We start from the raw sequence: 72,089 nt of genomic DNA, 5'->3' as shown, positions 1-72,089 counted from the left end.
CTAGGCGATTTTCGAGTAGCTTGAAACTTGCGCTTTATTAGACCAAAATTAAATTAGCCTTAAAATTGTATACCCGAAATTTAAAAAAAATTCTGATTGGAAAGTGCGAAATTTTGAGAAAAATTTAAAGAGTTTGTTTTTTAATTTGCACAAAGTTCCATGATTCAAGGATATGTAATTTTCTTATATTAAAAAAGTGTTAAAATTAAATAAGAAACAAATAAATTGTGACAATGAGTCAATAAGTTCTAGTGCTATAATTATTTAACGCAGTGTATAAGACAACCCTTTCAGAATTTTTGTTGTGTCTCTGTGCGTCTACATTCAAGTATGTACGTAGATGTAAGTGTGTATATTAATTTTCCAAGTGACTTAATCACAAAGAATTTAAAAAGATACGACAGTGCCTTTGTAAGGGTAAATGAGTATCGTAGCATTACGATAATTTAAGCAATAAATGTTGTCTCACGCAAAACGCTTTACGACGTATGACCTTCGCTTATCCTAACCAGAAAAACGGCTACAAATTATTTGGCATGGCAATGAAGACTTGAAGAAAGAATGTGGCAAGACAGCACGCCTGGTGGATGGCATAATAACGACACAAATAGCGATGAGCGTCTGAAAACCCAAGTTGTTTTTGAATTCTTTACGTTTTTCATATTTAATTTTATTTCGTTTGATTCTTTTTTTGCATTTATTTTATTTTTTTCATTTTTGTTGCTCAAATGTCATTGTGCTGATGTGACTTTTTCACTTCCGTTGCGCGCTGTGATATGTTTCCGCTTCCTTTGTAAGTTTGCCGTATACGCAACTAGCAACACCAACAGCAGCAACAATAAAGACAGCAAAGAATGCTGAACGGTTGTGAAAAACATTCATCCTTTCAGCCATTCTTTCATTTGTCGTTCATTCAGTCATTCAAAATTGCGATCCTTGTGTACGCGGTTATAGTTCTTTTCACTTGAAACATTCACCGCCTCAAGCCACTTGCCAAACACAGGCACAAAGTCATAGCAGTTGTACACATACGATACTACTCGTACTTACTTTTTATGAGCATCGGCATGTGAGCTGAGTGGCATGTGAGGGCGCAGTAGTGTGTGAATATGCGATTGTATCTGTTCCAGTTGATGACGCAAAGTGAGTGACGAAATGTAACAAGGATAATAACAATAGTGCAAGAGATTTTCCGCTATGTTGATTTGCTGTCATCCTTCCTTCACGCACACATGAGCAAATAGCTGCGTTTCCGTTTTTTATTTGTAAGTTGCGGAATTTTTAACTTTTCTCTTTAAGCAGTAAGCATTGTCTCATCGCTCTCTCTCGTTTATTGTTATTTTTATTATTTCCAGCTTTGTTATTTGGTTTTTGATCCTTTTGCTTTTTTTGTTTGCCATGCAATTTTCCCTTTGTCATTTTTTCGCAAACAATTTCCTTTTTATGTTATTTTAATTTTATGTTATTGTTATGATACAATGAAATAAAATTAAATTGACACCGACGCCAGGCGTGCACACAGCTCATGCTCTTCAGCACACACCAGCACTCATATTCCTTCCTACACCTTCTCATAGGCAATTACAAACATTCATATAAACACTCTTGTGGTGATAGAGATATTTTGTAACAGTCTGACTGAGATACATAAAAATGATACGCACAGATAGATAAAGTAAATGGCAGTTGTTTTTGACATTTTTACTGTCGGTGTGGTAGTTGATGTTTGACGGTGGATAATGTGATTATTTGTAGAAAGGCTGAATGGTGTAGGGTAGAAGCTGTTCGAGTGGGTGAAATGATGCTTGGCGTCATTTTGGTTTACTACTTACGCTAAGCTGTAATGCTAATGAAATCTTTAGTAAAATTTGGCAAGTACTCGTTTTTATGTAAATAAAAATAAAAGGCTTTTCCTGAACTTGCTACACTGAGAATCGTATTCTCAGAGCACACTGTGCACTGCGTCGGCACATTATCTTTACCCACTTCATTCTAAATCTCTAGCACCAATTTTGTGACCGATGCTCTTGGATTTTCGTACATTTTCCGAACTATTTCTTGTGTGTCAATATCGATTTTGAGCATGAATTTGATGCATTTCTTTTCCGCGCACAAGTCGCTGTACGATGTACGAGGGTTGACTACAATATGTTATGTTTTATTATTATATATGTATATATTATATGTTAATATATTAGATACACGTATATTAGACGACTGAATTTCTTTCCCATTTGTTAACACTAATCGACACGAGCCCGTTTTTGGACAATTGTCAAATTATGCGGTATCCAACGTGGACAAATCTTTTTGACAACCAAATATTTATGAAATATTGAAGGATTTCTATCCCGCGGTAGGTCACACGAGGATCTTGCGTTATCAATTGATGCACAGAATCGATTGTTTCAGGCACGACAACCGTTTTTGGACGGCCTTCATGAAAATCATCCTGCAAGTATATACGGAAACGTTGGAACTAGTAGTACCGGGGTCTCACAGCGGCGAAGTGTAATGCTTTCATGCCAAACTACGAGATGCACTCTTATACCGATAATTCACGTCGAAAATTGTAATAAATCATCCCAACAAAAGTTTCTCGAGTTAATTCCTCGTTTTGGACGAGATGAACTATTCAACTCACTGAAAAACGAACAAATAAAATTCGTAAGGGAAAATGTTATATGTAAGTTTATACTAAAAGTACCCAAACGCTTTAAAGCCAATTGCCATTTATCTAAACTAGTGTCTAGACCCGTTTAGGAAGACACGTTTCTCTCTTTTTTGTGTACAATTAAAGTAAAACTAAATTCAAGTAAGAAAAACAAAAGAAACTACCAAGTAAAAAGTAACGGTAATCTATGATACGTGGAACCTTACAGAAATAGAAACTGCACGAAACAAGCTTGTTTTCTTAGGAATATTTGTTGGGCGTATGTATTTATAAAAGGATGCTACATTTTTCACGTTTTATTTATTGCGAAATCTTTCATAGAACTACGTACCTTAAATTGTAAGTGCATTTAAATTTTTTTGATGCCATCGTAAACTTTCTTTCTATATGGTTCAAAAGTTGTGTTTGACAACTGCACGAAATAAGCTGTGAGCCACATGTGTGAGCGCACTCAACCCACTTTTATCAATTGCGAAAATTAAAAAAAAAAACAAGTGATGTAAGTCTTAAAAGCCGATGGAAAAACTCTCTTGCCATTAAGTACTAGATACTTTAGATTAAGAAAATTCCTATCTCGACGAAGCTCTTGAAAATCTAAATTTTTTTCTAAAAATTGTTTGTATTGGCGATGTTGAAAGGCCATTAAGTTGCTATGTATTATAGAACTGCCGTTAAACAACTCACTGGGTATCTAATTGGTCGATTGCATCGATCGGTGTTTCTACCGAACCAATACGATGTATGTGCCTCGAGAATGATGAGGCATCAAGCATAGTGACGGTGATTAATACACTCGAATTGTTAAAAATTCATCTAGCGAGGACATTTCAGCTAGTATTTATATGGGGCAACCATGGTGTAAAATGTATAAAAGGACTTTTTGAATATTAGTGTACACATTCACGCATTAGGATATACATACTAGGTTGCTCAATAATTTTTACGGTTCGATAAGAAAACCACAATTTTATGGTTTAAAATACACTTAATTATCCAGTTAATGAATTCCACCCCTGAAGTGAGAATCTGAAAGGGCTGAAATGGTTATACAGCTGTTATGGCCTCATCATTTGATGAAAAACGCTTTTAACGCATAGCTTTTTTAGGTCTGGAAAGAGATGGAAGTCGCTAGTGGTCAAATCTGGTGAATACGGTGGAAGCTCTAACAATTCGAACTTTAATTCATGAATTTTAGTCATTGTCAAAATGTTCTTGTGACACAGTGCATCGTCTTGATGAAAAATATTTTTTCTTTTGTAAACTGGGCATTTTTTCACGGATTTAAAAACTTGACAAAAGTATTTACTGGCAAGGGTATTGATCGCATGGTACTGGCTTGTTTTCGCTTTCGCCTTGTGAGGGGTTGCTGCTACAGATTTTGATTATATATACCTTCTTAGTAGCAGCAACGTAAAATACCACAGAGATAGACCGTAATAGTATAGCAAATCAATAATTTAAAAGCTTTTCTGCAATAGCCATTAGACTAAAAGGTAGACATACAAGTTCTTAGTGCAAGAATGATCGAGCACGCATTTTTTTAACAAACAATGGCTGTTGAATTCCATGGAAAATCTGTCCATATGCTGATCACATTCCTGTGGAATGGCACAATAATAGCTGCGTCTAAAATTGGAGCCAAACAACCCTACTTTTGTTATTCTGCGAGTTCTTTCAGTTATCAGTAAAGGATCTTCTAATGATCAAGACAGCTAAAATGTTTAATTGCTACGTTTCATATTGATACGTTTCATATTGTTCATGACATTTTCAGCCTGTGCAGTTCATCATTCTATATTCTACAGTACCCAAGCATTGACTCGGAGAGAGTTGCAGATTCTGCGTGGAATCATTTTCTTTGATGCCTATCTGCTATTTCATTCGTCAAAGACGACACGAAATTTATGCTGACCAGGCACAGCCAAGAATTCCTGAAGATGACTTATAATTAAGGTCAAAATATTGACAAAAAGAAGACAAATTAATCAAAGCAATAATTCAATTTATTGTTCTATCATTAAACTTATGGATCAGAAAATTACATGTGTCATACACGCGTATGACATAGCACTTGCCAGCAAAAACATCCAAATCCTATCCGAAACCTTCGCTGATGTTAAAATTGCAGTTGGTTGAATTGGTCTCACAATCAACGAAGATAAGACAAAATATATGGTGATGTCCACCCAAAATAAGCCAACATCAGAAAATCTGAAAACTAACCCATATCCTTTTGAAAAAGTGGAATCTTTTACCCGCTTAGGCTTCAAACTAAGAAGCGACAACTCAACAAGCCTGACCATCGATTAGAGAATTCAAGCAGCTAACAGATCTTATACGTCATTAACGAAACCTTTGAAATTGAAGCTACTAAACAGCTACCTCTCATTAGACCAATCTTATGCTACGGAGTTGAATCCTGGACGCTATTTGAAACAGATAAAGTAAAACTACAAACCATTGAATGTGAAATACTCAGAAAAATGTTTGGAGCAAGATCACGGTGGTTGGCTTATAAGGTGGAACGACGAGCTAGACCAGCTTATAAATGGCAAAAATGTTATACGTTTAATCAAAACGCGGCGGTTAGCATGGTTGGGTCAAATAACAATGCATGGTATTTATGTATAAGGGCGCAGAAGAAATTTATAATATATATATAAAGGATGATCGATTTTTCTCATCACAGCAATTTTACACTTAAATATATGTAGATGATTTAAGAACTTGGATGTAAAAACCTGGCCTAGGAATGGTTCTAAATTCACTTGTAGCTCACTAGTTTGGTACTACTGCATTACCCTGCAGAGCTCTGCGAGATGATGGATTACTCATATTACTGTTTCTTCTTCTTTATTTGCAAATTCTTAATACAAAATGTAAGCGATCATTGTAATAAAATGTGCACTAAATTGAATGCAAATTTGATAAATAATTCTTTCTTCTCTTTTACATTTAGCAAAACTATATAATATTAGATATAATGCTATGGTAATTGTCTTTGTTTTGTGCCTCTTCAACCAACTGCCCAATAGTTCTTAATCCTGTTATGTAGCCAAGACATTTGGTTCCTTCCAATTCTTCGTTTGCCTTCGATTTTATCTTGCACAATAAGTTGCAATAACTCATATTTAGGACTCCTTTCTAAGTGTCGTTAAGATTATTGTTTCATTAATACTCAAACAAATAGTTTTTTCTCTTTTTCTTTTCCAAATAAAACTTCTATAAACTGAAATACCGAATTCTTCAGATAAAAAAAAATGTATATTAAAATTAAATTATAAAATTAGAAAAGTGAGTTTGATTACACTGATCGATATGATTTTTACCATATAGCTTTTGTATGCTAATTATTAATTAACTACATCCTCTAATTAGGAAAGAGATACATATAATTTGTTTCTGTCACCCACGGATTTGTCTCATTTTATGTCACGTACGTTTACCACGTTCAAAAGTCGGTGACGAAGTTTTAATGAAGAGGTGAAGCGTCGTGATTACGTTATTTTGGTTTCTGTGTGACTCATCAAGATAAAGATGTATGGCATGTGTAAAGATACTTACAGGAACGCTATGCCATATATGGCTCTCAGAAAACCCATGATTTGGACAGAGCCTATAGACGTCCATATATCTAGTTATTACCTTTGCTTGACAAATAAAACACTTTAACCATTTAGGTGTTTATGTCGAGTATACTCGCCATCGAATGATGGAATTTTTTTGTTTAATGTCAAGTATACTCCAAATTCGTTTTCTTACATATTTTATTATTTAAATAAATAAAACTATATACTCGTATTTATAATTTTCGCACACTTAGAAATACCCTATGATCATAAAGTACCGGGAATGTTTAAATAAAACAAAACATAGTTAAATTTCAGGCCAACGTTTAACCCAGTCCTCTATTCACCCCTGGTAGGCCGACGAAGCGATGGTCTTCAGCTTCGTCGTCGCATTCTTTTTGATCTCCTATATCGACTGAAATCTCCTTTCACGAAGTGGTAACTTCAACTTGGGAAATAAGAAGAAGTCGCACGGGGCCATACCAGGTGAATACGGTGCTCGCACGATGGTAGTTACTTGGTGTTTGGTCAAATAATCCAGCACAATTTATGCAAATTGTTTGCCCACATTTCTGGCTGTTTGCGACGTACAGCATCTTTCAAACGCTTCAAAATGGATAAATAGTGACAAATGTGTGTCTTACAGTCCTGCCAACATAAGAAAAAAATATGGGCTGGTTCCCACGTGCCCGATTCGTTTAAATTAAACACTCCTGGTACTTTTTGATTATAGGGTACATTGCATACGTAATTCAATAAACTCAATTAAGTCATTCAATTAAAATCCTTATAACACTTTGATGACGTTTTCGGCATCACTTAAAAATACTTAAAAAGGGTGGACGAAGATTTTTCGATGCTTTTTTTTTTATTGCACCAAAATTTTAACAGGGATTTATATGATTTTTGGAGGAAAATGTACCATATTTTCATACAAAAATTATTAAAATTTAAAAAGGAAGAAATAAATTGCCAGAATTTGCCAATAAGTCTCCGTGCCATAGTCTTTTAACGCAGTGCATATGTAAACTCAAGAACTGAGTGCTTTAAACGTATCGCACATTGAGTTGTAGATTATCACTCAAACCTTATATTTTCCGGGAACCTAGTAGACGTTAACGATGAATTTGAAGAAAGTATCAATTTATTTCCCGCATGAAAAAGCGATATCAGAGCAAATAGAGCCCTCGTATGTTGAGAAGTTTTTGTTGGGCGCTTGCAAGAGAAGTACTCTAGAAAATTATAATTTTTATAAAAGAACGAAAATTTGCAAGCTGTAAAGTCAAATAAAGTCTCAGTTTATTGTATAAAATATAATATAAAGTTCCTGACATAAAAAAAATGGTTGCCAGTGCCACTGTACAGTGAGTGATTGAAATTATTATTTTGGACCCTTGGCCCTTTTAGAGTGCCGTTAGTTATCTGTTTGCAAACTGCAAAACTGATTAACCTACGATGCTATTTGCAAAAATTATAAATCTTCCGATAGGGTGATTAATTTTGCGGCACGTTGTATATGTGTCCGGTTCAGTGTATCAAATAATGTTTCGTATGGCAAGCAAGTTGAGGCAAGCAAATTCAGAAAAGGTGGTCGCAGTAGTTCAAAAACAAAACTTGCATGCATTTTGTGATTGAAATTTGGTAGTTTGAATTCGAAGATCAGGTGATTACTTCAAACTTTCTCTTCGATTTTCAATCAGAATATAAACAAAACAAATCAGCTGTTTCAGTAAGAGGACCTTGCATGAGCTCGCTTTGACAAGAGCTCTGAAACATTGATGGATTCTAATTAATGGAAAAATTTTATAGTAGAGGGTTGCGAATATTCGACGGACTCATCTGGCAACCCTGTATCTTTTGACAAATACTTCAGATCGCTTAATGACACACCGCGTTGGTAGCGTCAATCCAAGCAGATTTTTACCATGGAACAGTACACACCACGCGAGCGCTCCCAAATTGTTGAAATTTACATTCAACAAAATAAGTCAATTATGAAAACTCAACGTCCGTATAAAAAATTAAATAATGTGAAAAGTGCGCCTTCTAAGAACACCATTAAACGTTTGTACGAAAGGTTTTCGACTGGTGATCTTTCTAATCCAAAGAGGCCAAATCAAAACCGACCAAGGCGTCGCCAAGGACATCCCAAAATTGCCGTTCTCAGCAATTGGGCATTGCTCGGACCACTTTACAACGAATTATCCGCATTTATTTGCATTTATTCCCGTATAAGATTCAATTGACGCAAAGATTGTTGCCTGCAGACAAGCCTCGTCGATTAGAATGTGCCCAAAGAGTCATCGAAATCCGTCGGGTCCGTCGAATATGGCCAACCCTGTGCAAGTACACCATTTTCTGCCTAGGCTAATGAAATTCTCTCAAAAAGTTTCTAAAACTGTGACCTTAAATATTAAAGAGTCCAGTAAGTTGATGAAAGATATATAGAATGATATTTGAATGTTTGTATTAACGTGCATACATATAAAAAGAACTGATATAATACTAGCTATGTATGTAGGCATGCACGATTTTCATTTTCATTTTATCATAATAAACCCGCTTATTTTAGAGTGGACAGTTTTATCCTATTAAATCCTCTAATGAGAAGGGTTGAAATTACTTTCACGCAAATGTACGCACCACTGACTGAGCAAATGGTAAAATCGTAATGTATGAGTGGGGAAGACCGAGTTCGCCACACTGGACGACCTGAAATGAAGGCTGGAAAAACTACCGAGCTGGACTGTACGTTGTGGATCATGCGATAAAAAAGGGCACATTTACTCACATACACACTCTTTAGACACGCACACTAAAAAGTGCTGAGTATATGTGTAAAGATATTTATATACATATGCACATATGTATAACTACATTCAGAAGCGACTCTTACAATTAAAGTAGTACGGGCATAGGTGTCAATTCTTAGGCAAGCGAGGACGAGGCCTTCCGAAAGGAGGTGAGAGGTTTTCTGTGGTAGATTTCGTGAGGAACGAGCTTGGTTGTAGAAATTAGTGCTAATAATTTTTTCTTCTTTTTTTTGCAGCGTACTCTTTGTAATCTTTTTTTGTTATTTTCTGTGAAGGATTAAAAAAGTGTACATTCGCCAGAAGTGATGGGATAAAAGGATAATACGGGTACGCTTCCAAAAAAATTATAAAAAAATACAATACTTACACGGGTTAACGGAAAAATGACAATCAATTGAATTGTTGCACACAAAAATTCTGAATTCCTCTTACTTTTAAAGCCAAAAACCAAAAAAATTAAATTTCGAGAAGCATAGTTTTGTAGCTTAAATAAACACATAAGAATTAAATGAAATATGTACAAACATATATATATTATAAAGGGTGGTTAAGTTTCAAGGGGCGGTGTTGATTTTGAATAAAATACAATTTTTTTACTATATTATTGTCATTTTTCTTTATTATACTAATATAGCTCAATTACATATGGAACAAAATATCGGCCAAATGGCCGCCAAGGCCTTGGCGACACACCTCCATCCGATGGTCCAAATTTTCGATGACGCTGAGGCATAATTGAGGTTCTATTCCAATAATGTGCAGAATTATCTCATCCTTTAGCTCTTGAATTGTTGCTGGCTTATCGGTGTACACCATTTCTTTCAAATAACCCCAAAGAAAGAAGTCCAACGGTGTCAGATCACATGATCTTGGCAGCCCATTCACATCGCCGCGTCGGGAGATTATTCGGCCATCAAAGAGCCATTGTTTCGTGTGACAAGTGGCACCGTCCTGTTGAAACCACATATCGTCCACATCCATATCTTCCAATTCGGGCCATAAAAAGTTCGTTATCATCTCACAATAGCGAACACTATTCACAGTAACTGCCTGACCGGCCTCATTTTGGAAAAAATACTCTCTCACTCTTGGATTATCATTCGCCCAAATGCGGCAATTCTGATTATTGACGAATCCACTGAGGTGAAAATGTGCCTCATCACTGAAGATGATTTTCTTTGAAAATTGGTCATTCACTGTTGCCATTTCCTGCCACCATTCTGACCATTGACGACGCTTAAAATGGTCAAGAGTTCAAATTGAGTTAATCTGAATTTGACAGAAAAAAGGACAGCATTGAAAATAAGTTTTGCGGTTCGATAAAAGACCAATTTTTTTGTTATGTTCGTACATTATTTATTTGAATGTATGTGATGTTTCATTTCATTTAGTATCGACGTGTCACAGTATTTTCTACCGTGCAGTGATTGAAGTTTTATTTTAAGGATGTTTAAAAGCAAAGGAAATTTATCAACGAATCTCGCCTTCAATTAGTAGAGTAGAAAGATGGGTTGCTGAATTTAAACGTGGTCGCACAGACCTTGAAGGTAATCCACAGCAAGAAGACCAAAAATTGCAGAAAAAATACAGAATATCGTATTGGAAAATCGTCGAGTGGCTAAAGAGATTTATTAGAAGTCCTAGGCATCTCATTGGGCAATGAAAGCATATATTTTGATTGAAGTATTGGGTTTCAGAAAGCTGTGTGCACAATGGGTGCCGCATTTGCTAACAATGGAGCAAAAACACTTTCGAATGCGAGTTTCTCAGCGACATTTAAAACGTTTCTGAAAGAATAAAGTGGACTTTGTGTGTTGATTCATCACTATGGATGAGACTTGGGTCCATTACAATGATCCTAAATCAAAACAAGAAGCTAAAGAGTGGTGTGAAAATGGTTATTCGACTCCGAAACGAATTCGTGTCCAGAAATCGGTCAAAAAGCTGTTAGCATCAGTTGGATTGAAGCACCTAGTAAACGGAGAAAAATATGACCACACTTTGCATTGCCATCAACTGGAAAGAGAATGAAAAAACTGATGCTAATTAAAAAAAAGCGTCCTATGTGGAAGACTTAAGCCGTTTGCCAACACACTGATCGGGCCTTATCAGTGCGGCTTCAGAAGTGGTAAGTCCACCATCGACCAGATTTTCACATTACGCCAAATCCTGGAAAAGACCCATGAAAAGCAAGTCCACACCCATCATCTCTTTGTCATCTCTTTGTCGACTATAAATCTCCGATAGCCCGATAAGGGATTGCCTGTACGCCACCATGTTTGAGTTCGGTATACCAGCGAAGCTCATACGGCTTTGCAGAATGACGTTGAGCAACACAACCAGCTCCGTCAAGGTAGGAAATAACCTCTCCGAGCCATTCAGTACCGTTCGAGGTTTCAGACAAGGCGATCCACTGTCATGCAACCTCTTCAACTTCGTGATGGAAGGGGTGCTCCGAAAAGCAGGTGTGCATCGTAATGGCACTATTTTCTACAAATGTGTCCAGCTCCTTGCGTACGCCGATGACATTGACATTGGCGGCCGCATTGTCGGCGAGATGTCACGGTTGCATTTTCTGCTATCGAGAAGCAATCATCACGAGTCGGTCTGGCGGTGAACGAGGGTAAAACGAAGCATATGCTGTCTACAACGCGGAACACACGGCGTGTAGGAACGCACGTCATTGCGGACAACTATACTTTCGAAGTTGTGCCAGAATTTATTTATCTTGGCACCGCCGTTAACAGCAACAACGATATCAGCCTGGAGATCAAACGGAGAATCACTCTTGCTAATAGGTGTTACTATGGGCTAAGTAAGCAATTAAATAGTCGAGCCCTCTCTCGCATGGCCAAACTGACACTTTACAAGACGCTCATCATACCCGTGTTGCTTTATGGCGCAGAGGCATGGGTAGTGTCACAAAGCGATGCAGCCGCTCTTGGGGTGTTCGAGAGAAAAGTTCTTCGTAAGATCTTCAGTCCTGTGCGCGTTGGCGAAGACTACCGCTCAAGAATGAACCACGAGCTGTATGAGCTCTACGCCGACATTGACGTAGTTCAACGCATCGCCATCCAACGCCAGCGTTGGCTAGGGCATATCGTGCGTATGGATGGAGAAGCTCCAGCAAAGAAGGTGTTCGAGGGCGAAGTCCAAGGGAGCCGACGCAGAGGAAGACCATTGCTCCGGTGGAAAGACCAGGTGGAGGAAACCCTATGCTCGCTTGGTGTACAGAATTGGAGAAGGCGCACGCGGAGCAGAGGCGCCTGGAGAGAGCTAGTGAGGTCGGCCGTAACTCGGTAACGGGGTGTTATGGCCACATAAGTAAGTAAGTAAATAATTTAAAAAAAACTGCCTCAATCGCATAATCTGTTATAGTGAAAAGCAGAAAAAAGAATACCAAAACTGTATGTAGGAAGATTTTTGTCAAAACTTGTTTTTTTCTGAGAGCGAATCTGAGTATATACCCAATACTTCCATAGATAGGCTGAGTATTCCGTATTTTTTCATATAGATATAATTCATATTGGCAGTGCATGCCCTTTCTATGGTTGCTACATAATTCAGGAATTCTCCAACAACAGCACATAAGCTCAGCATGCATGTACATAAATATACGCACATGAAAGTGGAACCAAAGAAATGAATGAACATTCACACGCGTGCAAGTGTATGCAATACTTTTGTGTTAGTAGACAAATCGTTGAGAAAAATACGCAATTTAAATGCATAACACACATAGGACATGCCTAATGCCAATAATAGAAAAGGAAAATCCTATCACAAATCCTGTCACCCATGTTGGGGTAAAATCATAGAGGGGAACGGAATATGTACATGCATACACATGTGTATATGTAGAAAGGTAAAGCGAAGGTAAGACATGTGTACAAGCAAGCGGAGGCAAGCACAAAAGTGGAAAAGCCCTGGTAAATGTAGCACGGGCTTCTGGCATACAGTAAAAGGATATGAAAAATAATATACAAACACATAAGTAAGAGGTTTCAGTTATTTTCAAATTCCCTTTTTATTTTCTTTACTTCCTTTTCCCTTTTTTTTGCTTTTTTGTGAATGCTGCAATACACCTTTCCACCTTTCTACTATGTCAGTCGCGCAAATCCATGACTCTGGCTGTTGCGACAACAGTATTGGCAAGCTGGAGACATTTTGTAGCAGATTAAGTTCCATTCGCACATGGATGCAGTGCTGAAATATGAGATATGGAAAGCACGCACACTCACACGCCCTTGTACAGATTGGCATATTCACATACACGCAGGCATATCAGCATTTACGCACACATGTTCGCATAATTGGAACATCCTGTGCGTGAACTTAACGTACGAAACGGATATGAGTTAGCGCTGTAGTGAAATAAATATAGAGAAATACCCTGCGAGACAAATAACACCTAGTTTGGGGAGACCTAGAAAGTCATATGTCTGTTGAAGTAGTCTCTTGCATTCACGGGGAGAAGGCCACATGAATCTTCTCAAAACCACCTCCTTGCACTTTTCCTATCTCGCTAGAAAGGATTTCAATATAAAGAATGCTATACTCCATTACGATACTTCCGGAATACATTTTTTGGCTTTGCTTTTGAAAGTTGTAGCACCATTTCTGTGCTCAAACTCTTCTCTAAATCCCCTTACATACGTGAATGAGCAATTGTATGACTAAAAACAAAACAAAATTGTTACTATGTACCTAATTCTAGAGATAAGATATGAGACATCTATTTCATAATTCTTTTTAATTTAATATTTATCCGTGCCTTCAACGCTTTGAAAATACCTATTGAATTTCTATGAGCAAAATGCACTTTGAACTGATTTGGTATACAATTTCCACAGAACGATACTATTTCATATCCTCTATTACCTTATAATTTTCTTTCACAAATGCCCGACAAATGATACCCTAAGCTTTACTTAAAAATAAGTCTAGACTAATTTGTATAGGGATCCCTAAACTATAATAGAATAATTTGTGGTACAAATGGAAGGGCCTACAGTTTTAGGTTCACTCCCAATGGCAGATACTTTTTTATGAAGAGCTTTTTCATAGCAGATCATTCCGTTACGGCGGCCGAAGACTATTTTTTATAGAGACCTTTAAAGTACATAAGAATAATGGGAGGTTTGCACTTCAAGAACTTGTTTACCCCATAGGGAATCTTAAAATACCTAAAATTGATAAATATAAAAATTGATAAAATGTTCTTACCCGAGTTGCAGTCAATGGAGACGCCATATAACGCGCACTCTCTTCAAACGAGGTCAAACTCAAAGTTTTGTAATTTTCTTAAGTTAAGTTAAAGCTAAGTTAAAATGTAGGACTTGGTCATTGTTAATCTGTCTGTCAAGAAGCAAAATTCGTCTTCATACTTGGTATTATAAATTGCAGAAAAACAGTTAGAGCACTTTCGTTGTTACGAATGCAATTGGAAAACGTTCCAAAATCTCGGGTTGAATCATCACATCAGCGAACGTATCACTCGTCATTGAAAAAATCATATTTCGTACTATGACACCAGTGAACGAACGATGCATTCAATAACTAAATAACTAAACATTTGCATATTTACGTTGTGTTTGGGAGTGCCAAAACATTATTCTGTAGTCTTTGCAGCCTCCGCACAATTTTCTCTTATCCTTCGCTTTCACTAGAACTGATATCTATACTAATATTATAAAGAGGAAAACTTTGTTTGATTGTTTGTTTGTTTGTTTGTTTGTTTGTTTGTAACGAATAGGCTCAAAAACTACTGGACCGATTTTACAAATTCTTTCACCATTCGAAAACTACATTATCCAAGAGTAACATGGATTACATTTTATTTTGGAAAAAAATAGGGTTCCGTAAGATATTTGGATTTTTCGGACACAAAGTGAAAAAAAATCTTATATATAAAATAAAGTCAACTTTTTGTGTGTGTTCGCTAACCGGCCGTGTCTACACCGAATTAAACCAAACTTTCACACATTGCTAAGAAGGTATTGAAGATGGTTTCCGTATAGTTTGGATACCTATTGGTGGATAGGGCTCCAGATATGGGTCAAAACGTGGACCCGGGTAACCTTTGGTTGTGTATGTACAATATGGGTATCAAATGAAAGCTGTTGATAAGTGCTTTAATACGGGGTAATTTTCATACCTATTGATGACTAGGGTCTCGAAATATATGCCAAAACGTGGACCCGCCGTGTCTTTGCACCGAATTAAAGCAAACTTATGCACATTGTTAAGTAAGTATTGAAAATGGGTTTCGTAAAGTTTGGTTGTAATTCGGAGCAGTGGCAACGGGTACAGCGTTCTTTTGAACCAGCCATAATGTCGCTTACTTTTTTAACGCTTGAGGTGGAACTGAACTGTCAAATTGACAGTGTGAGTTACAATGTGTCAATATTTCTTTCTGATTTGGATGCCATAAGGAAAAAACGTAAGTGCAACATGTAAAAATTGTTTGTGAATTTTTTTGGAGTGGATTTTGGAACAGTGAATAATTTCTCACGAAATTTGAGAATTTAATGTGAAATCCGAATGAAATTATGTGTTCGTGGAAAAAACAATTTTTTCGTTTTTTTTTTTTTTGAAAAATATAAATGGATAATGGTTAAAAAAGCTCCAATGCTTAATAAAACATATAAATTGAAACGAAAAATTCATGGATGATCAGGAAAAAAGACGATTGTTTATTCATATGCGTTGATTTGAAATTTAAAAACAATCTTCTTTTTTCCTGATTTTCAATTTATATTTTATATTTACTCAAAAACAAAAAGAAAAACAAAAAGTATTGTTTATGCCAAAGCGCTTGAATAAAGAATAAAGAAATAAATAATATGAAAACCATATATTTTCTGTTCTAAACCATATGTATTCTATTTTAGTGTGCCCAGCAAAGGGGGCCGGGTTTGCTAGTATAATAATAAAGTCGGATCTATGGTTATATTTTAGTTGTACAGTAGGTTCTGTTTTTATGCGGTAGATACGTTCCGCAAGAAACAGCATAAAAAAAACAGCATAAAAAAAGCTACTAGTTCTATAGTAAAACTATAGATACGTTTCAAAAGTGCTAAAACCGCATAAATCTGAAATAATGTAATAAAATCGCATAAAAAAGGGTACTAGTCCCATATTATAACTATAGATATGTTCCATAGACCGCATGAATCTGAAATAATTAAATAAAATCGCATAAACAAAATATTGTATTTTTGAAAATTATATCTTTATTTAAGAAACGTCAGAATCGAAAAATAAATTTAAGTCAGAAATAAAATCAGACAATACCCACATGTTGCGCGTTCGTTTAGGATTTGGCGTAAAATCACTTTCGTCACTTGAGGAAATGTACACGTCTGATCTAGATAGTTATGCAGGCGGTTCCATACTTGTAGGGTTAGCATTTCTGATGTAATCTGTGATGAGTTTTTGCTTAGCTGGCTTAGAATCTTGTTTATATGTACAATTCCCGATAGGTCGACATGCATTTTGTAATTTAAAAAAAAAACCGCACTATTTCAAAACCGCATAAAAAAAAGCCGCATAAAAACAGAACCTACTGTATTTACAAAATTTTACAATAGTTTTAACAGTTCCAAGTTATTGTGACCTAAAAATACGATCCAAAGCATTGTAGAACTAGAAAACTCTTGTGAATTGCAAATAAGTTACGACCCGCTTGCGTTCGTTGGTTTGATGGCGACTCAGCGTGTTTTGTGTTCCAGTGGTTCTGGGCTGTCTCCATGACTTACCATTTCCTCGGAACTTGCCCGATAGTTAAAAAAAGGAGATCTATTTGTGTTTTGTGACTCAAAAGACATGGCACACAACCGATTATTGAAAAGAGGCCTTCTACAAGTTGTGACTCTGCGGCAACAATTTCAAAATTTCACCTAATTTGTTTTTTTTTTTTGTTTTATTGAATTTACAATGTTGAATCAGCAAAGGGGCAACTAGCCCCTGAAAAATGATTTTTTGTAATATAATATATTTTAAAAACAATTTTCATAATCTCTTTCATACGCTTTCATAAAAACCTTTTCTTCCCAATAAACAACGTTTTATTTTTGGAACATATTTTAAGATCTCAAACACAATTTTCACCGATTTCTGAAAATATACAAATTTTTAATTAAATACAAATTTTAAGTTATGCATCCCTTCGATATATAAATGCGCTCGACAAAATCTAGATGAAAAAATATTCCTCTTCTTACGATATTATTTGGAAATTGTAGTATAATCCATAGGTACAATTCCTTGAATATAAGACCTACATACGAGTTCTAACGCATTTAAGAAGTTCGGTCAGCTAAGGTTGTATGCAGAATTACACTCCTATGGACTGTTTTTATGTCTTGACTATCTGCTTGAACGATTTCAAGTATATATAAACAAAAGAAAACACGGATAGGGGCAAACATATTCGAACAATGACTATTAGGATTTGTGGAAAATATGAGGATGAATTTATGTGCGTATGTGTAAAAATAGCAGAAGGCATGGAAATGAAAGAAATGAACGCAAGCACGCAAAATGAGGTAGACCTTTAGGCGCAAGCAGCCTCTAACACACATCCGCACCCACACTTTTATGCGGAGCCTGCTTGTGTGCGCAGGGCAAATATGTGTGTGCGTGCTCATGAGTAGATTGCTCCACGGCAGGAATTATTATATTTCCATACTTCTTTTTTATTTGCTGTCGCACATAGCTTATGATTTCTGAAATATAGCATTAAGGGCAGCAACAAAGATGGCCAGTCGGAGAGTCGTGCGGGCGCACAAGAACGCTGGTAGTTTGCAGAGGCAACGCATGGTTCCAAGTCACTTTGTGTTGTTATTAAAAAAATGTAATATGCTACTTTTTATTGCGTGTCTATTCGCTGGGTGTGTGTGGGTATTAATAAATTCCTATAAATGTGACACACTCGGATTTCTTTGGGCGCTTATGTCAATTTAATATGAGTGCTGGGCGCTTTTTTGTGCTTTTTTTTGCCATCTTAAATTGTAGTTTTTTTTTCTTTGTTAATATTTTGCCTAGTTTACGTGCTTTGCGCTTTTTTTTGTTGTGCTAAGTGTTCAGTTTGGCCATTACTCCAAAGTAAACTAATTTTGCAAGCGAGTCGATTTTTTTAATTAATTTATACTCATTATTTTGGAGCTTGCTATTGCGAACTAGCTATTGTAGATCACTACATATAAATTAAGGGAAAACATGGACTTAGCAGACATAGGAAGCCGAACTTGACGTCAGTTCGCATTTGCAGATATGTGGCTTCGCAAAAAGTATCGGATTCTGGATGTAGGTTAATTTGTTTACCGTAAAGGCATTTCATGTGTTCTTTTTTCATTATGACTTTTTGTTTTGTAAGAAATAATTCTGGGTTTGCTGTGAGAGTTAACCCTTTATCTACTGCAACAACGCTAGCATTACTTGAACCAAAAGCGTTTTTGCTGTGCAACGAGAACTTAGGCAACTACACAAGGAACATTTTTATAAAATTCTGCAAGCTAAGCTCTTTCTCTTTTAGGACTGCATCCTGTTTTATAACTACATTGAATTAAGAATAACAATTACAAAATGTTTAGATATGTACGAGGTGTGTTCAAAACATAAGGTGAATTTTCAAATTTCGCGTGCTACGTACATTCGACTTTCGATTATTATTTATTTTGTTTTTATATTGGTACACTCGTCTCGAAGATATGTTCATGGTTTTAGCAATATAGCTTGTTTAGTTTGTTTGTGAGTGGCATAGATAAGACTAGTGTTTTGCGTGTTCAGCGATTTTCTGCTATTCACACCTGGCTTTTCTCGACTCTTCTATTGGATCAAATGGGCTTTGGTTTCGATGTCATAACCATTCTCCCATGTACCCATAACTCGTCTCCAGTTATGATCCTTTTAAGCAAATATGGATCATCGTTAACTTCATTCAACAATTCCTGGGCGATGCTCATGCGACGTTGTTTTTGGAAAAAAGTCAGCAATTTTGGATCGAACTTCATGCTTCAAAATTCGAATGTACGTAAACGGGGAAATTTTAAAATTTGCCTTATTTTTTGAATACCCTATATTTTTTCTATTCGGATCGTGAGCCACAAATCCACCGCTCATGGCATGTTTTTGGGGGTCTACCAGGCGGTCTCGGCATATTCGGTCTCTCTAATATTGCTGCTTTCGCAAGTCACCTGTCAGTTATTCTTTTAATATGTCAGTTCCACTCCTTTTGTTATTATCGACTCCACTTAGCTACATCTCCAATTTTGCAAATGTATCTCCGCTCTTCGTTCCGCTGGTGATCGGGTCTGAGCTACCCAGATGCAGCACGTACGGTTTTTATGGAAATGATATATGTAATAGTGTAACCCCAATGAACTAATTTGCTTAAAGTACGCCCCATTCACCAGTAATGACGTAAAAAGAACGTACAAAACCTTTTTGAACCCAAAAAGAGAAGGCCATAACTTTGCAAAATTTTAAAGAGCAATTTATCTTGTTCGGCAATCTTGCCATAAGTCTCGGCGCCTTTATATATGCATATGTATATAATTGGCGCGTACACCCTTTTTGGGTGTTTGGCCGAGCTCCTCCTCCTATTTGTGGTGTGCGTCTTGATGTTGTTCCACAAATGGAGGGACCTACAGTTTCAAGCCGACTCCGAACGGCAGATATTTTTATAAGGAGCTTTTTCATGGCAGAAATACACTCGGAGGTTTGCCATTGCCTGCTGAGGGGCGACCACTATCAGAAAAATGTTTTTCTTAATTTTGGTGTTTCACCGAGATTCGAACTAACGTTCTCTGTGTGAATTCCGAATGGTAATCACGCACCAACCCATTCGGCTACGGCGGCACCTTTGTGGATAGTTAAAACAGTAACACTTGAAAAAGTGTTTAGGATTTTGAAATTATAATTTTTTTTATTTTTAACTATTTACTAATTTTGTGATTATAGCATTATAATATAAACATGGTGGTGCAAAATTAATCACCCTGTCGAAAGATTTATAATTTTGGAAATGGCGTTTTACGTAAATCATATTTAACACCTGTAAACTAGACACCTCCAGTATACATTCAAACAAGCAATGATGTGCGTAGAGGTTCAAACTAAAGATATCCATTCCTCTAAATAAATTGTTGTTTTTTTAGTAAAAAAGTAAATCAAAAACTAAGTTGAATGATTCATTTTGTGCCGATGATAAACTCATATAAAAAATTCAAATTAAATATAACTAATTTAACGAAAAGTTTGGATATTTGATTTATTTTTGGTGCATATTTTTTAATTTTTAGGGCATATTAAATGTGCATAAAAATCCTGGCCCTAATAATTATCAACATCCTTCGTTCCGCAGTGCCGTGACAAACAAGTACATTTCTTTCGAACGATTTTATTTACATATGTTTTGAGTTTGAACCAAATTGAAATAGGTGCCGATTTGTATAGTACAGAAATTCAGGTAAAAACACCGTTATTCTTCCTATTTTTTTGAAGGACAGCCTAGATGTGAGTCTGAAAGGCACACCTAGGTGTGTAATGGTATTTTTGCTTGAGTGTATTGGGGGGTTGCTATACCAAATTAAAATTATTGTGACATTAAAAATAATAGAATATCGACAAAAAATTAAAAAAAATAATATCTATGACTTGGCAAATTTACAGTAAAATTGTACGGCATTTCTCATACTTTTGGTACTCTTTTCTATGAAATTTAATCATTTTTTATGCAACCATGTAACATTAAAGAGCGTTTTGGAATCAGATGATCTCACCTGCGCGCATTTTTTGACGACCAGCTAAGGTTTTCGTCCTTTTAAATATAAATTAAATCGGAACATTGATGGCTTTTTCCCAAGCGGTATTTTTTTTTTTTTTTTAATTTATTCCTTGTTATAGAATGTATATTTCATATATGAACCAAATCAGACCACACAAACGTGGCTTTTCAAATATCTCGACACCTGCGCCATCTAAGGGACTAATCCTTCTTTCAAGGGACTAATCCATCGCTTTCTGAACTAAATTTGAGATTTTAGTCATCACGAAGTTGATTAAAAATTGATTTAAATTAAATAAAAGCTAGGAAAATCTGCGATAAATAAGAATTAATTCCTAAACCAATTACATTGTGCTACAAAAAAAAAAACGAAATAAACCTGACAAATTACACACTGTAGGTTGTTTATATGGCCGAATAATACATAAAAATATTTTTGTTATATTTTTTGTACCCTCCAATTTTTATTTATTTATAAAGAACCGTTTTTTCAGACTTTGCGCCGTAATCTACAGATATCTCAGTCATTTTTTCACCGATTTTCAATATTTTATATGTTTTGAAAATGATATTGTCAGACCTTTCAAATGATGTACAACAAGTAATTATTCAAACTAGTTAGTTGTGATTTTTATTTGATTAAACCTGGAGAAAGTGCTTTTTTTATCATTTTTTTAATTTTAACAATTTTTTATTGCATAATTTTACAACAAAGTTAAAGATGTTTGTTAATATTCTTTGAGTGCATTTATTAACGAAGAAATTAATGTATTACTTTCAATAATCGGATAAAAATTGCGTAAACTATGCTAGTTTTCCGTAAATAGAAAAAAATGCCTTGAATATCTATCCATTTGTGGAACCATAGTTTTTGTCTTTAATGATTATTTATATTACTTGGAAAAATCACTGCATCCTTTATGTATTGACAATAAATGTTTAACAATGACAATTTATCATAAATTACAAATGAAAGGTTTACGTGTTTCTACATAATTTTCGCGCGATTTCTGAGGCGCAGAGACCCTCCTCCCACGCAGTAATTTTACATTTCTCTAATCCGGTAAGTTTTGAACCGCGTGGCATATTGATATTTATTTACTTAAAAAACGATTTAAATTAAAAGTTGTACCCAGCGAACACATAAATGCACTTTAAAGTTTCAATTCCTAATGCGTTCTATAGTTATAAAATGGCAAAAGTAGTAACGAATTGCTCTGACTCGTGCTCAAAGTAACGGTACAAACAAACACAAAAACACCACGATGAAAAGTTGTTGTTTATTGATACTAAGAAGAATAACGGTATTATTCCATATATTCATTTATTTTTACGGAGTACCTACATATTTTTGGAGTAAAGATTAAGTATTCATGTTATGTGTCCTATAGTTTGAAACAGCTATTAGACCAGTCTTTGGTTGGCTGTGCCTTTTTATCTCCTTCTTCCAAAATCGCGTTTTTCTCAAGTGTGTTTTTTTGTTAAAATTTTTTATAAGTTAGTTAAAGATGTGTGACAAACGCAATAATTTCTGCTACGTTTGCGGTTTATTTGTTGATAAACAACATCGCCGTGAATTAAAAACAAATACTATCGTGGTTGAAGCATAAACTCTTCACTTTGAGCGCAATTATAGTGAAAGTCGCTGGTATGAACCAGAATATATATGTTTCACGTGCTCCATATCATTAAAAAAGTGAAAATCTAGTCAGTGTTTTCAAGATCGTTTGCCATTTTCGAGCCCAATGATTTGGCATCATCAAGTCATTCACAGACCAGAAGACTGCTACTTTTGCCAAACCAACCTCCAAGATCAGCGCTTCAAAACACGTAACAGTATAAAGTATCCCGAAGTGCTTACTGCTACGAAACCATCTTTAAGAGAAAATGAAAACAAGCTAACTGAAGTAAAAGAAGTAGATGGATCAAGAAGCGGTGATAACAGTTCATCTAATAGTTCACATAGTGATGAACCTTTTATCACAGCTGCGTTAAAACCAAAAGAGCGGCATTTTGTTTCGAATTCAGATATGAACGATTTAGTACGTGATCTAGAACTCTCATACAGACATGCTGAGGTTTTGGCATCACGATTAAAACAATGGAGTCTTGTAGAAAATGATTCCTATTTTTCTATTCCTATTAACGAGAAACTAGCGTAGTTTACGCAATTTTTGTCCGATTATTGAAAGTAATACATTAATTTCTTCGTTAATAAATGCACTCAAAGAATATGAACAAACATCTTTAATTTTGTTGTAAAATTATGCAATAAAAAATTGTTAAAATTAAAAAAATGATAAAAAAAAGCACTTTCTCCAGGTTTAATCAAATAAAAATCACAACTAACTAGTTTGAATAATTACTTGTTGTACATCATTTGAAAGGTCTGACAATATCATTTTCAAAACATATAAAATATTGAAAATCGGTGAAAAAATGACTGAGATATCTGTAGATTACGGCGCAAAGTCTGAAAAAACGGTTTTTTATAAATAAATAAAAATTGGAGGGTACAAAAAATATAACAAAAATATTTTTATGTATTATTCGGCCATATAAACAACCTACAGTGTGTAATTTGTCAGGTGTATTTTTAATTTTTTTCATTTTGTATTTTGTTCTCTTATCTATGACGATTATTCTACTTTTGCATTTATTATATACTTTCATTTTTATATTTTCTTTGAAAAAAAAAAATTCTGCATTAGCCTAAAAAATTTTTTTCACTATTTGTATGCTTATTTTAGTGGGTAATTTTTCAATATAACTATCATTACTGTTTAGTAAGGCTGATATTTTGCAACTCCCAATAAGCATCAATAGTAGTAGTGTACAATTTTGCACTTTCACCAACTGCAATTCTATACCTTCTTCGAACAGCTAATCGTTTTCATAGAAACTAACTGGTGGTTTGCTACTGCCTACCGAGGGGTAGCGCTAGAAGAAAAACATTGTGACGGGCAAAATTGGTACAGAACCCAACATCAATAAAATGGAAGCCATGCACAGTCCCATTTAGCTGGTCGTCCGTAATCTCGCTAAAAGCCTAGTTATGCAAGACTTAAGCTTAACTTAACTTGAAAATTTTATAACTGACAAAGGAGCGTCACGCGTATGCAGTTACCCAAAAATAAATTTAACTGAGCAGCTATAGCAGCAATTTAACTTGGACAGCTATAGATTTTTGATTTCTAAGCTAAGCTTCTAAGTGCAAAGAGAGCCATGGAGAACCATGCTTTCAAATCATAGTTTCACCCATTTTGCATACAATTCCTCCAATTAAGCCAGGCAAAGACATAAAGTCAACATTAAGACCTGCATAACCGGACCTTAAGTCCACTCATTTACCCTTTTGTACCTCATTCAATTTTCCCACTCCTTCATCTTCTTCATTGGCGCACTAACAGCTTAAGCGATTTTGGCGCACCTGCCGTTACCACTTTAAAAAATCCTCTTTAAGCCAGGAAATTTAAGTTTAAAGATTATATTAAAGATTTAGTGACAAAAGATAATTTACATAGGTACATATGTACATATACGTAAACATATACCCGAGTATATCCACATTCATATATAATGTATCAGTACACATTGATTGTTCACTTTATTCCAAGCGCAGATACAATGATTCATGATGTGGTAATGTTTCGTGATAAAAAATAACTGCATATAAAATATTATTTCAGCAGGTAGATCGGCATACATAGCAATATATGCACACATACATATAACTAAGTCCCTGCAGGGAAAAGCTCAACTAGTATGGAAGTGTTTTAGTCCAGATACTGGTATTTAATAGAAAAAATTTATTAGTTTGGAATAGAGCAAATACAAATAACAAAATTATCAATTTGCCTGCGAATAAGTTGACTTTGTTTTTAGATAAGAAAATAGACAGTTCGATAAGACAGTTTTTGGAATACTATATCCAACTACTACTAAAAGCAAAAATGAGTTATTATTCGCATGAAATTTATTCACTTTATATGCCGCTTCGCAGTACACCTCAGCAATATTAGAGGAGCAGATTTATATGTAGTACACCAGCTTTAAAATGTCGAAATCGCACAACTAAAGTCGGTCGATTAAAGTTCCTTTTCATATAAACTCTACGGTAAACTGAATCAAGATTAATAAAAAGGTAGCTTCAGAAAACCACACAATATGGGTATTGTTAGCGTATATTATCATCGAGCACAAAAAAGAAAGTGAAATGTTAAATTGTCCTTAAAAGATTTCTGGAATAAAAAATCTTCTTCAGCCTTCTATCGGCAAAAATCTTAAAAATATCCTTAGCGCCGAAATAATAATGTAGTACAACATAGACGGGATCACCGGAAAAAAGAGCTTGAAGCAATATATAAATTTCTAAATATTACAATAATATGACACATAACTTACAAACCGGTAGCTATGTATATATATATATATAATTGGCACGTATACCCTTTCTGGGTGTTTGGCCGAGCTCCTCCTCCTATTTGTGACGTGCGTCTTGATGTTGTTGCACAAATGGGGAGACCTACCTATTGCCTGCAAAGGGGCGACCGCTATTAGAAAAAACGTTTTCTTAATTTTTGGTGTTTCACCGATATTCGAACCTACGTTCTCTCTGTGAATTCCAAATGGTAGTCACGCACTAACCTATTCGGCTACGGCGGCCGCAGGCAATGAATTTAAGTATTTTGGAGTTGTGCTGAGCGCACAGAAAGGTACATTTATTGCCCTACAAGACCATTTCCCTAAGTCTTACTTCGCGTATACTGTCATGAGACCTACACTCACATACGGGTGCGAAGTCTGGGAGCTGAAATCCCATGAAACCGATCAGTTAAATTATTTTGAAAAAAAGATTCCAAGAAAAATATATGGACCTTTACAAGTAAGACACACTTATCAGGGGTGCAAATTTAATCAGGCACATCAAAGCGCAAAAGATTGGATGAGACAGTCACATTTCACAAATGAGCAACGATAGAGCTATGTACTGGGTGGGCCAAATAAGACCTACTAATGTTAAACATAAATAACTTTTGCAATAATCATTTACTGTGGTTAATTGTTTTTATACATGGAATATATTTTATGGAAATTATGTATGAAATATTACATCAGACAAATGTCCACAATTTTTCTCGATACAAAGATTGGTTTATTACTCGTAAGATACACTTTATCTTTTAAATATCCCCATAAAAAGAAGTCGGGCGCAGTCAAATCTAGCGAACAAAGTGGCCAAGGGAAATCTGAATTTTTGGAAATCAGACGTTCGCCAAAAATTTCACGCAGCAGGTCCATAGTTTGCTTAGCAGTATGCGCAGTTGCTCCATCTTGTTGAAACCACAAATTAGGATATTGCACCGCCATTGGCCGCAAAAAGTTTTCAATCAGTGTTTTGTAAGAAGCTCCTGAAATCGGTTCCGGCGTTTCATCCTCATTTTCGAAGAAATATGGACCGCTAACTCTAGTGTTGCCCTTGGATTTTCAGAGCCCCAAAATCTACAGTTTTGTTTGTTGACATAACCATTTAAGTGGAAATGCGCTTCATCCGACATAAAAAAATGTTGCCGATATTTACGCTGCGTTAAAACAATTGATCGTTGACAAGAATAGAAAACTTGGATAATTTTAACGCGTTGTGTTGTACTGTAGGGTTCCATAATAAATTTCCAATAATTCAATTTTAACCTACAAAAAGAGAAAAATAAATATGTCAAAAAATAAAAAAGTTATTTCTGCTTAACATTAGTAGGTCTTATTTGCCCCACCCTGTACAAAAAAATATCTTCGAAACAAGTCCACAGGGCGACAGAAGAAGAGGTTGGCCGAGAAAACAATAGAGAGATGACATTGAAGGCGATTTTGGAGCTATGAGCATACCTGATATCAAATGAAAAGCTAATGACCGAGTAGAGTGGAGGCGAATTGCAGCGGTTCACCCCGAACTATGATGATAATTATGTATTTTATTTAATGTGTTTCAAGAAAAGCACTTCAAAATAGTAGAAAAATGTTTGCTGCAACCGGACACATAAAATATCTTCTTCTTCTTAATCTAGTAAAGGGTTATCCAATGAGAGGTGTTATTTTAATATTCAAAGAAAAATTATATTTTTTAATATAAATGATCGGATGTTTATTTCATTATAAAGAGGAAGGTATGCCGTTAATAGTGGAAAATAACATCAGGCAAATGACCACCATGACCACGCTTACAGGACAATATCCTTTTCATGAAATTTTCCATAACCGAATTGCAAAGTGGCTGTCCTTTGCTCTCGATAGCCTCACGAATTCCATCTTTGAGTCTTGAATCGATCCTGCGCTGTTGCCGTAGACCTTCTCTTTCACGTAGCCCCAAAGACAAAAGTCACAAGGTCTTAAATCACAAGATCTCGGTGGCTAATTGTAATCACCCCTTCGAGAGATAACACGGTCCGGAAACTTTTCGCGTAAAAGGTCAATGGTTTCGTTACTTGTGTGGCACGTGCGCCGTCTTGTTGAAAATAAACGTTGTCCAGATCAATAGCATCCAATTGCGGCCATAAAAAATCTTTAGTCATCTCTCGATAACGCAATCCAATTCAAAATAGCACCTGTTATTGGAAAACCCTTTATAATGTTCTGTTTTATAAAACATTTACTTGGATACTTTAAACAAAAATAACATAGCAATAAGACAAATATTTAAAACATTTCTTCACTCTCTAAGTTAATATCTCAAACTAAAGTTCAGTTTTTCGTTGAAGTCGACGTCTAGCATTCTTTACATCTTTTTGGCGGTCTTCCTAGGGAAGTGTTCCTGTAGGCTTACCAACCATCTTGTCTTCATTGCGCGTATAATCCCACCATGTATAGCCTGCTATAGAGCTAAGCGTTTGCATTTCAACTTTGATAGCAGCAAACAATCATTTTCGTGTCCGCTCTCGTTTCTACGACGTATGCCACAATAGGCCTCGCACAAGTTTTATAAATACGCGCTTCTAGATATGCGTCTTGCTTTTAGCACTTGCGCACGGACTTCATTTTATAGATCCATTTGCGATCTTATTGTAGTTCGAACGCTATTAAATTCCTCTCCATAGAATCTGAAATTTAACTAACATTCATTTTATTCATGCTCCTAAAGTGAATACCTTAATTTTTCGTATATTTGACTTTTTTCTTTGAATTTTTTTGGAAAGAATCAGTTTGTGAACTTTTAAGAAATTACTGTATCCATTTAATTTTAGGAGAAGACCAATTGCCGTCAGCATTAAAATAAAGTGTGCATCACATACGTATTCATAAGTTTTGACTCATTATTTATTTACTTTGTAATTTCAGTTCATTTTTTATTAAAATATGGTCCATACTACAACAACTACCTCATGAAGCAAAGTTTCAAAATATGAAAAACTTCGGCAGATCGGGATCTATGATCCAAACACGAAAATCTCCGAACCAATGTGCAAATGGCCTAGCGTCTTTCAAGCTATTTCAATCTGTGCGGCAATAAATCATATGAGGGGAATAAGGGTGCCCACATTGCTATACAATCCTCAATCAAGCTGCATTAAGAACACTAGCTTCACATTCTGAGGAATCGAAGCTAGTGTACGAATGACTTAACACACTCAACCAACTTCGTACAGCAAATAAAATTGTATTTTGCTGGGTTCCGGATTACTATGGAATAAAAGGTAATAAATAGCTAATGAACTCGGAGCGACGGGGTCGGCACCAGATTTCAATGGTACAAAACAATATCGTAGTATCAACTCGGCCAAAGCTAAATGAAGAGTAAATAGTTGGAGGAATAATCAAAGAATTACCCATTGGGAAGTCACACAACAACTCCGTCAAGCCAAACGACTTATAAGATATTTTACCTACAATAGGGAACTGCAGAACATGCTTAAAGTAGATATCAGGAAAATGGTTGGTTTTCTGACAGATCACTAAAACTGGTACGGCCCCTGTCAAGCATTGGACAACAGAGAAGACATGGACTTCGATCCAAAGACTCTCTCCATGCCTTTTGACTCCATGCCATCAAGAGTCGTACTTGAAAAGAGATACAGTGTGGTGCTGCCAGAGGCTCAATTGTGGTCAAACTCTGAGCCCGGCAAACACTGTTTTGCTATTTTAATGGATGGCTCCAGGACCGAGCACGGTTGCGGCTCTGTGGTCTACGTGGAAGCCAGCGGGACAAAACTGCACTTTGCTCTTGGAATGCATCTGTGTTTCAGGCGAAGGTGTATGCTATTTAAGAAGTAATGAACTTTGTTGTGGAAAACAGATGGAGAAACAGATCTATATGTATCTGCACCGACAGCCAAGCTGCGCTCATGGCCTTAGACAGCCCCGTAACCAATTCAAGAGTAGTCGAGTCCGGCAAATCCAGGCTAAACTATGTCGGTAGACATAATAGTCTGATGCTAACATGGGTACCGGGACTCGTGCGTATTGTGGGTAACGAGACCTCTCTCTGACTCCTTAGCTAGGATGCGCTCTGAGGCTATCAAAGCCACGGTTAATGACTTATTACAACCCACAAGCAAGCTTGGCAAGCTGCGAGAGGCTGCAGCTGAACTAAACTGATGTTACCTGTCATGTCCGATCGACTGTCGCAAACCTCCCTGTCATTAAACAGAAGGGAGTGCAGACAGCTGATTGAACTAATGACGGGCCACTTTCTGTGGGCGAAGCATATGGAAAAGGTAGGCATCTCAGACAGTGCACTCTGCCCAGCTTGTGGAGAGGAGAATGAGACGGTGGACCATTTCGTGTGCGTCTGCTCCACCTTCGTTCGAATCAGGCTTGAGGTCCTTGGCACAGATATGTTAAGAAGCGACCACCTTGGTTCCTTGGCAGATTTAAAGAAAATTAAAAGGTATCCGAGTGCTGTACAATGGACTTAATGTTGTCTGAGTGCTGTACTTGCTAGTTGTCCCGACAAAAAAAATTACTTAAATTAACATCTCTCAAAAATCCACATTGAGAATGAGACAGAGTGTAGAATCCGTCTGAGCATATCTTGTGGAACTGTATTGCATTGGCAAATAGAAAATTGCACATCTTTAGTCGAGAACAAATGGATCCTAATGAAATGAAAGATGCTCCTGTTGCAGATATTCTGAAATCTGCCTACAAGGAAGAAAATTTACCGAGACCAACTGACTTTTAACCGATTCCCTGAGGCAGGTTAAATAGAGTCTGATGTATGGTAATACAATTAATGGTGGTAGTGCCAGTCAATAGGACTAATATTCACTACTTCTAAAACATGTAGTAAAATACAAAAAATCTTTGAGGTCGAAGAGTCGGACATAGGGCACACTACAGATGGAAAATTATGATTATTAAATGTCATTCATTACTTTTCCTGTGCTACTATTTTGCAAATGTAAAATTATGTGATCGCCTGCATTCGAAATCGCATTGGCAAACAAAGAAGAAGAAAATAATTCCGCTTGTTAGTATGGAAAAAAGATATAACTGGTTGAGCTGGAAAGTTGCTCATTCCCTGCAAGGGCTTAGTTGCATTTACATATATACATTTACATACGCATATATATATATATATGTGTAGCATATTTAAAACTACTCACATTTTGCATAAAACACATTACATTAAAATTATTCGAATTCATGATATTGACAATTTTTAACCAAAAATAAATACAAAAACAACAATCCGTGTGGCCACACAAAGCACCAAATGCCAGTAAAATGAAAAATTCAAAGCATTTTATCACACAACGAATTCGATAAATGCCATTTGTCAAGCGCGCACAAGCTGGGCTAGCAATAATCAGAAAAACAACAATAACACAGATCATGAAATCGGTTCGAAAATCGTTAACAAACTAAAAGAAAAAAACAAAAACAATACCAAAAGTATGAACATCAAAGTAAATAGCGCCATGAATGACTATATCGTTGGTGGTGGCAGTAAAAAGGATATGGTATAACGCGTCGAATACTATATGTTTTTGTTTTTGCTGTAACAGCGTGATATCCATTACCGTTATAATGGGATTATGTGCGATTAACGCATTGACATGCAACGGTGTGCAATTGAATTTATTGTTGAGGTTCATTTGGTGTGAAAAAGTTAGCACAAAAGCACAAAAAACGAAAACAAAACAAAATAAAATTAAAGCAAAAATCACAAATGATTGCATACAGCATAGGAGAGATGCAGCAAGAGGAAAAAACAATATTTCATTGAGTAAACAAAGGTAAATGAACGATTAAAACAATATGCTAAATTTACCAATTGCTTTGTGCGCCAATTGTAGTAAAAGCAAAAATGAAACAAATGCTCACTCCTATTTCGACGAGCAATAGCTGGCTGACACTCACACACACAGACACTCAATTCACTACATGTATGTAGTGTACTTGTTGTGGCTATTCAAAATACACAAATGTTGTTGGATTTTTGGGCCATCAAAACAAAACCATACAATTGCAATGCTTTACAAATAAACAGTCAAAGTATTAAAATAAACAAATAGAACAACGCTTTGTAAAACGCGCTTTTTCAAAATTTCTCTGCCCATCATCAAAATCTCTCTGTCGAAATCACTCATGAAGTCATTCTGTTTGAAAATAAAACCTTCTTGGCAAAGCGGAAAAACAACTGTGCATATGTAGATGCATTAAGGTAACCGGAAGAAATAGCGATTACACCGAAGTGCCTCCAGAAACGCGGTATTATATGCAGTTTGTCTAATGGAAGAGTGGCCGGCAAAATACAAACTTAGAGTTCTGTTCAAACACAAAACGCTGTTTCCACAAAATGTGTTCTTTGAAGCATTGTTCCTATGTGCATACCCTAAGGGCCCAAAAGACGGTCGATTTTTGTTAAGTATCTCATTCAGGTTTGATAGCTGATGGGAATAATAATCAGCAGTTATCGTCTGGTTTGGTTCCAGAAGTTCATATAAACAATACCGGCCGTATCCCACCAAATAGACAGGAGAATTTTCTTGGGGGAGGGCCATATCTAGGGGTCGGTTCTGGTGTTTCATCTTTATCTAACCCTTGGCGTTTGCGAACAGAATTATTATGAAGGACTCATTTTTCATCACCAGTAACGATACGGTTCAAAAAACTTTCATTTTCAGGCCGTTTCAAGGTTGGCGACGGAAAGTCTATGCGAAACCTATTTTCCCAGCTTTGAAACCTTTCCCAACTGAACCAGGTGCCTGTGAACTGTTCGATGCGATGAATTTAAGCTCTGAGTTATCATATTGACATTTTATTTTTTAACAACACGCGCTTCCAACCGCGATTAAAATCACTTGTTGAATGCACAATATATCAAACAAAATACAAATAGTTCCGTTATATTCCGCGAATAATTTCTTGTATGCAAAAATCGTACAAAAGTGAAATTATGGGTAAAATACGCACGAACTTATGGACTGACCTGATAGGATTAGAAGATCTTTGATTGTTTGAGATAAAGCCGAACTTATCGTTGCGCAAAGCTGAAGCTGTTTTAAGAAAAAGTTGTGTTAATGTAACCAAAGGCACGATTCGAGGCCGTTTACGTGCAGAAGAGCTCAAATTCCGAAGCATATTGAAAAAGACTTGCGTTAGCTAATACAAATTCAGCACGGAATTCTGCAAACGTAATATTCACGGATGAATCTTCCATTAAAGTTCATGTTTGTGGCTGCTCTCCGAAAACGGATTTGGGCGTTTATTTATGTTTACTGCCAATCTGAAAGCAGTTTTGATGAATGAAAGTTACCAGAATGCATTATTATCGTAATCTGCGAAGATGTTTGGAAGAACTAGCTAATCTTGGATTTTAGATGAAGACAACGAAACCGATGGTTATAGAGTGGAAACAGAAAAATTGGATTGAAATGATGGATCTTCACAGTCGCGTGATGTCAACTCAATTGAAAATGTTTCGGCAATAGTTAAGCAAAAACTCAGACGAAAACTCACATGAACACGGCGAAAACCTCTACATCGTACGAACAAATTTAGATGTGACGGCCCGCGTAGCCGAATTATTGTTGAGTGACTACCATTCAATTATATGTAGGTTCGAATCTCCGTACATCAACATTAAATTATAGAAAGAGTTATTTTTGTCGCCCCTTGGCAGGTAATGGCAAGCCCCCAAGTGAAATTCTGCCATGAAAAAACTTCTCATAAACACCATTTGCCGTTTGGAGTTGGCTTAAAGCTGTAGGTCCCTCCATTTGTGGAACAACATTAAGACGCCCATAACAAATAGGAGGATAAGCTCGGCCAAACACCTTACAGGACTGTACGCGCCAATTATTTATTTATTTTAGCTTTACTCTCAAGTTATCGTCAATTAACGTACACTTCATATGTGGAGATAATAATACGAACTCTATCTGATTATTTAATATTTAGTTGCTCCCCGTGTATTGACAATTACAATTTACTAATTTTATATTACAAAATATAACACGTGACGCAGTGTGGATCGTAATGAATTTAAAATCCCTTTGTGAAAGTATAATGAAAACATAAGAATTATATTTAAAAAAATTTTTTTTAATAAGGCAAAATATGCCGTGTATTTTAGTGGGAAAATTGTGGAATGCCAGTGGAACTTAGTATTTGAATCTTAATTTTATACCTAAATCACTTATATACCTAAATCACTTATACCACTTAAATACAGTTCAATATTTCCTACAAGCCACTCACAAGTGAACACCTCTCCAAGGTTAACTCTGCACTGCTATTAATAAAACAATGCAAATCTTCAAAAAAACAAAAGCGCACCACCGATAGCAACTGCTTGCAAATATTAACACCAGTGCAACATTACAGCAGCCACCACCAAATTGCTACCAGCAATACCAACATCCATTAACACAGCGGCTATCGCTACTATTCCTGCTGCTGCTGCTGTTACACACAAGGAACTGCAGTCCAACAGCCAGCAGCCTGCCAGATGATGGTAGGTTGGTGAAGGCAATTGCGTACATTGACTTTGTCAATTGAGCGTAAGTGTGGAAGCAACAATAACAACAATGCTAAAAGAGGGTAAAATTTCTATGTTGTTCCACGGGATGCGACAACAGCGGTGGCCATCGCTTAACAGACGCTTGTCGGTCGGTTGTTGATTGTTATCGCAATATAAACGCCAGCAACACCAATACTGCTGTTCATTGTTGTGACATGTATGTATGTATGTACGCATGTATTTTTTGATTCTCATTACCTCCTCCACCGCTGGCTGCCTGCACGAGTATTCCAGTTGCTGATTAAGTCGTAATTAGATTTAAGGATATGCCACCAGCGGTGCACACCAACCAAGAGCGGCGCTATGATGGATTTCGTTTGCGTCACACCGTTACATGGACGTTGCTTTTGTGGTGGTGTGGGTTGTTTCATGCGGCATGTTGTTGGGCGGCCAAATGAACAACGCTACGATTGCTAATGCGATTTGGGGGAGGTTTGAATTCTACAGCATACATACATACGTACACACACTTTGTCTTCCTAATATTACATAATCCTGTTTACCCCTATGGATTTCCCAATACCCCACACGCTACTCAAGGCCGGCTATCGGTTATCAGTGCGAAGGCAAAGAAATTTAATCAACGTAATGGTGTCTTCTCTACGCACCAGGCTCCTGATCTCTGCCGGTGCGAGCGAAAGGCGACACTCTGTGCTCTTTTTTCCTATTTGTTTTTGTTGTTGCAATAACCAACATTGATATCTTCAAACATTTGCTTATTAGTGCGACGAAATCTTAACTCCAAACTACACGCATACACTCCTAAACTAATGAAAGTAGTCTCACCACCCATCCCCAGTAGAGCTGCGTCTCTACTTTCTTCGCATTGCCTCGCTTCGACCGACTTAGGTTGGCACTGTGTCGTTGGATTTATTGCAACCATTAATCTTATTTCGTTGTGCTTCCGGTGAGCTGTGACCACCAAGAACTACTCATGCATGGCAGTGCGTACCCCTTGATGGGCCAGAGCGAACCCAGGTAGGTGATTGCACAGCAAGCGCCTGTGGAGCGTTCAGTTTGCTTGAAGTTTAGCGCTTAGCTTCATGGTGCGTATTTATTAAATTTCTGCCGTTGCGTACTAATATTGCTACTGTTGTTCCACATTTTCTTTGATTTTATTAATTCATTAAGTTTTTGTTTTTGTATGAGTATACTGAGCATAGTTTTCTTGCCCTCGCAATGCACGTTGCAGTATTGTTGCCGCACTGCGCAATTTGGGATATTTTGCTAATCGTGTGGGAATTACTTACTTAATACATAATTTTCGCACAAAAAATTAATTTGATTGCCTTTTGACAGGAAACAGAGATTTTTAGCTGTCAAACTCTTAGGTTTACCAAGTGAAATATATCTATTTGGTTCATTCTTATTACACATTGCGGTTTTCAATAAGAGCGGGTTGAAATGTCATAAATTAAGCTGTGTGGAAGGTATTAAAGAAATTTGTTGTTTTTTTTTCTTTTGTTTTGGAAACACCAATGTATGAAATAAGACAATTTTCAAATGTAAAACAAATATGGACGGTAAAGCAGTCATCAAGGAAAACTCGGCTGATTTGGAGCCGGTTACCTTCACAGAAGTTAACACAAAGTACGACTCGTTAACCCTGGGCCAACCGCTGTTCGACAGTCTCGAATAACTGTCTGGCTTAGACGTCAACAATCTAATAAACCGCACAGACTGGATATAGTCATGCAGTAAATAACCGTTAAACAAGTTGGTAACGAGGATGTGGCAACAAAATGGTGTGGAAATGCAACTTGGCTTCTGGAAGAATTACCACTTGAATCAGCCAACCAACCATGACTCGAAGATGTGGAGCCATTATAGTCAAATGTGGTTGATTTACATTTAGATTTAATTGTTATAACAGTTATGGCGGTCACGCTTCTACATCACGTCGCGTGGTGGATCGGATATGAAGGGTCAAATTTTCAATGGGTCTGCTGAATTTGATCAATGGACTGAGTTAGGTTGACTTTGAGGGCATGGGTCCACTGCGACTCATTGGACTTGACGCTTCAAAAAACCCTACAAAAAAAAGTCTACTATACACCGAAATCGTTCACAATAAAGTTGTATAATGTACGTGTGCTACCAAATCGTGCAGCCTGCCAAGAAGACTTGGCATCAATGACTGAGTAATAATCAGCAGATTTGTTAGACGCCGCCTAAACAACAGCTTGTCAACATCGAGCTGTCACAATTAAACCACCCTATATGTACATGTACTTACAAGAGTGAGATAATACGACTCCAAAACATAAAACAGTGTTAAATCCAACATTTAAAATACAAAAAGTTTAAAAGAAGTCCTTAAAATAAAATATAATAAGTTAAAAAATAAAATAAGATAAGTTCGTGCGGTTTTACAACAGATGGCGTAACTTGATTATTATTCCATCGATCCACATTTCCAAACATTCATTGGAGAGCTACTGTCGTAAGGCACAAACGTCAGTATAAGTTTTTTATTTGAAGCGTAAACAACAATATTTTTACCACACTTGAAAATGTCGAATTTCGTGCCAAATAATGTGTTTTTGCGGGGAATTCTTTAATATGAAGAAAAAAGCAGCCGAAAGTCATCGTATCTTGGTGGAAGTTTATGGTGAGCATGCTCTAGCTGAGCGAACGTGCCAGAAGTGGTTTGCACGCTTTAAAAGTGGTGATTTTGGCCGCGCCGCCAAAGTTCATGGATACCGAATTGGAGGAATTGCTCGATCAAGATCCGGCTCAAAAGCAAGAAGAGGTTGCAAAAACTTTGGGAGTTGATCAATCAACCATTTCCAAACGTTTAAAAGCCATGGGAATGATCCGAAATTCAAATTTCGAAAAAAAACCGCACGAACTTATTCATAGTCCTATTAATACATTAAAAGAGTGATTAAATGTCTGTAGTTAAAGTAGCAAAAGTCAAAAAATTTCTGCTTAACTGTGCAGCAATTCTTATAAGTCGAACTGCTGCTTAAACTTATGCTTCTAACGATTTATCAATCACAGTCGCAGTAAAAGCAAACACCGATCACTGAAAAACTTGAAAATACTTCAGCAGTCTTCCAATATTTTTTAATACTGCTGCCAGCAGTCATAAGAGTTAGAAGAGACAATAAAAATACCGAATAGAAGGGAAAAAGAATTTCCACAAAATCAGCAACAGCTACAGCAGTTACATTACTTACTGCTGCCTTAATTTCCGACTCCGCAAAAAGTTGCAGTTAGTCAAATGAAAAACTCTATAAGATGCCGACTGCCGAAGTACTTCATATTCTCTTAGCGATCACTTTTTGGATTTACTTACTAATAACTCCTCAGAAGCTTAAGTTTTAAGGGCTGACGCTAAATAAATAATATTCTTTGCTTGAAAAGCCCATCCTATAAACAAAGTAAAAACCTGAAAAGTATTAAAGGAGCTCTTCACCATCGATCGGAACCATTCCCCACTGATTTATACAATTTCGGTGTTGCCATTCAAGCAATAGTAAAATTGAACTTTCTCAAGGATGATAGATTACCAGGTTTGGCCAATCAGCTATGGTAAAAAACCAAATAGTGCGAGTAACTTCGGCTGATATGTCATCGCATACTCGGCAGCAGAATTCTACCTGCTCATTTCATACATATGCACACACTTGTCCGATTAGTCGGCCTATATTAATTTTTTCGCTTTTCACCAGCACAATCTCAGTTTTTTCGTAGAGGAATCGCTGTCATGACCCCAATGACGTCAGCCAATCAGCTGATTCTTTTAAATTCGCAAAAAACAAGTTAACTGAATTCGCCACAGTAGTCGATGAAATTTTCGGTAGATAATGTGGACCAGTTTGTGAGATCGGCGCAGTGTATTTCGCTTCTATTCGCTTAAATGGGTAAAATAATCACCTTTACGGAGCTATTCAATATATTTGACGCCAACTTAAAGCAAAAGCGACCGCAATTGGTGGCTCAAAAAGTTCTCTTCTATCAAAACCAAGCATTCAAGCAAGTCTGCAATCGCAAAGGCAAACCGGCATGTACTAGCACCAATTGCTAACTCGCCCAGTATATTTTCTAGATTTCGCCACTACGACTGTTGTAAACATAAAGAAATAGCTCGACGTTAAAAGATACTTATCACATAGGGATATCCTCAATTCGTCCCCTTAGTATAACAATAGCCTATGTGCTCATAGGCCATTATTTTTTTATTGAATTTTTGGATTCTCCATCGTCGATTTTATATGTGGTCAAAATTTTGTCAAATTCTAGTTCCACAAAGTGGGTCAAAACGTCAGCAAAAAAAAATAATAAATATTTACAGACATAACGAGATTTGAGTGAGAGCTACTTTCGACAAAAAGTTTGAAATTCATTTTCTCAAAACATCAAAAAATTTATAGGCTATTTTAATACTAAGGGGACGAATTAAACAAATTAATATTTTGTAGACGTTTAGAATTTATGTCACATAATTAGAAAGCTAAATTTATAATACCATATGCTGAAAAAACAAGTCATTTCTTATTTAAATTTTGAGAAAATCACTAAGCCACCCTTGTATTTCACAGAGCACAAGCTTCCTATTTCCTTGCCTATTAATTACTTTAGGAGTTATATGCGAATTGCCAAACATATGCCGCCGATAAGTGGAAGGAGGTGTCATTCGTTTCAATATCATTAATCTTTGCAAAAACGCTGCAGCTCTACAGAGTTCAGCATTATAAGCATGGGAAATCATAAATAATTAAATTATACATAACACCGTACAATTTTCATCCACGGTATAGTATCCTCGTTGGCCTGGTTTTCCTTGATTCCTTTTACTCCAGCGCGAAAACTCTCAACTACTTTTTTTACGAATTACGAATCTTAACTTCCGAAAATTAGAAATCGATTAGGTAAAGCTGGGGGAGGTCGTACATGCAGACCATATATTTACATCCACTCAGCGACAATATTACAAAAATAAATGTACAACAAATACATGTTACAGTAAATCAAAGTCATATTTAGACTTTGAGAAATCTATTGCTATGGACTTTAGGAGCAAGTTTCATTATTTCAGTAGAGCAAACTTTGTTATTCAACAAAATCCTCCTCCATTTGAATACCCATCTTCCAAAGATCGTCCAACATTTTATAATATTTGTGTAATAATTTTCCAAAATATTGTTTCACAGCTTTTTGCTGGATTGTTACCGAATGCGAAATTAACTTTCTGAGCAACTTTTTCAGAGGCCCTTCCTCACACAAAATATGGCTTACTGTCGCATCTCAACTACCTGTGGTACTTGTACTCGTATCAGTAGTTTCATGCTTAATCAAACCAATTGATTTCCTTATGATGAATGTCGTTCGCAAGTTCTAATGCAGAAAGGGGCTCGGAGTTGAAGCTTATTTGTTTTAAATTTTCTCTGGAGGTGACTTAAACGAATTTTGTTGCTCTGCATCAAAGCGGGAGGTAGGTGTTAGAAAATCTCAAACATTTAATGAAGTAACTAACGTTCACCTTTTTTAACCGACTAAGGCTCAGGTACTATGATTAAGTATGAATGTATTCCATGGCTTTGGCCATCAACTTGATACCACTCTATTAAAAAAGTAAAGAAGTACAAAATGTGGTTCAGACCCGCCCATATTTTATTAAAATTGAATCGGGGCCGCCTGCTAGTTTGTCGAACAAACTTCAAACTTAACATATAAAAAGTGAGCGTGGTATTGGTCCGATCTCAATCATATTTATGTCAATCTTAAAATTAAGTCGAGATTCTCCCCAATTTGTGGTGTACGTCTTATTGTGGCAGATGGTCTTTTATGAGGTGATTTTACATTGCAGAAATACCACTACATACAATAATAGCAACTAAATGGCAGGTGGATGTGGTTATAGACCGATTTCGCATAGTTTCAACACTAACCTACCCCCCAGATTCTTGTGTGCATAGACAGACGGGCGGATAGACAAACATGGCTTATTGACTGCTCTCATCATTCTGAACCATCTCTATTCCTTTACGCTGTTACATATAACCGTTAATAAAACTATACTACCCTTGTTATAATGATCTTCATCATGGGTGATCTTGAGAAATGAAGGGCTAAAATTTACTGCACCACCCCCATCTCTAATTGGATACTCTCCTCTTCATCAAAATCATAATATCGCTGCCCTACGATTCTGATTCTAATCTCTACTTATAACTTTGATCTATTATTATTTTACTTTCGGTCTCTTCAAACCCATATCATGGAATTTTAACAGCTGTCTTTTTAAGGTTAGTACTAACTGAAGAAGAGGTGAATGCCATAAAACTAGTGCCATCTAAGTATGTGTTACGCGCGAGACTTATACATACATAGAATAAAATTAAACTCAATAGGGACTTGTAAAATGTAATATGTAATTGAAATATAAGTTTTACAAGCTCTTCAAAATTTTGCGCACTTCATTTAAGAGTGAAGTTTTTACATACAAACATTCATGAAAGGGATTTGCTTCAAGAAGTTATAATACCTACCAGGCTTCGCCATAAACAAACGTCATTCAAACTACATGGACTTGAACTGATCAATTAAGCGGGCTTAGAAAAAATCAGAAATTTTATCATAAATTCTATTTTCAGAAAAAGGTGTTAATAACTAATGGGAAGCTATAAACAATCTTCGAAACTTAAATGAATATCTCTTAGCCAAAAGTCAAAGTACGGAGAACTTTGCAGAACTAGGTGTTATGAACCGTAATTCGATATTTTTATCTAAAGCTTTGGTATCTATATTTTTAGCATAAACTTGCATATAACGTTTTCACATACGAGTTGTATTTGTTCTTTTTTCAGAGATTGCAATAATTTGAATGATTTTTGACGTGAATTACTGAGGCAGGAGTGGACTGATCAAGTAATTTCGACTTTTAATATTTAAGCACCACACTTAGGCACTGTGAAATGCTGGTACGATTATAATGAGTACCAACGTGGCTGTCGATTGTTGCAGGATGAATTTCGTGAAGGCCGTTCTAAAATCGTTGCTGGACCAGAAAAAATCGATCCTGTGCATCAATTGATAACGCAAGATCCTCATGTGACATATCGCGAGATAAAGGTATCCTAAGGCTTTAGTATATATATATGTATATATATATGTATATTCCCATAGTTCCTAGATGAAACAAAGGCCCTCAATTAACAAGTTGTAATTTCGTTTGTTTAGAGCTAGATGTTTAATTTGATTCCAGGAACGGCCTGCTCTGTCCGTCTCTGCTACTACTTGTCGCCTTCTTGTGTCCGCTGGTCTCCTGTACCTACGGCTTCCTTGGGGAGTCCAGTCTAACGCTTGCGATATCATCCCGTGGTTTGCGCAATGTGTGTCCGATCCATTTCCACTTGCGATGAACTATGTGAACTGGCGTTTGCCCGGTAGCCGCCCAAAGATAATCGTTGCTTATAATAGCAGGCCAGAAAACCCGCATTATCTTTCGTAGGCAACGGTTTAGGAAGGACTGCAATGATTGAGATATGCTTATTGTTGAGTTCCATGTTTCACATTTATACAGAACTACCGACTTCTCGTTGGTATCCCATATTTTCAGTAGTTTTGTGTGCCTGGTGATGTGGGTTGATCTCCATGCCTTGTTTGGCATGCCAAATGCAACGCGTCCCGTAGATATGTTATTGATCCGCCATTTTTTGAAATTATGCTCCCAAGGTAGGAAAATTCGTCAATATCTTCAAGCGGCGTAACGGTAATTGGAAGGGCTTGCGTTTCGGTGGTGTAAATCCACATTACTTTGGTCTTTGCTATGTTAATTTTTAGATCCGTTTGTGCTACTGCATGGCATACCGCTTGTAGTTTAGCTGGTGCATCTGAGTATTTGTGCGATAGTAAACAAATGTCGTCCGCATAATCTAGGTCTTCAAGCCGGCCGCATAGACTCCAGGTAATGCCTCTGCTGCCCGCACACGCTTATCGCATTGCTAAGTTCAGGACTAGGTTGAACAAGAGTGGAGATAATACACATTCTTGCCTAACACCGGTTTGAACTTCGATACCACCACTTACAACATTTTCGTATTTCACGCGGCATGAAGGCCCAAATACAATTCTTTTATGATGGTCACAATTTTCTCAGGCACTCTTTTGCATTCAAAAGCTTTCCAGATTGTTTTATGATTGAGAATGTCGAACGCTTTCTCGAAGTCGATGAAACAGAGGTAAAGAGCCGAGCGCCACTCAACCGACTGCTCCACGATCACTCTCAAGGACTTTACATAATCGACGCAAGAGCAGTGGCGACGAAAGCCTGCTTATTCTTTGCATAGTCCCTGATTCAATGAGTTGGACAGAATTTTGTGAATTACGTGAGCTATTACTTTGTTCACCATGGGGGTTATAACCCCCTCTTTTAACTCAGATCGTATTCTTCCAAAGTTCCAGATATTTTTCAATTAGGGCAGAGGATCCGAGCACTTATCTTGGGGTCAGCTTTTAGTAGTTCCGGGTTGATGTTATCGGAGCTTTGCAGTTTTTTAGAGACTTCATCGCATTTATTATTTCGCTCTCAACCGGGCATATCGTGGGAATGGCACGTCTTGCAATGTGGACGTTGGCAGCTACACAACAGAGTGGGCTGCAAGGACGGGGCTGACAGTAGCTTCTTATAATAGCGTTCCCAGATGTTGACTTGCTTGTCCTTAGATGTTGTTGGCTCACCGTCCCCGTCTTTGAGCGGCTTGGTCGTTTTAAAATTGGTGTTTGTTAATTGTCGTATCGTGCGATAAAGGCCCCGGGCACGGTTCGTTTCAGCAGCAGCCTGCGCTGTAGTGCCTAGGTTGTTGCACCACAATCTTTTATCAGATCTGGCACTTTTCTTTATTCGTCTGTCAATAAAGTTGAATCGTCGCTGCAGCTCTGCCTTGCATGATCTGGTTTTCGCGCAATTTAGCTGGTTTTTTATTATTCTGCGGCCATTTTTTAGATCCCATGCTCGATCGCAGAACCAATACTTCCGCTTATGCGCCTTGTAACCGATGAAGTCGTCCGTAAAGTCTGCGGAAGGCTGTTTTATTCGCTGCCAACCATCTACATATGCGTGCTCTGGAAAAGCTGATACCAGGGATGCAGTAAGTCTGATGCACGTAGTTGCGTCTTTTAGTTTCTCCACCTCTAATTTCGTTGATATTTTTTGGTTTGGCGATTTGCTGACCGCAGCCACTCTAAGTCTAATTGTAACAATAAGAAATTTGTGATCGCTGGCAATATTTGCTCCTCGTTTATTACGCACATTTAGAAGAGAGGGCTTTAGTGGGGCCAGCATACTTTCGATATTCTTCATCAAGAAGATTTGTTCTTGTTGGATACCGCATAACCTTACAATTGCTGAAAAAAAGCTTAGTGTAGATTGGCGTAAAGAAATGTTGAAGAAATTCAGCAGCAAGCGTTGACTCCTGTGATATCGTAATAGTTGTCGAATCTTGTATATGCAAACGACAGTATGAGTGTTCCAAGACGAGCTTAATCCGACAAAAGTTGTTCGCGGAAGAAGTATCTCAAACCAAAAGGCAACCTGTTTTTTTCAGAAAAACTGGTCACATAGCATCTGCAATACTAGAGGGTTTAAAAAGGTCAATTCTGAGTGGTACACACAGAAAAATCATCCACCGAAACGTATCATTATTCACCATACAGTACGAGCTCTCACGTATCGGTTCAAACAAGAGAGCTTTTGAGCACTTAAGAGATGGAATTAATGGGCCATCCACTTCCTAAAAAACTTTAATTGTTTCTTGGCTAAGCCAATGTAAACAAGTTTTTGGCAAATTTTCATTAGTTTAATGAGCCTGCCGCCAGTACCTACTTAACACGCATTTTTTCACTCACATTTAGCTGTTTGAGCTCTCTATTAGACATATATCGAAATCAAGTTTTCTAAAATTTCAGAGAGGCAATTAAAGAGTTTAAAATTTATAAATTTTCATTAAAATAACAATTTTATTTACTTTAGCACTTCCATGAGTTTCAACATACCGTGGCATGTATGTGCGTATGCACTCACACCTGTGACCTGTTACAATTGCATTTAACGCGAAAAAAGCACTGGCACACTATGGACAGCCAAAGCTGTGCGGGGCACGAAGAACATTTCATTTTGATAATTTACAATTTGGAAAAATGCCAAACTTAATGCGAAATTCATGATTACAAAAGCGTATCATGACGTGTGCACGCATGCAGTGTTGTATACACGCATCTCGAATACACACGCACGCAAAATTTAAATCTATAGGTATGTGTGTATGTAGATATTTGAAAGCATGCCAGCAATTACAAGCAATCGAAGAGCAGAAAGAAAATGGACAGGCGAATAGACAGACAGCGGGGCAGATAGACAGACTGGCAGGCAGTTGAACGGACCGACAAACAGATAGACAGACAGACACACAGATAGATAAACAGACATAACCAAAGCACTGTGAAAAATGCATGGAATTGGCAGAAATCGCGTGTGCAATAGTGTGAGTGTGAGATTATGTGCGCGCCTGTGTGCGTGTTTGCGTCTGTGAAATACGCGTATAATTACAAATTCGACGGATTTTTTTTGCACTGCATTTTTCCAGGCCGTTTTATATCATTTCATGCGCATCCACCTGTCTATGCGCCTGGCTCACCTCTCGCTTCTATCAATGGCACAGGCCTGGCAACAAATTGGCTTTGTGTTATGCCGCGGTAGTTGTTGATTAAAAACATTTTATTATAAACATGACTTCATAGCAATTTGGCACTATTTACAAGACAAAAGACATAGAGCTAAAAACAATGTAAATGTATGTATGTAAGTGAAAAAAAAATCATATAAAAAGGAAAAAAAAATGTCTTTAGTCAAGTTTACTGCTGATGCCTACCCTGGTACCATAAAGAAAGTAGTTCTGTTGTCATTTTTTATCGCCGTATTAATCACCTGACAATTGATCAGACTTTCAAATTTCCTGCTACCATCCCGAATACCAAAAATCTTTCTTATTTTTCATTTCATGCGAGATGTAAGTAAAATATATATATATTTTTTTTCATTGAATAAGAAATATTTTGATTTATCTCATGTGGACATTGAAAAAATTTCAGTAAATGGATAAAATTTGTCACATAATTTAATCAAAAACTATTGGGTTGGGGAATAAATTCATAGAGTTTTCATATTTTCTTTCATTTTAAAACGATTTGTTTGCTGTTTGGTAAAGGTTAAGTATTCATTCGATAGAACTATTTGTGCTCTACAAAACTTCGTTAATTGTATTTTTGAGTTATTTAATTTTTACAAGTTTTGAGGAATACCCTGGAATACCTTCTTCTTCTTCTTCTTAGCCTCACAGTCCGTGGTGGACCATAGCTTCATCAACAATTTTTCTCCACTTTATTCTATCCATGGCTACATCTCTCCAGTTGTGTACGTTCATTTGCTTAAGATCTGATTCGACGTCATCTAACCATCGCTTTCGTGGGCGTCCTCTTTTTCTTCCTCCAATTGGTGTTAAAATAAAAGCTTTCCTAGCATTTCGCTCTTTCGGCATGCGCAGTACGTGCCCAATCCATCGTTGATAAAGCGTATTATATTTTGTCCTTGAACGATTTCTTCGATTTCATTATTGTAGCGAATGCGGTAGCTGCCATCTATTGCTGGAATACCCAGGAGGCAAAAATCAACATTTTCAACACCTGCTCTTATTTGCTTTTCATCGAGGTCAAAACGCTGCCGAAGCAGCCGGGGATACTTGGGACGTGTAAGATTTCATAGGCGAGTCTACTGCACGGAAATGGTTTGGAAAGTTCAAAAAAAGTGACTTTGACGTAGATAACATGTCCCGCAGCGAAAGGCCTTCGGAATTCGGTGAAGAACGTTTCAAATATCTTTGGCACTTTTGAAGGAGAACGGTCGCCAAACCACTCGTCAATTGGCGGAAAAAATGAACTGCCATCTCAAAACGATTCTCAATCACCATCATTCAATTGGGAGCCTGGGTACCTCACAAGACAAGAGTCAAGAGGGATCTTCACCCCAAGAAGATCATGATATGTGTTTGGTGGACTAGGAAATGCTCGAAAAGAATGCGACGGTCAACAAGAAGCTCTACATTGCCTACACCGCGTGAATGAGGCTATTCGATTGAAAAGGCCTGATCGACATGGTCAAACCATACTGCATCACAACAACGCCATGCTCCATGTTGTACAAGCCGTCATAGCCGCACTGCAAGAGCTCGAATGGCAGTTCCTTCAATATAGGCCGTATTCTCCGCATCTTACACCGACCGATTACCAGCTTTTCGCTCCCTGTCAAACCTTATAAAGGTAGTTAGTTACCTTCGATAACAAAGAGGTTCTTAAAAACTAGCTCAACAACATCTTTGACATCAGACCAGGCGATTTTTGGCGGAACAACATCAACAAATTGATCGTGAGGTGGGAAGAGGTTGTAAACTGCACTAGATTAACTTACTGATGTAATTATTGTTTTTTGTTTAAATTAAAGTCTTCGGTAAAAACGGTACGAACTTATTCCCCATCAAAATATATCTTTAAATTTTTAAGGTGTAGCAAAGTTCACAGGGTTATATTACACTACTTTTTCAGAATTTCAAATTCCCTCATAAAATATTCAAGACAGCTGACAGCAATTTAACTTTTCTCATGTGCTGGATCCCGCGCCCTTGCGATTAGTCATACTAATGTCATAAATTTCAAATGATTATTATTATTTCGGTTTTTTTTTTTGCTATGAATCAAATGAAATAATTTTGAAAAGTTGATGTCAAAAGTTAATTGTGTGCAACTCAGGCAAAACATACTGCTAACAATGCACACTCAGTGCGCGCTAAGTTAATTTCCCATTGACCTCAGCACGCACACTCGCGGCTAGTACGCCTTAAAGTCGACTAGGTACATTTTCTATTGCATCGCATAACTCTCAACTATTTTGCAGTACGAATAACTAAATTTAAAATAAAACATAATTGGCAAGGTGAAATTGAGCGCGTGCAGCAGAATTTTCGAGCGGGGCACACTGGAAGGGTAGTCTGCCAATTATCTGCGAAACGTGAAACATGCATTACGCAGTACTTTGTACTTAGTAAAGCTATTTCTATCTACATACACATATTGGGTTTTTTTTGTCTCTTCTTGTTATTTCAATATTATTATTATTATTTTTATTATTGCATTGCACACCTGAAAGGTTTGAACTGTTGAAAATTGCACGAAATTGCTTTCCCATTTGTTGCACGCTTTAGTGCAGCCACGTTTTGAATTAGTTCAATTGCTATAGCTTTAACAACTTGACTGCAGCAGCTGTCAGAATTCACATGTCACTTAGTAGCAGCACCGACGTGTTCGCATGCACTGAGACGTCAGCCCGATTCGCTACTGGGTTGGCCGTTCTGCGCCACAGCTGTGGCTATAGCTAGAGCACCATCTAGCGCCACTCTCACCTAGAAATGGCAATATTGTGACAGCGTTATTGCTCAAAAAGGCTTACGTGAATGTGGTCAAAACGTGATGCATTCAAATTCTTAACAGCAGTAAACTTTAATTATTAATCACTCAAAACGAAAACTATCTTAGTATTACTCGTTTTAATAATATGGCATGCAAAAAAATGTTCAACCTCTGTTAATTCGTACCGCGAATGTAATCGAATTAAGCACTGCCACCTTATTGATAGGATTGCAGTGCTCTCGGACCAAGTTTGGTCCTACAAAAGATGAGCAGCAACGCAAGTGAAACTGTTATTAAAAGAGTTGAATACTTAACCGGCATGGATTCATTGTGGTCCCTTATCACTATGCTAATATGAATTATTAAATTATTAAAAATATGGTATTTTATCAAGGCAAAATAGGCTTAACCGACACTTGAGCTCAAGCGATGATCATTAAAGTCTGTTTTTACCCGTGGGACGCTGAAAAAGTTCTATGACCAATTTTGTTTCAGTTTGGGTGCTAAAGTAAAGAATGTGCGAACATGAAGAAATTAGCGGTTGGTATTTTTAGTTCTTCCTTTTTCTTTTAAACTAAAAGATTTACATTTTACAACATAATAATGAAAGATTTTTTCTAGAAGCGCTGATAGCATGAAATTTCTCAATTCTGTTAAATGTATGGGTGCTTGATTTAATGTCAGAAAAATAACAATGGAAGTACTTATTAGTCCCATCATCAAAATTTATATGTTCACTTTCAAACATTTTTTCTTCTAGCAGCAATATGTATATATATTAGTACATTTGCCAGTGTTTTTCTCTTCTTATAAGTATTTTGTAAAAGGTGGGCTTTCCGCTATCATTTTTGTATTATGCTCTCAGTAGACTCAAAACAGATACGGTGGATTAGGAGTTTCCGTTGTAGGAAAAATCTCAAAGAGACCAGATCTAGTGATTTTAACCCAACTTTGTTTTTTTCTTCTCCTCAATTCTACCTTAAGGGGACAGATACCTGTAAAATTTCGAAAAAATTTTTTTTTGTTTCATAAAATGTTAATATAATCCTTTAAGAATGTGTCAAAAATTTTTAGAACGTAAATTTAAGTAGGTATTTCTTATATTATAGATCGTCAACCGTGACGACTCTATTCCTTGTGTTCGAGCGCTGGGGGGGTTATTGACCGATCTCCCTGAAATTTTGCACACATCTTTTGTATGATATTACTTTCTGTGTGAATTTAAAAGTTTTCGAACATTTTTCAAAAAAATAATTTTTTCGAAGCAAAAAAAGTAGCAAAATTCGCCCCAAAATTCATTTTTTAAGCATTTTATTCCGCGAATTTTTTTCCATTTTTTTTTAATTCATTAGAAATTATGACATTAATAAACAAAAAATGTTTGGTTTTTATATTCAGGTCACTGACGCCGATGCTACAATGCCCGCCGATTGAGAGCCCCGCTGCGACCTTCCTGGAAGAATTGAGTGTATATCCGCCATTTTAAATGATTAAAATAAATAAAAAATTTATATAATATAAAAATATGATATAATAAAAAAATATTTTATACATAAAATATATTGACTTCTTCTTTTTAAATAATTTTAATGAAAACCCGGGAAAATATGGCCGTTTACAGGTATCTGTCCCCTTATAATGGATGCCTTGAAATGGCAAAGTAATAATATACATATATTGATCAATAGTACAACCGTTATGTCAATACCACTGAACCTATTGAATTGCATGAAATAAATACGAAGCTATTAGTGTAGTAGCGAAACCCAAACTAAGCATTCTACAGCAATGGAATACGATTACTAAAACTTGTTTTTTGATGGCATTATTTACGCCATTACTGCCAAATGAGGTATACGCCTCCTCAAAACAGCTAAACGCTGAAATTCAGATGAGTTTGTTTATATTGCGCATGTGTGAGTGAGTAGGAATTAGTTCGCTTGCAAAATATAAACCGATTGCCTGTTGTCATATCTAACCAACATAGGCTTTGATCCAATTTTATTGTTTTTAGTTCGTGCATATACAGTGGTAGACAAATAAGTAAGGACACCAGTTGTTTATTATTTTATTTTTAATTTAAAAAAATTAATATATTTTTATGTAGTTAATTTGAGAAAAAGCGATGAAATTAAAAATTCATAACTACGCAAAATCTAGATGCAGAAGATTTTAAATAATTTTTTGAACAATCAATTAAGAATACTCAATTTGTTCTCCGATATTTTCAAACTTTTAAATAGTATACCAAATTGCTTAGATTAAATGGAGTACTATTCTGTCATATTTTTTTATATTTCGAAACCACGTATCTGCACTTTTTGTTCATTGCTTTTTTAAAGTACCCTTGATCTCCAAAACATTCACATTTTCCAAGGAAACTCATACTTCTTAGCAGGCTGTTTTATAGCGTCGGTAAACGGCTGCGCGTTATAGAAAAAATATATGGTCCGGGGAAAACAATAAACGTAAAACTGTAATACGTTTTATCAAAGCCCAACGGATTAGATGGATTGGCCACACACTGCGTATACCTAAAGAGCGAAGTGCTAGGAAAGCTTTTATTTTAATACCTATTGGACGCCCACGAAAGAAATGGTTAGATGACGAGGAATCAGATCTTAAGGAAACGATCAAACACAAATGGAGAAGTGAAGCCATAAAAGAATAAAGTAGAGAAAAATTGTTGACGAAGCTATGGTCCACCACGGAATGTGAAGCAAAGAAGAAGAAGAACGTAAATGGCTACACTGTATTCATCAATATATCCTGGTACACAGTTTGGTCTGATTCACAATATTTTATGGTGCATAGATTATAGCGAGGGGTCGAGCTATTTGCCGTTCTAACTAAAGGGAATTCATATACATCTCAAAGTATGCCTTTCCAAAATTCTAAATGCACGTCATCATGAGTCGTCAAGGCCAGAACAGCGCTTGCAAATTGTGGAAATTTACTTTGAAAAAAATAAATCTGTTCGCGAAGTTCACCGAAGCTCGCATCATCGGTCCTTATTTCTTTCTAAATGAGGAAGGAGCTGCCGTTATGGTGAATGGCGAGTGCTATCGAGCCAATACTGACTGATTTCTTTTTCCAAAAACATTTGATTCCACCAAGATGATGCAACTTGTTATACAGCACGCTTAACATTCGAGTTATTGCAATATTCAAGCCACCATTGACGTCATACAGTCAGATATATTGGAAAACATGTAACTCATAGTCGCGGCGGGCATATGCCGGATATCAAATTAAAAAAATAAATGCCATGAAATTATCTACCAGATTATAATAAAAAAATTCATTCCAACAATATTTTTGTTTTCTATTATCATTTTAAATTCCCAAGCTCTTAAACAAACACCTGATGCTTGCGAACTATAGTACTATGTTCCGTTGTTCAGGAGTTAAGCTTTTCTTACGACCCTTATGTAAAAACTATGACTGGGCAGAATCGATATATAGAGTAGTAAGTACTCTATGCTCAAAAGAATCAGCAGTACCCTAATTGAAAGGTTAACTCAGTACGAATTTTCCCCCTCAGTGTTAAGTGCACTGATCATGTGCAGCATGGAATTGGAGCTTCGATACTCTACAAATCATCGAGTACTGAATAAATCTCGGTCAAAATTATTTCATATACTCAAGTTACGATTAAAAAATTAAGTATTAAAAATTAAATCATTTCCTTTTTTTAGGTTTTGACCTTGGATAATTAACAATAATTTATTACTCTAAGGAAAAGAGATTTACTTCCAAATTGGGCATTTCACTATTCAGATAGCGACTCAGTTCATCAATATTACGATCACCTTTTTGGAGTTGTCTAGAACAAGTTCTGTGTATTTCCGTATTAAAGTTGACTTGATATTCGAGGGAGTACAAAACCTCGACTTATTTTAGAATAAATTTCCCGCAGAAGTTACATGAAAAGTAAACATGCATGGCTTATTTTGACTTAAGGTAATGAAATTATGATGAGCGTTGCCATATAGCAAATACTGCAAGATGCCAAATGCCAAACTCTAAAAGAGCATCGAGTAGAAAAACTAATTGCTTTGGAAAAAAAGTATCGAGTATTTACTTTCAAGTACAGGTATAGACGAATCACTAGTCAAGTCCCGCATAAGCATTAAACACATCTCAGTGCTGACTTACAGTAATCAAAAGAAGTCAGTACTACGTGAGTCAGTAGAGTCCAAATGGTTACTTTTTAAATTGTTCTCTTTCCAAATTAAAGACCTTGGAGTATTAATTGTTGTTTTTTAAGGAAGAAGATTGAAAATAAGTTAATCGATAATTTTTAAAATAACCGATTCCTAAGAGAATCAGTTCCGAAGTATAGGGTTTTTCAATAAGAGCGCTTCAACTTTTGAACTTTTTTGAATAAAACACAAACGGTTTGACTTTTTTAGCTATTTTTTTTTTATTATCGAGTTTGAACTTATACATTTAAGTATGAAATTCGATTTCTTTTGCATGACCACCGCGTGCACGTTTTACGAAGTCCAATCGTTGAACCCAATTTTCGACCACTCTTTTGCATAAATCGGCCGAAATTCCAGCAATTTCGCGTTCAATATTGGCTCTGAGCTCACAAATCGTCGCCGGATTGTTACTGTAGACCAATGACTTCACATAACCCCAAAACGGGACGGCTTGTTAAATGGACCGTAAAATGGCAGTAATGCTCTTAAAGTAGCAGCAACACAACGATTATTTTCATAAAAAATTTGCACGATTTGCAATCGTTGCTCAAGTGTGTAGCGTTCCATGATGAAATCTATACTAATGAAGTTTACAAATGACAAGCGAAAAATAAAAAATATTGGGTCGTTCGCCCTCCCTATCGGAAAAAAGTTGAAGCGCACCTATTGAATAACCCTATACTTGATGCTTGATCACTACTAAAACCTATTGTGTAAAAAATTGCATATTTCAGGGGAATATCGTTAATCTGCAGATTTTTCGCTCAGTTTTGTTCTTATTGACCAACCTTCATTTCGCAACTCTGCTAACAAAGATTCGAAAGTAATAGAAAAACAAGGTTGACTATTTAAATGCGTATCATATTTGCGTTCATTGAAATTGCCGTTACATTTTCATTCAACTGGCTGTTACATTTTACAGTTTCTTCTTGCCGCACAGAAACTAGTAGATTTTACTTTTTAGTGTCCTTAATTATGGGACAACCACTGTATATTGCTTGCCTGTACATATATGTATGTATATTTCACAATTATTGTTCGTTTTCGCCTACTGAACTATTCGGCTATTCGCTACTTTTCCACAGAGTCGCCGCACTAATTTGTTATAGGTATATTCTGTGCGAAAAGTAACTGAAATTCATGATTGAAAATGCATATTGAAGAAATACTGTCCCGATTAATTTATCATTCGGAATATCTGCAGCAATGAAATGGAAATGGAATGGTTGAAATGGAAAACTTGCATATAAAGTTGAACAGAGAGCTTACCAGCTGACACAAATTTTTAAATTGACTGCCTGCAAAAAAAAAACAAAATTGTCAAAAATCAACACGTGTTTGGAAAAACATGCAACTTACAATTTCTTATATCAAAATTCAACGGGATATAAAACTACATACTTGAAATTCTTCTAAGAACTCTGATTACAAAGTTTGAAATTTTTAAGGAAATTTGATGCATTTTTTTTTCAATTAACCCATGTTTGAAACTTGGATTTTTAGGGTTTTTATAGGAACCATTTTTAATGAACCATGCAATACATTGTGCGTATTGTGTGAATGATGAGCACCCAAATAGTGCAAGAAAAAGTTGTTTGGCTTCCCATTGACTACAAATAATCAAAGTCTAAGTAGATCACCAATTTATCGCGCCAATTAAGAAGAAAAAGTAGATCACCAACCTCAAAGTGTTGGCTTTTAAATTACGCATAACTACATTACACTTTTATTATATTATGTGTTACATTTTGACCATCATAGTTATCGGCGTACGTCAAGTTTCGAAAGTGTCGCAAAAGCTAGCTCCGAATTTTCTTCCATATAAGCACCGACAATAATCTATTAAAGCACCGTCTTGACTTTCCTAAATTTCACCAACATAGAACCCATTATAAATCCCTGGGAGACAGGAAAACTAAAGTAGGTACCAGGACATCGAACGCCTATTTACGCCTACTATTTCCGCCCTATTTACTAAAGCATTTTTCATAAGTTGGTCAACACTTATTAAGACTAACCTGGAGCTTTGGTTTCAAATCTTGCCTCCGCGGCTCTATGTTTCAATTCTACAAAAGCTGAATAACTTTTATTAGATCCTCTTCTATAAAACTTTGCGCCAATTTTAAGCTCACTGCAATGCAGCCATGCTGACCGAAACTCTGACCTTAGATTTAGACTGAAAAAGTTATAAATGACATTCTGGGAAACAAGCGACTGTTAGAATATAATACTTTCTTACTATGTTTTAACAGCGATTTTCCCAAACGAATCTCCAAGAGAAATGAACGAAAAGGCTACAGGGACATGGACGGCTATTATTATATTATACAATATTCGTAATGTCGAACGAAACTTAAATTCTCGTCAACTTCACCACTGAAACGTGAAATCAAACTAAAAATAAAACAGGTAACTTTTTGGTAACTACTGTAAGTTTTTAATATTTAAATCATTAAAGTCAAATGATACCAACTACGAAAGATAAGTAGATTACTTAGATGCAATAACTAAATATTATGCATATACCTTTTTGAAAGTTCCGCGGAGGGAGTGATAGATTATGGAGAGGTGTTTAGTTCGTAGGTGTAGCTGTAAGGCTACAAGTCGTGCATATTGCTATGCCTGTATAGCAGTTCTCATGAGAGTTTCCTCTTCACGAGCGTCATCCGGAAAAAAGGGAGGAAAAAACCCCTAGGAAATATAAGTACAGTATAGGTTCATATTCGCAGAAATATCCCTGACAACTGCTTGCCCGACGAACTAGCTAGAAAACAGACAGCATTTTTTGTGGTAAGCTCCACTTAAAGGCCAGGTGTGACTGTATCTTCTTATAGATCAAGAACCAAATCGCGCATGACTTAAAGTTGGTGAATACACCCCAGTCGTATTTGAGTTTGCTTGTAAAAAACTAAATTAAGACAATAAAGGATTGACGATTGATGGTGAATACCTTAGCCACTTACGATTTGCTGATAATATTGTGTTGATCGCCGAAAATTTAAGCGAGGCGGCTGAAATGCTTAAAGATTGATAGAAGCTGCAGGCAGTGTTGGTTCAAACATAAAGGAGTAGAAAACACAATTTATGACAAATTTAGTAGCAAATGATAATCTTATAATAGATGAAAATGTTGAAGTATTCCGAGATAAGATAAGAGGAAACTTGGAAGACCACCCACAATATGGAGCGATGACATTAAAGAATAGCGGCAGTTTGGATAAACACAGCACAAGATATTTAGAAGGCCCATGTTCTGCAGTGGACGCAAAAGGCTGGATGATGATGAATATGAATAATAACATTAATTATAATAGTAATAATAATAACAGTAGTAAACTCTTCATAAGCGGAGAGGAAGGACGAATTCTTCTCTCAAAGAAGTTAAGTAAGCTCTAGCTATATGGCAATGTCTCTGGAAAATAAATTGGACCGGAGTATTTATCAAGATGACCAGCTTTATGGCAGGCACATCAGTTTTAGCATTATCCTATTGCTTAGCCAAGAACCAAGTTTTTCTCCGAAAATCTGCTATTGTCAACTTAATTCTACCTTCAAGCCTTTGTCAATTAATTTATGTATTTGACTCAACTTTGGAGCATTTTGATATGTATGAAATGTTTTCCAAAAAAAATATGCCTTCATTCATCAATATAGATTTTCTTTCCTTCAATGTAATCATCCAGTCAGAAATAATTCATTTGTGCCTGCGCTTTTTCCAATACTCTAGGGATTGTTGCGATACTCTTCTTGGTTATGACCTTGAAATGTTCCAGCGAGGCAAATAACGATCCTTCCATAGTTATTTTGCATTTTGAGAATAGAGAAAAGTCACACAGAGAGCCAAATTCGGTGAATGCGGTAGCAGATGTATGCCACGCTGTTATTTTTAGCCAAAAAAATATAGAATTGATTTACTGATAGCGAAAAATCGACAATTATACATAAATATGTCTAAACCTTATATCCTGCGTTAAATAATTAAAGCACTAGGACTTATTGAGAAGTGTAGACTATTTTCTTGTTTCTAATTTAATTTAGTAGCTGCAAAGACCATATAAATCCAAGTTTCAAACTTTGTGTATATTTGAAAAACTCACTCTTTTTAAAAAGAATTTTTCAAAAATTTCTGGTATGCAACTTTAAAGCCGCCTACTAAATTTCGATATAATAAAATGTAGATTTTAATATTTGTTTTTGAAGTGAAAACTTCTTTAGAATCGTTGGGAGTGATTTGAGAAAAAGTGAAACGAAAAAGCGACCCTCTTGGCTACGAAGCGTTATATAGTATTATATGTTGATATAAACGTAGTGACGAACTAAATAACTTTTATTTTTTCTTGTGATTCGAACCAAGGATTTTGGATCGGAAGCTCACATTGCTAGTCGCTCGGCTACCGCGCCATGCTGCCGGCGCTGGCCTAAAAGTTATTTAGTTACGAAGCGTATATTATATGTTGATATAAACGTAGCGACGAACTATAATAAATAACTTTTAGGCCAGCGCCGACAGCATGGCGCGGTAGCCGAGCGACTAGCAATGTGAGCTTCCGATCCAAAATCCTGGGCTTGAATTACAAGAAAAACGATTTTTTATACAGTTATTTTATTTTATTTTATGATATGTTTATGAGGAGCTTTTTTTCATGGCAGAAATACACTCGGTGTTTTGCCATTGCCTGCTGAGGGGTGAGCGCTATTAGAAAAATAGTTTTCCTTAATTTTGGTGTTTTCACCGATATTCGAACTGACGTTCTCTCTGTGAATTCTGAATAGTAGTCACGCACCAACCCATTCGGCTACGGCGTTTGTTTAATTTTACTGATGCAAAAATGAGGGAAAATATTTGAATAAAGTTTGATTACTGTTTACACATTTTCCAAAGGTGACGGAGAAACAAAAAAAAAAGTCGATTTTCAAACAAATACGAGTGCATATGTGTAATTGTGTTAGAGTTTCGGTCACGCCCCAGCAAAACCTGCGTGCATATATGTTTGTAACAGTCAAAAAAATGTAATTGTGTTAGAGTTTCGGTCACGCAGGTTTTGCTGGGGACGCTAATAATAGCAACCGCTTGTGTATTTTTATATTCGTAAATATTTTCATTTTTAAATATTTACCGCAATTATGCCGAAAAATAATGCAGAAAAGTGTCGTGAATATCGACAGAAAGAAAAATCAATAAATAGCATCACGGAATTCATTCACGAAAATTTAATAAAGTATACACCAGAAGTATCGCGGATACTTAGAAAAGATTACGATAAAGTTCCAATGATTTTAAGTGGCGATTTTAACGTAAATTTTGCATTAGACACAGCGGCTCCTTCAATTGACTTTCTCAATACAACATTCAATTTAAAAATGTGTAACAATCGCACTGAATCGACAACACGATCAAAAACAACCATTGACGCGGTATTTCAAAGACATGTTGACAACATCGAAACCAAAGCATTTGTATCATATTTTAGCTATCATAAGCCACTCGTATCATTTGTTGAAATTGAAAACATTGAAAATGAATAATAATAAAATGAAGAAAATAAAATACATATGAACTTTATAGCAATATTATAATGAACCTATAATTATCCCGCCCCTAATGCTGCTTTCGTCTCATTCTCTCTCAGTTTGTTTTACGGAAGGTTTCACTTCTATCGCGTCTAACCGTTAGACTGGTATTTTTTTTTTTTTTTGCAGGCGGTCTTGCATATTTTCTCCATCTAACGAATACTCGAAACTTTTTTAATATGGAAGAAAACAATTAAAGCCATCAGCAAAAAAAAGGTCAGAAATAAACGCGATTTTTCAGTCAAACTTACCAGTTGCTTGTAATCGTGGTTGTGCTGTTAATTTGCATATTTTTAACTACCAAGTAGGATCATGAAAAATATTCGTATAACCTCAAACTATCTCCGGTATACACCGAAGTAGAGAAGTTGAATCAAGAGCTGGAAACTTACTTTGAGGCATTAAGAGCAATTTTCAATATATTTGAGAATATTTTTTCTAATTAAAAAACATAATCCTATACCTTTTACCCAGAGTGTGTGTATAGTACTTAGTTACGTACAAGAACATCTGTATATTGGAATAGGGCGACCACACAATATCGACAATCCAACTTTAGCGTGCCGCCGATAATGACTAAAACGCACAACTAACTGTTTTCATTACGTGAGTAAATACATATATACATATGTAGGTTTGCGTTTAGCCCGTTCGCTGTGAAAATGTTAGATGACGTCAATTATTTTACCGCCATTGACGCCACCAGCAACACCGTTAGCAATTTCAACTGCCACAATAGTACCGTCACAGAATTGATGATTTTGCTGTTTACAACTTGCTGATTTTGCTCGAACGCTTTGTTGTTTCCTCGTTTGCTTAGCTTTGTCTTTTTTTTTTTTTGATTTTGGTCAACGGACCGTAAGGTCGATTGGTTAGCCATTTGTTTGATTGTAGAATGACTTTCAGCTGGCTCAGCAATATTCATCTCTGCAAACAAAAAATCAACAACCAGTACCCGCAGCAGCTCCAACAATTTGTGGACATCATTTACGATGTGACAAATTTGCAGTGAAGTGAGTTAATAATTCAACGATTATGTCTGTACGTATTGATGTAGGTATGCATGTTTTCGTGCTGCATTATGACTATTTCAGCCCCTGAATCCTTTATATTTACTTTATTTCGTTTTACAATTCTCTTTCATAGCTGCTTTCCTTTGCCATTACAAATTAGAGGTTTGTGGCTAGATACATACATACACACAGTTACTCAGAGTATTGATCGCATGTACAGGATTATTTTATTTATTGTACATATTAAGGTTAGTTCTGTGAAGATAGAGGATACAGGTAGGTAGGTAGGTAGGTAAAATGGTTGAAGTACTACTCCGGAAGTAAAACTAAATCGCCGTATTTTTACCACTATGAGACCTGCAGCGTACAGATATCTACAGCCAACCAGAGTTATTGATGTAACGAAGAAGGTTGATGGGATTTAAGTTGGAGCACTGCCTCAGGCTGTCGAAGAAAGGAACACCCAGTGACCATAATCGTCTGGCGATACAGATAGTGTTGGTGTATTCAGTAAATTTTCATATAATAATGCAGCATTCGCACAACATTTTTCTAAATTTTCATTGCAGAATACTAAGAATTTAACGAGTAGTTCGGAACTTGCAACAGAATCATCTGAAACAAGAAAATGCATTTGTTAAAAGAGATATATTTTGGGGTAACTCTGATCCGATTTTTCAATTTCTTTCCGACTTTTATAAAATAAAATAAACTTAACATACTAGTTTAAATATAAAAAAAACTAGTAAAATAAATAAAGTTAAAAAAAATCTGAGGGATATCTAGTGACTGAGGGATAGTGTGACGAAGTAAACGACTGGTGCCAAATTTCCATTGCATGAGCAATACAGCAATACAGAGTGCATTCAAAGAGGTTTCACGGATATTTTCTTTTCCAATGGGTCCAAGAATAAAATAGGATCTGAAGCCGAATGGTACTTAAACGAAAGTAATAAAAATCATTACGCTGTGAGAGGAATGGAAACTGTTTTCCAACCGGAAATTTACCATATGCCATTCTGAAAGTAGCAGAAAAAGATTGGAGGTTCTAGTGACAGTTAGGCTGCACTAAAAGCTCTGGCGAACGCAAAGCAAAACTCAAAGACTTTTCAAGAATGTAGGAAGAAATCTAATTCTGTTGCAAGGCAGAATAAGCTTGTACATATATGGGCTCCACTGCAGTGTTCAAGGGAATTGCCGATGAATTGACCAACTGCGGATCAGCGGTTACCCCACAGGAACCAGAGCCAATAATCGGAATCAGCTATGAAAGAATCATCAAGTAAATAAAGCATTACATAAACAGTGATGGCCCAGTCTAGAATGCTGCAGAACTGCAGAATGTTTTGTGGCAAGCCCGAATTAAAAATTTTCGAACTTTCTTCTAAAGCTTGGAAGAAAAGTCGTTCGCTGATGGACGGTATTATTACAGAATACAATCCATGCGGTCAGCATATGACCACCATTGTAATTATTGAGGAACCGCTTAGAGGAGACGGATAGCACTGAGCATTTTCTCGGTGACTGTCCTGCATTTGCTAAAACAAAGGCTGCGAATTTTAGGTTCGTTCTCTCAAGCCAGAGGGTATTTTCAGATTTGCCTAAGAATCTGAAAAACTCTCACAGATCTAGCCACCTCTATATTCTATCCTATCTTTTTCCTTCTATTACTCCTCTACTTTCCACCTTGACTATCTTTCATTTTCCAGAGCTTTAAATGCAATGAGCTTTTTGGGCTGAGTGCTTTAGAATTTACCAAAACTCTCAGTGCTTCTTGGCTCGACTTTTCCAATTTTCAATTTCAAACAATTGGTCCAGTAAACTATGAGTTATGTATTACAAGGATTTCAAAAACAACAAGCTTCAGAAAAACGGTTTAAAGTCGAGCAGGTATTTCTAGAAACTCGGCCTGGAACAACGAACGCTCAAATACTTATAACTACGTCACTTTTGCTCCGCTCGTCTTGAAATTTTGCCTATTAAGCACTCATTCAAAGGCATACAAAATTCAAAAAAATTAAATTTCTTAACTCCCTTAAATTAAAGCTTGCGTTATAGGAAGTCACGAAAATTTTGTGTTTTAAAGAAAAGTAAAGAAAGAGTAAATGTTTCGCAGTTTCTGCTCCTGAATACTGAAGCTTATTCTACTGACGAGCCACCACCCAAAAACTCGCAATTGGAGAAGTCAAAAATTAAGTCGATGCCCATATGTTTTTACGACTCCAAGGAATTGTCCACAAGAAGTTTGTGCCAATGGGCCAAACCGTCAATGCAATTTTCTTTCTTGGCGTTTTGAAGCGTTTGTTGTCGTTGAATTTGTGCTGAATACCGCTTATTGTATGATAATGCACTATCGCATTTTAAGCATCAATCACTCACCGTATTCGCCTGATATAGCTCCCTGTGACTTCGGAAAAACGGAAATTGTCATTCCGGTCAATGACTTGAAATACTCTTTCGAAAAGCTTTTAGAGGGGAAGTTAGCAGAACAAAGCTCCTGTCGTTTCTATTTTAGCTCAGTCTTATTTATTTTGGACTTCACCTTGTATTTAACAAAAATATACAATCAATATTTCCATTAGTAATACCATAAGGTGTCGTAAAGAGCTTTACGACAACGTAGACATAGTGTAGCGAATGAAAATCAAGCTACTTCGTTGGCTGGGTCATGTCGTTCAAAAATAAAAAAAAGGTAATTTCTCAACAAATACTATTTTTCAAGGTAAGGACAATAGTCACACATTCATTCGAAACTATTTGCGCAAAAATCGTACTCAAAAATAATTGGTTTATTTTTCCTCGAACTAATATATCTGATAACAGTTATGTCTCTGGTTTAAAGAGAACTTGTTTCATAATTTTTGGTTCGACCTACAACCGCAAATCGTGAGAAATATTTTGAACAACTGTATATTGTAATATATATACAAAACCATATATGGACACCCCTTGCAAAGTGTTGTGTGATTTTTCGTTGTTTTCTTTTTTGATTTAAAATTTTTTTCTCTTTTGATGTTCAGATATGCAAATTTCACTCATATGAAAACTCATACGTGTGAATTATGAGTTATGTATGTGAGTTGAAAGCGTTGAAATGCTGGTGAATCTTTTCTTTTTCTTTTTCGTTTCTTTGGTAATACCAGCAATTTCGCATGTCATTTCATTACTATCACTTTGTAAGGCGGGACGGATGAGTTTTAAGCAGTCTGCAGAGGAAATACGCTGCTATGCCCTACATGGCTGAAGCAAATCGCGTTACTGTTTTATCAATAGAAACTAAAATACTTGGCTCAACTCTCTTGCCACATTAGGAATCAAATATATATCCTATATGAGATATTTGTTGAGCAGCTAAGGTAACCTAATCTAGCCTTAGAAATTTGCGATTTTTTGGCTTTTCTATTTGTTGTCATCTTGGCATCTCTTGATCGAAATCTTTTCGCCAGTTTTAGTATCAGATAGAGAGCAATAATTAACACACGTAACATACGTGTAAATGTGTGCATGAATATATGTATGTAGCTCACTAGGGAAGTCGTTGAGACCCAACTAAAGCACTTTTCATGTCACTTTTATTTGATGTCATCTCTTAGCCTTCCTCCTTCCGTCACTTCCCGCATGCTGCCTCATGCAACAATCTCAATTGCTCATAACGAATGCATGCAACGCGGAAGGAAAGAAAAAAATAAAAACAAAATAAAAAACGCACGTAAATAAAAGTAGCTCTTTTTGAATTTTCACACCAATTCCTCATAACACGAAATGCGGAAATAAGTTTAAAAAATGAAATAAAAAGGAATACTGTCACTCTGAAGGACCTTCATCGTTTCCTTACTAACACGGCGTGCCGAAATATGTGGCATAAGAAATGATGAAAAATATGCGACAAGACTCCAAAGTGTACGCGATGAGCTGCGAGCAAATATAAAACTGGCTGCCAGGCGAGCCCGAGGACGTATGTGTGTGTGTGTGTGGGTGTTTGTGTTGCTTTCTGCTGGTAGCCCAATTTAAATATGCTGGCGCATATATCATTCTGGCTGACAGGACAATTCTCTTATCTCGAAAAACGCAACAGCCAAAGCCGCAGCAGCAGTGGCATCAGTAACAGTTACAACGGCTGTGTTGCCAACTAGTGTGGCAGAAGCGGGCACAGCTTTGGATGAAGTAACTGCTAAAGCGAAACTTCGCATCTAGGATGAATATTGAAAATGAAAAAAATATAGTCAAATATGGCGAAACTCGATGGCGGTTGTTTTTAAAATTACTCTTGCCTCTCATATGCATTTAAAATGAGTGTATATGTATATAGTTGTTGCATGTATGTGTTGCTACCAAAGTTGCTGAATGCATGAGTGTTGCACAAAATGAATCTGCATGCTTGACAAATATGTATATACGCCTGAGTGCATATGTGCTCAATAAGGATATTCTCACCCGCTGACATTTTACGCATTAAAAACGCAATTTTATTTTTACACCTGAAGCTCACCTAGTACGCGCACACTCGTTCGTCTATGTAAGATAAAACTCCAGGAAAAATGTATTAATAAGAAAAATTGCCACATAATATGGGTCGCTTGGTAGCAGTGTTTCCAAAGTGACTACAAAAGCGTTAATTAGCGCAGAGCAACCCAATTTCGTTACGTGAATTTTACGAAATCTATTATTAATATTATGAGGTTGGAGCACTACAACCTTAAGATCTAAGATGGTCATACAGAATCCTTTTTGGCTCATCGACGCCAGACGTTTCTAAAGTATGTTTGCATTTTCGTTCTCTACTATTCAGAGCGCCGCCTTAGCCGAATGGCATGGCTACTATTCAGTAGTACCGGGCTCAAAACCACGGGTATGAAAGATGAAATGATAGAAACCGTTTTTTTCTAATGGAGGTCGCCTCTCGGCAGACAATGAGAAAACTCCCCGTGTAATTCTACAATAAAAAATAAGGCGGTATAAAACTCTAGGTTCCATTTATGGAAAAACGTCAAGACTCACACCACAAATAGGAAGAGAAGCTCAACCAACCACCCAATAAAGGGTGTAAGTAAGGGTAAGAATTCTTCAGATAAGTAAGAATTTTTAGATGCCACAAAACGATATTCTCAATTTTCTCAGGTAGTAGTTCGCTATCGTGTCACTTCTTTAATCTGATGCTGAAAAGCATTGTGCAAGCTGCAGAACTTTATCACTCAGGAACAATTTTTTTATGAGAGCGTACAATTGTTGGCGTATGCCGATGATATTGAAACGCTGATATTGAAATCATCGGCCATAACAATCGTGCTGTTAGTTCTACCTTACGGAATGGGTCTGGAGTTAAACGAGGACAAGACAAAATACGTCATCAAATGAACAGAAAGGGCACTCGCGTAACGGCACCCGCGCCACGGTTGATAATTACGATTTTAAAGTAATAAGAGACTTCGTTTATTTAGGAACCAGCATTAACGCCGATAATAATCTCAACCTCGAAATCGGGCTTGCCAAGAAGTGCTACTTTGGACTAAGTAGTAAAGTCCTCTCTCGGTAAACAAACCTAACACTTTATATGTCTCTCATCGTATGGCGCAGGAACTTGGACAGTGACCATATCTTATGAGGCGTCCTTTAGAGTATGTGGGAAAAAGAGTGTGCTGAAGATTTCTACACCTTGCAAATTGGCGACGGCAAGTAACGTAGATGATGGAACAGAGAACTGTACGAGCTTTACGGCAACTTAGGCGTAGTGCGGCGATAAAAAATCCCTGGTAATGTCGTCCGAATGGATGCAAATGCTCCGGCTTTGAAAGTACTATATTTATTATATGCAGTACCAGCTAGTGGTGACAGAGGAAGAGAAAGGCCGCCTTTGTGGGGGAAAGAGAATGTGGAGAAAAACTTAGCTTCACTTGGTGTGTTCAACTGGCGCTGATTAGTACGATATAAAAATGACTGGTGCGGTTTGTTAAACTCGACCAAAATCGCGTAAGTGGTTATCTTGGATCATCATAAAGAGGAAAGTCATGAAATCCTTAAAGCTTTGTAAAATACTACAAGTGGTCTGAAGTGCTGCAAACTTCTTAGATTTTTTCCATCACGTTCTTAGAGGTTAGATGGTTGGATTTGAGGTCGGCTGTGGTTTCTAAGTATGTCTTCAACTGTTTTGCGATAGGAGGACAAGCATTCTCAGCTGGGAGGATAACTTTGTCATATGTTTATTTCTACTGTGGCTGTTTTTTCTTCAATGCTCGATTAAAATACTTTAATTAATTATAAATACCAAACTCTGTGACAGCTTACTCGGTTTTAAGAGTTTATAATATATCATACAGAGTAGGACCTACCAAAAAGAGGGCATAACCGAAATACCCTAAATATGTAGTTTATTTGTGAACGTGAAAGCATATCCAGCTTTTCCCTATATTTCTCTATGCTTCGAATTATTCTAGTGGACCCATTTTTCGCAGCCAGTTGCAATGCCATTTTACTATTTAAAGCAACTGTTCACAAGCAAACTCTCGAATTTGGATATTTATCTATACCCTTTGTCAAGTGTTCATCAAGTAATGACTCTAAATCTTTGCTAACTGTCTGTTTTATTACCGCTCTCGTAGCTTTTATACCACTTTTGCAGTGCATATGTATTTAATTAACACAAGCCTGTGGTGCTTTGAAATCCTTTCAGATAGTTGCTTTTCGCATTGAAGTTCTTCTAGATTTGAATTTGAGCTTATCAGATTTATTCTTATGTACTTTAAGGTAACCGAGCATATGGAAAAAATTCCTTTACATACATTGGCAATCTCTTCAAATCTAAGTACTATTTGGTAGAATTTCTAGAACGCAAAATTGGATAATTGAAAAAGTTTCAAGAAGTCCCACTATAGCTTATTTCTGTGGCACTCTGAGTTCAATCTGAATTATGCAGTGAAATATAACGGTTTTCTCTCGGCAAATAATAATCAGTAGATTCTGATACACGTAGGGTGCAAAAAAGTGAGCTTAGGCAAGTTACTGTACACCACACGTAGGTAGGAAATATTTAGTGACACAAAATTTTCAAGGCATAAATTACACTACGCTAAAATTGCATGCGAGGGCACTACTTCAGCAATCAATTCTTTAAAGAGTTTTCGTAGCAAAACATTTGGTTCAAAGCGCAAAAAACTTTCCAATAGAAGATGACTTCCGCTTTTATCAATATAACGACCCTAAACACAAATCACACATAATGCATTAATATAAAAGTTTCCTCACATTGTTGAAGCTCTTGCACAAACCCCAGATTTGAACGTCATCGAAAGTTTGCTGTCGGTTTTGAAGACAAATATAAAAAGATATGGCATCCATAACAAATCTGATCTGAAAAAGGCGACACTTGAAGAGTGGAATCAAATTAGCCCAGAATACACAAACAAATCGGTTGATTTCATGCCACGTAAGCCTCAAACTGTAATTCATAATAAAGGATACCCTTCTTCTTCTTCTTAATTGACGCGATAACCGCTTACGCGATTTTGGCCGGGTTTAACAAAGTGCGCCAGTCGTTTCTTTCTCGTGCTAACCGGCGCCAATTGGACACACCAAGTGAAGCCAAGTCCTTCTCCACCTGATCTTTCCAATGCAGAGGAGGCCTTCCTCTTCCTCTACTACCACCAGCTGGTACCGCATAGAATACTTTCAAAGCCGGAGCGTTTGTATCCATTCGGACGACATGACCCAGCCAACGTAGCCGCTGGATCTTTATTCGCTGCGCTATGTCTATGTCGTCGTAAAGCCCATACAGCTCATCGTTCCATCGTCTGCGATATTCGCCGTTGCCAACGTGCAAAGGTCCAAAAATCTTACGCAGGATCTTTTTCTCGAACACTCAAACCGTCGCTTCATCGGATGTTGTCATCGTCCAGGCTTCTGCGCCATACGTTAGGACGGGCATGATGAGAGTCTTGTAGAGTGTTAGTTTTGTTCGTCGAGAGAGGACTTTACTACTCAATTGCCTACTTAGTCCAAAGTAGCACTTGTTGGCAAGAGAGATTCTACGTTGGATTTCAAGGCTGACATTGTTATCGGTGTTAATGCTGGTTCCTCCAACATCAGATTAAAGAAGTCACACGACAGCGAGTCACCCTGTCTGAAACCTCGTTTGGTATCAAACGGCTCGGAGAGGTCCTTCCCAATTCTGACGGCGCTGCTGGTGTTGCGCAACGTCATCTGGCAAAGCCCTATTAGTTTTGTGGGGATACCAAATTCAGACATCGTGGCATACAGATAACTCCTCTTCGTACTGTCGAATGCAGCTTTGAAATCGACGAAAAGATGGTGTGTGTCAATTCTCTTTTCGTGGGTCTTTTCGAAGATTTGGCGTATTGTAAATATTTGGTCGATGGTAGACTTTCCAGGTCTGAAGCCACACTGATAAGGTCCAACCAGTTGGTTGACGGTGGGCTTCAGCCTTTCACACAATACGCTCGCTAGAACCTTATAGGCGATATTTAGAAGACTAATCCCGCGGTAATTGGCACAGATTGCAGGATCGCCCTTCTTATGGATTGGGCAGAGCACACTTAAATTCCAATCAGCAGGCAAGCTTTCATCCGACCATATTTTGCATAGAAGCTGATGCATGCACCTTACCAGCTCCTTGCCGCCATGTTTGAATAGCTCAGCCGGCAGTCCGTCGGCGCCCGCGGCTTTGTTGTTCTTTAGCCGCGTTATCGCTATTCTCACCTCGTCATGATCGGGTAGCGGAACGACAATTCCGTCGTCAACGATTGGGGTATCGGGATCTTGACATTCTCGGTGACATGCGCAGCTGTCACTGTTTAATAGGTTCGAGAAGTGTTCCCTCCATAATTTAAGATTGCTCTGTACGTCAGTCACCAGTTCGCCGTCTTTGTTCTTACAGGAAAACGCCCCGGTCTTAAAACCTTCTGTAAGCCGCCGAACTTTGTGGTAGAATTTTCGGGCGTTGCTCCTGTTGGCCAGCATCTCAAGCTCTTCGCACTCACGTATTTCGGCCTCTCGTTTCTTCTGTCGGATAATACGTCTCTCTTCCTTTTTCAGCTCTCTGTAGCGATCCCACATGGCTCGAGTTGCGCCCAATCGCACCGTAGGATACCCTACAAAGTACTAAATGCCATTAAATTTTAAAAATTAGAAACAAATATTTGCTCTTTTTTTAACTATATCATTTTTTATGAGTATTTTTCTATTTTCGCAAATTATTATGAAATATATATTAGAAAACACAGCAAAAAAATTATATCTGTATTAAATAAGGTGTGAGTTACTGTCCATGTACACTCGTCGAAAAAACCTCGCACTCCTTGTGATTAAAAATATTTATATTTAAAGTTCCTAATTAGTTTTAATTAATTTTTAACAGATACGTAATTCATTCTTTAACAAAAGAATCATCTGAGTCGAAATTCCAGCCCTTGTATGAAAGTCAGAAAAATGCATTAAATTTCAAACTTTTTAGTCAGAACTTTAAAAATATTTTAAGTACTAAGTTTTAAGACCAATAAAATGAAGGTTTGAAGAGTTTCAAAAATCATGCTGACTTTTAGCAACTTTTTTTGTTAATGGGTTTTCTTTCACATAAAACACATTTTTTATACGAAGGAAAAGTTTAACACTGTAAGCAAAAAAATTGTCGTAAGTCAAAGCGAGTTTCCAGAGACTCCAAATCATCACTTTAGTATACTATATTAAATTGAATGAACTATAGAACTAAATACTTGAAAACTTTCTAAAAATGCTGAAGGAAAAATAGAAAATGTTTATGAAAATTTGTTGCATTTTTCTTACTTTCGTACAAAAATTGTAACATTGCTTCATGACTTTTATTGAAGATTGAACTATGTTTCTCTCGAAAATTTCTGGAAATTAAATCAAGAATTTAAATGTTAAAATTATAATAACCAGCAGTGCCTGAATTTTTTTCGGCGAGTGTACATTTATATGTATTTAAAAATGCTGCGCCTTCTGCATCGCCCACAACAACTACGTTAGAGGTAGCATACCCTTACTATTTATTTCCATATTGACTTCATTACTAAATTAAAATTAAATTTCTACTACACCGAATGATTTCATATGCTAATTTCTAACGGTTCTTCTATGCAGCCCAACATCAATTCTAGTCACACTCAACATCCTTTTCCGCTCGCCTACTTCCCGCTCCTTTGGGCCACTCAACACTAGTTTGTGCTATTGAGTTTTTGCAATTCAATTGATTAAAACGCAATTCGATTAGCAATGCTTTGATATAATAAATTAAATTTATTTGCCAGCTTCTTTCTGCGCACATTTAAGCTATACATATATATGTATGTATTTATGTATGTACTAACATAGCTCATGCATCTCTATGCTATTAACACCGCATAAGCGCCTGTAAAAGCAAAATCACCATTGCCACTCTGAGTGCGCCGCTCACTACCCGCAATTGAAACATGATGATATCCTTTTGTGCCACGGCACACTTGTAGTACTGTGCACGTCCTGTGGTGCGACGGCCTGCTGCCTGCTTCCTACTGCCTTAGCGTGGCACAAATGCGGAAGGTTACGCAATTGCTAAATTGCTGATGGGGGAATTTCTTGAAGCGCTGAAAAATGAAAAACGCGGAATCAATTTCCGCAAAATGAAAATAATGCCGACGACTGAGTGACGCTTAGCAGTGATGCGGTGTGGGTCCGTGTGGTGTAGTGATGTGCTATGCTATGCTATGCGAAGGGGCGCAATATTTGTACCAGCAGGATATGGCAGGCCAAGAAATGGGTAGGGCCGCTGTGAGAAGGCAACCAAGAATGACGATTGAAGCTGAGTCGCTACAGACGCCTTTCTACCCGCAGTCTTTGTTTACATTTTCCTATTTCGTTTTTTGCAGAATTTTTTATTCATTGTTGTTGGTAAGAGTTTTTTTGTTTTGTTTTTTGTTTTGGTTTGCATGCGTAATTCATTTCGTAGCGTACGCGCCTTTGCTTAAAATAACAAAATTACGCACTGCCAGTGAGGCAAATGAATAAAGGGGAGGTGAGTTGCGGACATAGGTATGCCTGTGTGTGTGTGGGTGTCGATATCAGTATCAACAGCAGGAAACCAACATTTTTTTCTACAATTCGTTTTGTTTCTTATTTTTGCTTTGGTTTTTTTTTTTAATTTGCTCGTGTTTGTTTGGCAGTGACAACCATTAATCATGTCCTGTCACTGAAACGTATGCATGTGGCAGCGATGCCCGCACACACACACACGCAGCAACAAAAACATTCATACAAAAATATATGTACGGGCGTAAGTGTGTTTGCCGAACACACCCATTTGGGACACCCACATAGCCACCCACTGCGTAGTGGCAAGTGACACAAGACACAAGCCACGATCTAAAAAGAAAGGGCCACTGTGCCTTGGGTAATACTTGTATATAGATCACAGTAGTGAAAGAACAGTTACAGGAATTGACAACAGAAGTCGAATAGGAATTGACAACAGAAGTCGAATATTAAGATCCTGTATTTTACAGGAAACCCAGACTGGTTCGGTCAGTCGACTGGAATCAGATGCTCGAATTATACAGCCGTCGGGTACACACCTGTCGACTCTTGTGTTCTTTTGTAGTTTTAGTAACAAGTTATTTCGTGTACAGTGGGTTGTTAGCCGATTTAGCTGGTGGGAGCAGCATTTCGTGTATTAGCCGCTTGATACAAGACAGCCGCTATTTGCAATCGTCCATTCCCAAACAGACGCTGCCTTTAGTCCGCTGAAGATATTTTATTTCCCACCTATCCTGTATATCTCCGGGGCTTTCCCCAATCAGCCATTTAGGGTCGCGTCCGTTGGGCGACTGACAACTCCGCATGGCAACTACACACTAGCCCTCGCTACAGCGTGAAAGCAATAAACAATAATACACACGTCCCCTCGTGACTACAAATTTTGATATTTAATTTAATTCAATTAATTTTAATTAATTTTTTATAAAAATCTAAACCATTCGTCAACAAAACCCATATAATTGAAAATTTCAAACTTTGGCCGAAAGTAAAAAAAATGCATGAAATGTTCATCAAAATTTTCAACTTTTTAAGCAGAATTTTTAGAAATTTTTATACAAAGTATGGAATCTTAATTCATATAGTTTTTGTTAAAGTAAAAACTATATTTTGATCGAAAACTAGCTAGGCTTAAATTAAGAATTTGTTAATAATTTAAAGCCAAAATGTGTAGTCACAAGTGGTGCATGGTTTTTCGACGGGTGTATGATCAATCGAGGACCATTCGTAAAATGATCGCCGATGATCTTCGGGCAAGTAGGGAGGACCTTCTCAATTACATTTATAAACGACTTAAATTGATGCATTGAAAATTCAATATTGGTTATTTTCGAGATTTAATTGAACTCAGTAAGAGCTCTAAGCATCCGGTGCAAAAGGAAAATATTTTACTCTAATTGAATGCAGATAAAAAGGAAACTGAAAACTGAAAACGCTAGACTGTTTGAAAAATAGAAACATAGGTACATATATATTCAATTAATTCGGAGCAATCAATATAACCACAGACCAAATCATAGGTAAACATGGTAAGTGATTGCACAGTTCTTCTATTTCCAAGCGATTTCAAATCGATAAGCTGACAACGAGCACTATAGGCAGTTAAATGTTCTGCAGAATTAAATGACTGAAGGTAAAACGAATAAATTTAATTTGTACTCTTTCGATCCTATAGCACGAGAGCTAGAAATTTGCTTTCATATTATCGAAGCGTACTCAAGTTTTGAACAAACCAGAGCGTTATTGAGGATTTTCCTAGTACAGTGAGCTGTCACAGATCTGCGCAGAAATGTTAAGTTATTATAAGACTTTGGAATTATATAGCAAGTGTGATTCATAAAAATGAGCTCAGAGTTAAAAACAACACCTAGATAAACGAAATCTTAAACTGAGGTGAGCTGGCGTAAGTTCGTCAGCAAATCATTTGAATGCACACAAAGCACAGCAATTGAAAATCTCTCGGACAATTTTGTGATGAATTTTGCATAAAGGTCTTAGCATACCTACTTACAGGGTCAAATTTATTCAAGAAGTGTAGGCTCTACATCATTTGTGAAGCAAGCAAAGCCTGACTTTTATGGAAAATTTATCCTCCGCATAATGAATGAAAGCGGATTGACACAAGTTGTTACTAGAGCTATCGAATTGTTTCCTTTTTTCTTGCGATTTTGCGGTTTGAGTGTCAAGCGATCTGATTTTTTTTTTATTGCTTATTTTTTTACATACTGGCTATAATTTTGACTTTCAAACCTCGAAGTATCAAAAACAAAATTCATCATCAATTAATCGTTTTTGCTCTAGTGACGTCATCTTCTATGAATTGGCCTAGAAAATGAAGGATGCAGCTTATATGCAATATTGTATAGTAGCAAGCCCACATAGGCTTCAAGGAGGCTACATTGCGTTTTTGTGGATTTCACAGCGGGAGCATGATTGAACTGGACTTATTTTGGTTTACGTTATCGCCAATGACGTCTGCTATTTTTTTTTTTTAAGAAAAGCAATTGTTTTTGCGTTGTACGCCATAGCATGCAACAGAATAATCTGAAAGAAAAAAAATAAAACACATTTAGCAGGAAATGGTACTCGAGACATCCCTATGAAACTTTTTTATTTTAAAATTTTTCGTAGCACTTGGAAGCTAAAAACCCGATTTTCGTTAAAAACAAATTAGCTAATTTTTTGTTGTATGATTAATAATTGTTAAGAAAAAACGTGGCGCATGATGTAAAGAAGTACTCTGCATAATTTCAGAACTATTAATTCAGTAGATTTTGAGTTATGACATGCACGGTCATCAAAACTAGCAAGTTTCAGAAAAATGCAATAAAGTCGATCAGTTATACTATTTGGAACCTGGTCAGATGCAACTCCGATTGTTATGAAATTAGAGTTCTTCAGATATTATGCACTCATTACGTAAATATCCAA

Source organism: Anastrepha obliqua, chromosome 1 (assembly GCF_027943255.1).
Source record: "Anastrepha obliqua isolate idAnaObli1 chromosome 1, idAnaObli1_1.0, whole genome shotgun sequence".
Lineage (NCBI taxonomy): Eukaryota > Metazoa > Arthropoda > Insecta > Diptera > Tephritidae > Anastrepha > Anastrepha obliqua.
This window is presented reverse-complemented; position numbering follows the sequence as displayed.